We start from the raw sequence: 71,263 nt of genomic DNA, 5'->3' as shown, positions 1-71,263 counted from the left end.
TTCAGCTTTACGATAAGAATCAAAAATTCTAGGCCAAGCATCTTTAAAACTCTCCTCATCCCCTTGTTTGAAAGTAAAGACTAATTCCTCAGGTGAGGAAGTAACAGGTACAGAGCTAGACATGATAACAAAACAAAGTAAATGCAAGTAACTAATTTTTTTGTGTTTTTAATATAGAGAACGCAAACAAGATAATAAATAAAGTAAAACTAGCAACTAATTTTTTGTGTGTTTTGTTTTAGTGCAGCAAACAAAGTAGTAAATAAAATAAAGGAAGACAAAAACAAAGTAAAGAGATTGGAAGTGGGAGACTCCCCTTGCAGCGTGTCTTGATCTCCCCGGCAACGGCGCCAGAAAAAGAGCTTGATGCGTGCAGTTAACACACGTCCGTTGGGAACCCCAAGAGGAAGGTGTGATGCGTACGAGTAGCAAGTTTTCCTCGGTAAGAAACCAAGGTTTATCGAACCGGTAGGAGCCAAGAAGCATGTTGAAGGTTGATGGCGGCGGAGTGTAGTGCGGCGCAACACCGGGGATTTCGGCGCCAACGTGGAACCTGCACAACACAATCACGGTACTTTGCCCCAACGTAACGGTGAGGTTGTCAATCTCACCGACTTGCTTGTAACAAAGGATTAGATGTATAGTGTGGAAGATGATGTTTGTTTGCGAAGAACGAGTAAAGAACAATTGCGATAGATTGTATTTTAGATGTAAAGAATAGGACCGGGGTCCACAGTTCACTAGCGGTGTCTCTCCCATAAGATAAACAGATGTTGGGTGAACAAATTACAGTTGGGCAATTGACAAATAAAGAAGGCATAACAATGCACATACATATATCATGATGAGTACTATGAGATTTAATCGGGGCATTACGGCAAAGTACATAGACCGCTATCCGGCATGCATCTATGCCTAAAAAGTCCACTTTCGGGTTATCATCCGAACCCCTTCCGGTATTAAGTTGCAAGCAACGAGACAATTGCATTAAGTATGGTGCGTAATGTAATCAACACAAATATCCTTAGACAAAGCATCGATGTTTTATCCCTAGTGGCAATAGCACATTCACAACCTTAGAACTTTACATCACTTGTCCCGGATTTAATGGAGGCATGAACCCACTATCGAGCATAAATACTCCCTCTTGGAGTCACAAGTATCAACTTGGCCAGAGCCTCTACTAGCAACGGAGAGCATGCAAGAACATAAATAACATATATGATAGATGGATAATCAACTTGACATAGTATTCAATATTCATCGGATCCCAACAAACACAACATGTAGCATTACAGATAGATGATCTTGATCATGATAGGCATCTCACAAGATCTAACATGATAGCACAATGAGGAGAAGACAACCATCTAGCTACTGCTATGGCCCCATAGTCCAGGGGTGGACTACTCACACATCAATCCGGAGGCGATCATGGCGATGAAGAGACCTCCGGGAGATGATTCCCCTCTCCGGCAGGGTGCCGGAGGCGATCTCCTCAAATCCCCCTAGATGGGATTGGCGGCGGCTGCGTCTCTGGAAGGTTTTCCGTATCGTGGCTCTCGGTACTGGGGGTTTCGCGACGAAGACTATATGTAGGCGAAAGGGTAGGTCAGGGGGCGTCATGAGGGGCCCACACAGTAGGCCAGCGCGGCCAGGGCTTGGGCCGCGCCGCCCTGTTGTGTGGCCACCTCGTGGCCCCACTTCGTAACTCCTCCGGTCTTCTGGAAGCTTCGTGGAAAATAGGACCCTGGGCGTTGATTTCGTCCAATTCCGAGAATATTTCCTTACTAGGATTTCTCAAACCAAAAACAGCAGAAAACAACAACTGGCTCTTCGGCATCTCGTCAATAGGTTAGTGCCGGAAAATGCATAATAATGACATATAATGTGTATAAAACATGTGAGTATCATCAATAAAGTAGCATGGAACATAAGAAATTATAGATACGTTTGGGACGTATCAGCCACCAGCCACACAAACAGCTGTGACATAGTCTGCCAGCCAATCCTCCGGCTTAGTTGTGCCGTCATATGTTTTCGTGTCCCGGGGCAATTGGAAATTGCGTACCGGTGGCTCTTCTCTCATGATTCGTGGGCCAAAGCACTTTGGGCCAGGAGGACCCTCAGACTCGATTATTTCGGAAAGATGCACTCTGTCCAGCCTGTGCCTCGCATCCTGGCCTGGTAAGCATCTTTCCCCCACACGTTCCCCCAAAGGGTTCCGGTAGGTTCTGACTCGTTCCACTTCGGAATCTCCTTCCTCATATCTTTGCGGTTCCGTGGCTCTTGCCTGCCGGTACCTTGGTGGTCGCATTTCCTCTTCAGCGTACGCTGCCCTTGCAGCTCAATAATTTTGCCCAGTTTCGTATCTACCGGCATGATTGTTTCCGACATAACCATTTCCGGCATAGCCATTTCCGGCATAGCCGCGACCTGCTCCATAGCTTTTTTCTCCGGCATCATGTGGCCCGGCTTTTTGTTTTTCGGCAAGAACCGGATCGTACACGGTCATCTGCCGCGCATTCGTTTCTTTTTCTCTTCTTTTGTCCGGATGGGGGGACGAGGCCTGCCCCTGGGACTTGCTTCCGGCAACTTTTGTCGACCGGATCGACTTTGACTCTAGCGCTGCTTTGTTCATTCTAGCAAGCTCATCATTTTGTGCCTGCATGGTATCAAGCAGCTCTCTAACTCTATCCTGCTGCTTTGCCAAAGCCTCGCCGGATAGCGAATCACACATCTCCATAGCGGCCTCAGCAGCTTTTATGGTTTTATCCGGACTACTATACTTAGGTTTCTCTACGATACTCACAGATGCAGAGGTACTTTTGCCAGCAAGAACTTCCTTACGCAAATCCTGATCTAGATTGCGAGCCTTAAGCCGGTTTTCCGGCATCCTAGCAGCCTGAGCGCTAACTGAAGCAAAGCCATGGGCAGCGTTATACTCACGTAGGGTTAGGTTCAGCTCGCGCTGCGCCCGGATGATGTCGGCGCCGTTCACCAGCAGCTTCTTGCGCGTGGCCTCCAGCTCTGCCTGAGCCGTTGCCGGGTTGATGTTCTGCGCAATGGGCGTTGCCAGCACGTTCATCGCCGCTTGAAGTGGTGTCTCCGGTGGCGCGGAAGATGCTCCCGCAGCGCCCGCGTCGCGTTCCAGCGGAGGCTTGGCCGCACGGGTCGATGCCGCACGGCCAGCACCTTCATCCACAGCTTCTTTGCCGGCGCCGGCCACGCCAGCCATCATGACCTCCACGCTGCCGGCGGTGCGGCCAGCACATAGCCACCTTGGCGGATCCGGTGCCACCAGCACCGGCGAGAGGCACTGGCGCACAGGGACGGTGCCGAAGTAGATGCGGTGGCTGCCGAACTCGATGATGCGGCCGTTCTTGGGGAACTTACCGCCGTTGGCGAAGCAGCCCGCGTTGTCGTTGATGAAGTCCATGGCGTAGATGCGCTGCACGAGCGCGGACACCGTACGCTCGCCTGCAACATCGAGGAGGCCTGCCCGAATGTGAACTCCAGCAAGCGCCTCTCTCTGCCCCACGGTGGGCGCCAACTGTCGTCGTGGTGAACAGACAGATGCCATGGGATGGCTTAAGTTGGGACCGAGTTGGACGCTAGAGGATTCGGGGGAGGGTTTTGGATCAGATAGGATGAATTTCCGGGTGCTTTCCTCAAGAACTTGGCCAAGGCCAGAGGTAGAAGAAGAGAGACACAAAGATGAACTCCGTTCTAGATCTTCTCTATTCCATGAACAAGGTTACAGGTTTGTGCTTACAAGATAGCTCCTGAACTCTACGTACCCGCGATGGGGGTGTGCCCCCTCTCCTTATATAGGGGAGAGGGAGACTTACAGGGGAATAAACCCTAATGGCATCTTTGAACAGACAAACTACTTTACAAAGCTACTTTAATCATAGGTGACGCCGGTATCTTCTTTACTCGGGGAGGCTGGCGTCCTCCGGTTGCTTTTGGCATCACCTTCCTCTTTTGGCGTCAGGGCTTCGTTTAAAGTCACTTTGCTTAGGTCATCCTTGTCCTCTAGCTCTTGAGAGAATCTTTGACCAGTCCCGCCGACGTGCTACGATGCACTTCTTACCGGCAGTCCGGTGTCCTCTTAGCCGATACCGGTATACCTCTCTTTGGGGATACCGGTATAGATTTAGTTAGCCAATCGTTTAACTTTTCTTTCCGGAATGAATATCAAACCGGTACCTTGATGGCTCAAACCATCCGGTTTGGCATGCCTTTGGCATACCGGGGGTCATCCCCCCAACAGGTTATCTATGTATCCCTTGGTGTGAGTTATCGTTATGGAATATTAATGAGAAGTTTTATCATTTACATATTGCACATCTTATTTTAGTTTGCAATCTCTATTATATGATTGATCTTGTTGTTAAGTATTGGTATCACTTTGGGAGCATTGAGTAAATCTATTTGGTTTTGGCAAACTTAGCATTGGTCAATAGCAACAACACTTTGAGTTTAAGTAGAGAAGAAGAAATACATGTAGATATGTGGTTTCATTATGTTTCTTTCCTGTTAGCTATGAGCTTAGTATTCTGAAGTTAAAATTATTTGTGCTTACAAGAAAGATGCATGATTGTTTCTATCACATGTATATTTGTTTGTTTCCCTCAACTCTTATGCTTGCTAATCAACCTTGCTAGCCAAAAACCTGTACTGAGAGGGAATGCTTCTCATGCATCCAAACCCTTAGACCAAACCAATGCCATCAGTGTCCACCATAACTACCTATTATGTGGTATTTTGCACCATTTCAAGTAAATACTTCATGTGCTACCTTTAAACAATTCAAAAGTTATCATCCCTTATTAGTGTCACTGTTTTATATATAGCTCATGAGGAAGTATGTGGTGTTTTATCTTTCAATCTTGTTGGGCAGCTTTCACTAATGGACTAGTGGCTTCATCCACTTATCCTATAATTTTGCAAAAAGAGCTGGCAACGGGGTTCCCAGCCCCAATTAACTAACTCTCATTAATAATCCTCTTCACATGTTTTGCTCTGATACATCAGTAAGCAACTTAATTTTGCAATAGACACTCCTCCATGGTATGTGAAATGTTGGAAGGCACCAGAGGATTCGGTTAGCCATGGCTTGAGAAAGCAAAGGTTGGGAGGAGTGTCATCCTTAAATAAACTAAAGTACATGTGTAAACAAAAGAGGAGAGGGATGATCTACCTTGCTGGGGACGCTCCGGGGATGCCGGACACACCGAAAAGCGAGGCGGCACATGAAAATTTCGTCCCCCACTCCCGCCAAATCGTGCCCCCTCCCGCCACATCACGCCTCTCCCGCCGCGCATTTCTACCGTCCCAACACATTTGACCTCCTATCCCGCCGATTCATTTCTCCCTCCCGCCGTCGCTGCTCTGTTCCTCCCGCCGCCGCTACCCTCTCCTCATCCATGGCGCCACCGACAGACCCCAAAAAGATGGCCAAGAAAGCGGCCAAGAAGCCACCGGGCAATGAGACGAAAGGGGCAAAGGCGCCCTTCGCGAAGCCGTGGAAGGCGCGGCTCCGAAGAAGAAGCCAGAAGGCTGGACCGATGATCAGTGGCATCAAGACTGTCTGCGCCGGAAGTTGTCGACGGCGGAGCAGAAAGGACGGAGGGCGGCGCAACAGGAGAAGAAGGCACTGGCGGCGCGCGCGCCCAGCACATGCTGGCCGGGTGTATCACTGCCACCAACGCGAGCCCATAGAGTACGTCGGCGCCGGTGTACGTTCCAGGAGTGCTCTCTCCGTCGACATCCGGGTTCTACAACGACGGCCCCTCCGGCACTCCCGGGTGCGTGACGCCAAATGATACGTCCATTTTGCATCACTATTTTATATCATAATTTACTGTTATTCATTGATATATTTCATATTTAGAGATGATACTTATGTTATTTCATCTATTTTGCATGTTTCATGATTATTGGAGAATCGCGCACCGGAGTCAGGATTCTGCTGGAAAAAGCACCGTCAGAATGCAATATTTCGGAAGATCAGCAATTGACGGAAATTATATGAAAAAATCCTATTTTTCCAGAAGACGAAGAGAGCCAAAAGGAGGAGCCGAGGAGGGCCGCCATGGGCCCCCCTCATAGGCCGGCGCGGGCCCTGCCCTGGCCGCGCCGCCTTGTGGGGAGGGGGCCCACAACCCCCTCCGGCCTCCCTCCTTCGCGTACTTCTTCGTCCCAAAAACCTAAGCTCCGGAGGATAGTCGCGAAGAGTCACGGCCGCCTCGCGGGCGGAAAACACCAGAGAGAAAGAGCTCTCCGGCGAGGCTGAAATCCGCCGGGAAATTCCCTCCCGGAGGGGAAATCGATGCCATCGTCACCGTCATCGAGCTGGACATCATTGGGATCATCATCACCATCATCTCCATCATCATCACCGCCATCTCCACCGCTGCACCTCATCACCGCTGTAACAATTAGGGTTGGATCTTGATTGTTTGATAGGGGAAACTCTCCCGTATTGATTTCTACTTGTTATTGATGCTATTGAGTGAAACCATTGAACCAAGGTTTATGTTCAGATTGTTATTCATCATCATATCACCTCTGATCATGTTCCATATGATGTCTCGTGAGTAGTTCGTTTAGTTCTTGAGGACATGGGTGAAGTCTAAATGTTAGTAGTGAATTATGTTGGGTAATATTCAATGTTATGATATTTAAGTTGTGGTGTTATTCTTCTAGTGGTGTCATGTGAACGTCGACTACATGATACTTCACCTTTATGGGCCTAGGGGAATACATTTTGTATTCGTTTGCTAATTGCGGGGTTGCCGGAGTGACGAAACCTAAACCCCCGTTGGTATATCGATGCGGGAGGGATAGCAGGATCTCGAGTTTAAGGTCTGTGATTAGATTTATCTTAATTACTTTCTTGTATTTGCGGATGCTTGCAAGGGGTATAATCACAAGTATGTATTAGTCCTAGGAAGGGCGGTGCATTAGCATAGGTTCACCCACACAACACTTATCAAAACAATGAAGATTAATCAGCTATATGAAGCGAAAGCACTAGACTAAATTCCCGTGTGTCCTCAAGAACGTTTGGTCATTATAAGTAAACAAACCGGTTTGTCCTTTGTGCTAAAAAGGATTGGGCCACTCGCTGCAATTATTTCTCTCGCATTTTACTTACTCGTACTTTATTTACCTGCTATATCAAAACCCCCTGAATACTTGTACGTGAGCATTTACAGTGAATCCTTCATCGAAACTGCTTGTCAACACCTTCTGCTCCTCGTTGGGTTCGACACTCTTATTTATCGAAAGTACTAGGATACACCCCCTATACTTGTGGGTCATCACCAAACTTGTCGCCCCACTACCAGGATGTGCTGCCGCATGGCGGCTTCAACCCCAACTCCCTCTTCTACTCCCCGGCGTACGAGCAAGCGCCCCAGCGCGAGCCAGGGCCCGGTCCGGACGGCGCCCCGTTCATTGGCCGCAGGGGGCCGCTCGAATTTGACGATGCCGGTGCTGAGGAGGAGGATGAGGGGAGGAGGACGAGGAGGAGGAGGGGGAGGGGGTGGAGGACGACGACGGTGACGAGGACGAAGAGGGCGGCGAGGAAGAGGACGAGGAGGGTGCCGGTGAGGATGCCGATGATCTCGTGGAGGTTGACGCGGACGACGTGAGAAAGAAGAAGAAGGCGTCGGGTACACATGGCCCCCAGTGGACGCCTCTGGAGGATCAATGTCTGTGCGAGTCGTGGGCGACGGTTAGAGCATCCCCACTCGTCTCCCCGACGAGGCCCCCGAGCGACGTTTTTTCCATCCGGACGGCGAAATTCGGCCCAGTCGCGCCCCCGGTTCCTCGTTTTCGTCCGGATTTGGCCCTTCATCCATCCGGCGAGCCCACGCCAACCCCGGTCCCCCGAGGATCTATCGGGGAGTCCGAACGAGTGAAAAGCGGGGAAGGGCCCGCTCTGTCGGCGACTGGACACACGAACCCCACCGCCACCTCGCTCAAAATCTCCCCCACCCCACGTATCTCTCTCTCCGCCGTCACCACCCCGCCGGCTTGTTGCCCAGATTCCGCCGCCCCTCCTCCCCCACCTGCCTATATTCCGCCGTCTTTCGACGACGGCCTATCTGGCTGGTCCTCCGCCGGCCTGTTTTCCGACGACGACCTACTCCTCGTCGTTTGCGGCTCGGGTTGCCTCGACCACGCCCATTAGGTGTTCGTCCATTTGCCTCGCCGGCCATGGACTCGGACGAAGAGGAGGAGCAGATGTTCGTCGAGCTTATGCGAGAAGAGATGGCAGCCGCTGCCCAAGACGAGGAGCACATGCTGATCCTCGGTTGCTTATCAAGCCTCGTACGCCGGGGTGGCAAGCGGGTCGACGTGGTGGGTCGGCACCGGGTCGCCGGAAGTGCAAGCCGAGACAGCGAATGGAGGGCTACTGCATGTTGTACGCCGACTACTTCGCCGACAATCCATTGCACGGTGAGACTATTTTCGAGGCGTCGTTTCGGGATGAGCAGAAAGCTATTTCTGCAAATTGTGTATGCCATCCGAGACTTTGACCCCTACTTCAGATGCAAAGCGGATTGCACTGGCTTGGTTGGATTTTCGTCACTGCAGAAGTGCACAGTGGCTATGAGAATGCTGGCTTATGGAGCTCCCGGTGATGGTGCAGATGACTATCTTTGGATGGCGGAGTCCACCGCCCTTGATTGTTTCTACCGGTTCGCAGGGCCGTCATAGCAGTGTTCGGGGACTTTTACTTGAGATCACCCACTGTCGAAGACACTCAGAGGATCTTTGCAACAAATGAAGCTAGGGGTTTTCCAGGGATGCTTGGAAGCATTGACTGTATGCATTGGAAATGGAAGAACTATCCGTTTGCGTGGCAGGGAATGTACAAGGGTCACAAAAATGGCTGCACTGTGATACTTGAAGCAGTGGCTACCCATGATCTCTGGATTTGGCACTCTTTCTTTGGTATGCCTGGATCCAACAATGACATCAACGTCCTAAACTGCTCCCCGATCTTTTCCAAGCTTGTTGAGGGTCATGCTCCCATGGTGAACTATGTGATCAATGGTCGGCACTACAACAAAGGATACTACCTTGCGAGACGGTATCTATCCAAAGTGGGCAACATTTGTGAAGACTATCTCGAAACCTAGCACCCCCAAACTTTGCGAGTTTGTCAAGAAACAAGAAGCTTGCCGAAAAGATGTCGAGCGTGCATTTGGTGTCCTCCAGCAGAGATTTGCTGTCGTCTGGTTCCCCGCTATGACTTGGTCCAAAGATCAGATGTGGGAGGTGATGAATTGTTGTGTGTGCTTACACAATATGATTATTGAAAATGAGCGAAAACATCCGGTTCCTCTGGCTGAGCAACAAGCACCATATGAGAGAGACGGTCATCTTGCACAACCTAATCACCAGGTGCCTACATCATGGGCCGCCTTCATTGCTATGCGCCAGGAGATTCGAGACTCTACAATGCATCAGCAGCTGCAAGATGATCTGGTGGAGCACATATGGACGCTCCGAGGCAACGCCAACGCCGACGCCAACTAGTCTGTCATAATTTGTTTCAAAAATTGTGAAATTGTGTGCTTCATTTGTTTCAGCACTTGTTAAACATTATACTGATTATCGCCGAATTTGTTAAATTTTATGTCGAATTCGTTTGAAATATGTCAAATGGTCGAGGTTGGGGGTTTCCTGCCGGGGGGACGGCTGGAACTTCGGCGCTCCCCAGGCCAAATTTTCCTCCAATCCGGACGAAAATTTCGCCGGATTTGGGCGTGGGGAGCGCCAACGAGTGGGGATGCTCTTAGCCATGACTCCATCATCGGCGCCAACTAAAAGTACAGGAAGTATTGGGCGAGGATGAAGGCCGAGTTCGATGAGCGCGAGCTCATCAACAACAACTACAACAAAGTGACAATGAAGAGGAGCCAAAAGGCATGTCGACGTGATGGGCCATCATCCAGGCGTCGGTGAACTTGTTCCATGGGTTCCATCATGAGATGGAGACCAGAGGTGAGAGCGGCGTGGACATCAGCCAAATGGTGCGACTCTTTCTTACATAATCTATAACGCCTTGATAACCCACAAGTATAGGGGATCGCAACAGTCTTCGAGGGAAGTAAAACCCAAATTTATTGATTCGACACAAGGGGAGGTAAAGAATACTTATAAGCCTTAACAACTAAGTTGTCAATTCAGTTGCACCTGGAAAAGCACTAGTAACGGGGGTGATGTGAAAGCGAGCGGTAATATGAGAGCAGTAGTAACGGTAACACAGCAGCGGTAGCGAGTAATATGAGAGCAATGGCACCAGAAAATAGTTGATACTACTTCTTATGTCATGTAGAACGAGTATATGATGATGAGAGATGGACCGGGGTTCCCAGCTATCTACACTAGTGGTAACTCTCCAATAACAAGTGTTGGGTGAACAAATTACAGTTGGGCAATTGATAGGATTGAAATAGCATTAAGACAGAACATCAAGATTATTAATCATGTAGGGATGTTTCCCATATATAGTCATACGTGCTGATGTCTACGTGTGCTTCTATTCTTGTAGACAGTGTTGGGCCTCCAAGAGCAGAGGTTTGTAGAACAGCAGCAAGTTTCCCTTAAGTGATCACCCAAGGTTTATCGAACTCAGGGAGGAAGAGGTCAAAGATATCCCTCTCAAGCAACCCTGCAATCACAAAGCAAGAAGTCTCTTGTGTCCCCAACACACCAAATACACTTGTCAGATGTATAGGTGCACTAGTTCGGCGAAGAGATAGTGAAATACAAGTAGTATGGATGTATATGAGTGGTAATAGCAATCTGAATAAAATATGGCAGCGAGTAAACATGCAACAAAACAGTAAACAAACGGAGATTCGATGCTTGGAAGCAAGGCCTAGGGATCCTGCTTTCACTAGTGGACACTCTCAACTTTGATCACATAATAAAGCTACTCTACACTCTCTTGTTGGATGACAAACACCATTAGTTGTGTAGGGCTACAAGAGCACCTCAATGCCGGAGTTAACAAGCTCCACAACATTCAATGTTCATATTTAAATAACCTTAGAGTGCACGATAGATCAACACAACTAAACCAAGTACTAACATAGCATGCACACTGTCACCATCACACTATGAAGGAGGAATAGATCACATCAATACTATCATAGCAATAGTTAACTTCATAATCTACAAGAGATTACAATCATAACCTACGCCAAGTACTACACGATGCACACACTGTCACCATTACACCGTGGAGGAGGAATAGAGTACTTTAATAACATCACTAGAGTAGCACATAGATGATATTCAACTAGATCACATAAAGAGAGAGATGAACCTCAGCCTCGTGGGAGAATTACTCCCTCCTCATCATGGAGACAGCGATGGCGGTGAAGATGGCGGTGGAGATGCGTTCCGGGGGCAATTCCCCGTCCCGGCAGGGTGCCGGAACAGAGACTTCTGTCCCCCGAATTGGAGTTTCGCGATGGCGGCGGCTCTGGAAGGTTTTCGGGTGTTTCGTCAATCGGTCTCGAAGATTTAGGTCAGGACGGCTTTAATAGGCGAAGAGGCGGCCTCGGAGGAGCCAGGGGGTGGCCCCCCATAGGCTGGCGCGCCCAGGGTCCAGGCCGCGCCGCCCTGTGGGGTGGGGCCCCCAGGGCTCCCCTCTGGTCCCCCTTTGACTTTCTGGAAGGTCCCGGGAAAAATAAGATGTTGGGCATTGATTTCGTCCGATTCCGAGAATATTTCCTTTGTAGGATTTCGAAACCAAAAACAGCGAAAACGAGAACTGGCACTTCGGCATCTTGTTAATAGGTTAGTTCCGGAAAACGCATCAAAACGATATAAAGTGTGCACAAAACATGTAGGTATTGTCATAAAACAGGCATGGAACATAAGAAATTATAGATACGTTTGAGACGTATCACGTGCTCGCAATGAGAAACTTGTACAACATCTTTTGTCCTACCAGCCGGTGGCAGCCGGGCCTCTAGGGAATCTACTGGAAATTAAGGTACTCCTTTTAATAGAGCACCGGAGCAAAGCATTAACACTCCGTGAAAAACATGTGATCCTCATATCTAAGCCTTCCCCTCCAGTTGTCCCAATTTCTGTCACTTTGGAGCCTTTGGTTCCGGACATAGACATGTGCATACAACTTGTAGATACAATCTAAGCAATAAGTATAGAGCTTAAATCTAAGATCATGCCACTCGGGCCCTAGTGAAAAGCATTAAACACAACAAGATTTCAGCAACAATAACTTCACAAACTTTATAGATAGACTAATCATAATGTAACAATCCATCGGATCCCAACAAACACAACACCGATTACATCAGATGAATCTCAAACATGTAAGGCAGCTCATGAGATCATTGTATTGAAGTACATGGGGGAGAGAGTACCAACTAGCTACAGCTAGAACCCGTAGTCCATGGGGGAACTACTCACAGAGCATGATGGAGGCGGTGGCGTTGATGGAGATGGCTTCCGGGGGCACTTCCCCGTCCCGCGAGGTGCCGGAACGGAGACTTCGTCCCCCGAATTGGAGTTTCGCGATGGTGGCGGCGCCCCTGGAGTCTTTCTGGAGTTTCGTCAATTGGTATCGAGGTTTTAGGTCACCAGGGCTTAAATAGGCGAAGAGTCGGAGTCGGAGGGGCCACGGGGCCTCCCCCTCATAGGCTGGCGCGCCCAGGCCTGGGGCCGTGCCGCCATGTTGTGTGGTGGCCCCCTGGCACCCCTCTGGTCCCCCTCTGACTTTCTGGAAGGTTCCGGGAAAAATAAGGTCCTGGGTCTTCGTTTCGTCGAATTCCTAGAATATTGCCCGAACAGCCTTTACGGAACCAAAAACAACGAAAACAACGAAGCGGCCCTTCGGCATCTCGTTAATAGGTTAGTTCCGGAAAATGCATAAAAACATTATAAAGTGCAAGCAAAACATGTATGTATTGTCATAAAACAAGCATGGAACATCAGAAATTATAGGTACGTTGGAGACGTATCAAGCATCCCCAAGCTTAGTTGGCACAACATTGCAATAAAATAAAGATAAGAAGAGGTTGCTACAGTAGTAACAACTTACAAGACACAACAAAACAGTATCAAAATAAAAACATGGGTTATCTCCCAAGAAGTTCTTTCTTTATAGCCATTAAGATGGGCTCAGCAGTTTTAATGATGCACTCGGAAGAAATAAGAGTTGAAGCAAAAAGAGAGCATCAAGAAGCAAATTCAAAACACATTTAAGTCTAACCCACTTCCTATGCATAGGAATCTTGTACACAAATAAATTCATGAAGAACAAAGTGACAATCATAGCAAGATAAAACAAGAGCAACTTCAAAATTTTCAGCATATGGGGAGGTGTTTTAGTACCATGCAAATTTCTACAACCATATTTTCCTCTCTCATAATAATTTTCAGTAGCTTCATGGATAAACTCAACAATATAACTATCACATGCAGCATGCTTTTCATGATCCATAAACACATAATTTTTATCAAGCTTAAAAATAGTGGGATTAAAACTTTCGAATCCACTTTTATCAATAATATAACAAGATGATTGATCGTTCTCAAGAGATATGGGACTCCTAGATAAAGTCAAGACCTTTCCAATCCCATTTTCATTAGTAGTACAATTAATATTATCAAGTAACATAGGACCATCATCTAGAGATTTATCATAAACATTTGCCAAGCAAAACTCTTTAGTACCATGCATTTCGACATCAGGCACAATCAAAGCATTATCATAAAATTTATCAAAGTAGCATGGATTATCATAAATAACAGTAGCATAATTATTCTCACAAGTTTTACTCATATGGAATATTTCAAGAGAATCCACAGGAACATAACATTCATCCTCCTTTGGTAAGCATGGAGGACAATCAAATAGTGTAAGAGATAAAGAGTTACTCTCATTAGAAGGTTGGCATGGGTACCTAATCCATTCTTCTTCCTTTTGTTCATCACTTTCCTCTTCTTTTTCATCCAATGAGCTTTCAGGTTCATCAATTTCTTCTTCCACTGGTTCCTGCAAATTGTGAGTGCATTCTTGTGCATTAATGAGTCTCTCGTTATAATCAATGATATAAGGATTATCACTGTAGCTTTCTATGCAAAAATTAAGGATAGAAGAGACATAATCTTTAAGGTCCTTACAAACAACACAAGTTTCATAATTTTTAGATATGAAGGATTCTATCTCAGAGGCTCCCATAAATAAGACAAATTGTTCTACCTCTTCGAACCCAAAATGAATATAGTTATTCCAATTATAGTTCTTAATTAAAACTTCCTCACTAAAGCCACATTGAAATTTAAGATGTTTAGTATCCTGTTTAGAGCAACAGTTTATATCATGGCGTTTAAGCAAGATTTTAGCAATTGTATTCAATTTTTCTATCACAACACTCATAACTTTTCCCGTTCTTGATTCTCTATAATTATTATATAATTCAATAAGCTCCAAATAGGTTGTGGGTTCTCCCATAACAACAGTTTTTAATTTTTAAGTTTTTCAAATTTTTATGGATTTTTGGGTATATGAGAAAAGTAAAACAAAACAAAAAGAAACTAGACAAAAGTAAACTAAGCAAAATAATAATAGACAGAAATAAACTAAGCACAAATAAACTAGACAGAAGTAAACTAAGCAAAACAAGATAAAATAAAACAGAGAGAGAGGTGGAGTGTACTCCCCAGGTGAACTTATGAGTAGAGCTATGCCTCCCCGGCAACGGCGCCGTGAAAATAGTCTTGATAACCCACAAGTATAGGGGATCGCAACGAGTCTTCGAGGGAAGTAAAACCCAAATTTATTGATTCGACACAAGGGGAGGTAAAGAATACTTATAAGCCTTAACAACCGAGTTGTCAATTCGAGTTGCACCTGGAAAAGCACTAGTAACGAGGGTGATGTGAAAGCGACAGTAATATGAGAGCAAGTAGTAACGAGTAACACGCAGCGACAGTAGCAGTAATATGAGAGCAATGGCACCGGAAAATAGTTGATACTACTTCCAATGTCATGTAGAACGAGTATATGATGATGAGAGATGGACCGGGGTTCCCAGCTATCTACACTAGTGGTAACTCTCCAATAACAAGTGTTGGGTGAACAAATTACAGTTGGGCAATTGATAGGATTGAAATAGCATTAAGACAGAACATCAAGATTATTAATCATGTAGGCATGTTTTCCATATATAGTCATACGTGCTCGCAATGAGAAAATTGTACAACATCTTTTGTCCTACCGGCCGGTGGCAGCCGGGCCTCTAGGGAATCTACTCGGAAATTAAGGTACTCCTTTTAATAGAGCACCGGAGCAAAGCATTAACACTCCGTGAAAACATGTGATCCTCATATCTAAGCCTTCCCCTCCAGCTTGTCCCAATTTCTGTCACTTTGGGGCCTTTGGTTCCGGACATAGACATGTGCATACAACTTGTAGATACAATCTAAGCAATAAGTATAGAGCTTAAATCTAAGATCATGCCACTCGGGCCCTAGTGACAAGCATTAAACACAACAAGATTGCAGCAACAATAACTTCACAAACTTTATAGATAGACTAATCATAATGTAACAATCCATCGGATCCCAAACAAACACAACACCGATTACATCAGATGAATCTCAATCATGTAAGGCAGCTCATGAGATCATTGTATTGAAGTACATGGGGGAGAGAGTACCAACTAGCTACAGCTAGAACCCGTAGTCCATGGGGGAACTACTCACGGAGCATGATGGAGGCGGTGGCGTTGATGGAGATGGATTCCGGGGCACTTCCCCGTCCCGGCAGGGTGCCGGAACGGAGACTTCGTCCCCCGAATTGGAGTTTCGCGATGGTGGCGGCGCCCCTGGAGTCTTTCTGGAGTTTCGTCAATTGGTATCGAGGTTTTATGTCACCAGGGCTTAAATAGGCGAACAGTCGGAGTCGGAGGGGCCACGGGGCCTCCCTTTCATAGGCTGGCGCGCCCAGGCCTGGGGCCGCGCCGCCATGTTGTGTGGTGGCCCCTGGCACCCCTCTGGTCCCCCTCTGACTTTCTGGAAGGTTCCGGGAAAAATAAGGTCCTGGGTCTTCGTTTCGTCGAATTCGAGAATATTGCCCGAACAGCCTTTACGGAACCAAAAACAACAGAAAACAACAAGCGGCCCTTCGGCATCTCGTTAATAGGTTAGTTCCGGAAAATGCATAAAAACATTATAAAGTGCAAGCAAAACATGTATGTATTGTCATAAAACAAGCATGGAACATCAGAAATTATAGGTACGTTGGAGACGTATCACGCCTACATTTTGTTCGATGAAACGATTGCGTTTCCTTTGGTTAGTTTGACAAGGCCATGGATTTGTACCGGAGGAACTTGGAAGGGCATAAGTCTTTCACGCTGACGCATTGCTATAGCAAGCTCAAAATGAACGAGAAATGGCGGTTGACGCGCCAGTCGTTGTCGAAGGGGAAAGACGCAATTGTTCTGGATGAGCCGCTGGCAACGTCGGTAGGGCGCCCTGTCGGCAACAAGGCTGTCAAGGCCGCCTTGGCCGACGGTGCGTTGTCCAAGAAGATGCAGGCGTCGATCATGAAATGCCTCGTCGAGGTCTCCTCGACCTTGCTCTCCCACGACAAAAAGGCCGACGAAAGGTGGGCGGCGCTGCTCAAGAGGCAAGAGGAGAAGATGGAGCTCAAGAAACGCAGGGACGACATGTCCCTGCTGAGAGCGTCGACAGAAGGAATGTCTCCCCGGACGCGGGCGGCGCACAACTTCTTCAAAGGCCAGATCCTAGACGACATTGAAGCCAAAATGGCGGCGGCCCAGGCAGCGATAGCGGCAGCGGCAGCAACCCCAACCCCGGAGCAAGAGCCGACGCGTCTACGACAACATCTGGTACTACAACCTGCGTCGGCCTCTGCCTCGGCATCGGCGACAGAGCAGACGGAGCATGCACACCGGGCAGATCACGACGAGTTCATCGTGATCGATGGGCCTACGTCGACTCAGGATGTGTCGGCGTCGCCCAACCCCTTCTTCTAATTTAGCATGCACCACCGGTCTGTAATATGATCGCGCGCCCAGTACTTTGATCGCCGCTATTTTAATCGCGACGATTTCAGCGGGAACGATCTCTTTTGAATGCAAACTATTTGAATTTCTGATTGGGGACGGCGTTTGGGGGACGCGTGCGGAAGCGACGTCCCCCAAACACGGCACGAACAAAACTCGTCCCCCAAACGCTCGATCCGACGCCGTTTGGGGGACGGTTTGGGGGACGCGACTGGAGATGCTCTTACATGTGTGGTTTTAGCTTACAAGTGGTGACATGTCAACCAACCCTAACAGCCTAGCGGGCCCATCTTGCCAGCTCGGACACATCCACCATCCCCAGTCGCGATTCCTGCCTAGTTCCCCTACGACTGAGTCCAGTCCCCGGTAAGCGTGTCTGAGCCGACCCGGATCTTCTCTTCTCTTCTCTTCTCGGAAGGAGGAGGAGGCGGAGGCCGAGGGCGGAAGCTTCTAGAACACCATGGGAGACGCCGCCGCAGCCACCGCCACTCAGCCGCCGCCCTCGGCGTCGCCCTCCTTCTCCTACCTGGCCGTCTTCTCCAACTGCCCGCTCGTCGCCGCCGTGCTCGCCTTCGCCATCGCCCAGACCATCAAGGTCTTCACCACATGGTACGCCCTCTCTCTCCCTCTCTCCCTCTCTCTCGCCGCCGGCTGGATCTGAGCTCTCCGTGACGGGATCCGCGCCGCGCCTGTAGGTACAAGGAGAACCGGTGGGACGCCAAGCAGCTGGTGGGGTCCGGGGGGATGCCGTCCTCGCACTCGGCCACCGTCACCGCGCTCGCCGTCGCCATCGGCCTGCAGGAGGGGTTCAGCAGCTCCCTCTTCGCCACGGCCGCCATCTTCGCCTCCGTGGTTAGCGCTCCTTCGATCTGACGAATACTATACCATTTTTTTTGGAAGTAATTTGGTAATCTGCTGCATCATTCCGTCCTTTTGTTGGATCGCTTCAGTAGTTAATTGCAAGTCAAGATCAAAGTTTTGGTATAAACCTTCAAAACAAAAGTTCTACTGTATCAGACACCAAAAGACAGCACATCATAGTTCAGTTATCAATCAGATGATACGAAACTGCTAGCGTATTAAACACATTGCTGAAATCGCTGGATTACATGGTGGATAATGGATGTGGTTGGGGCCATGGTGGTGATATCGTTTGACTGAAAATGTACTTGTGCCTATTCCATCCCTTGAGAAAAAAATTGTAGTTTGCCTGACTTTGTTAGTAAAGTTAAGGAAACAAGTAGTAGAAAGTAGGACAGTACTCAAATCAATCATGGAGAAAGGTGACATTACAAGGTACAGCCATACACCAGCTAGGCTCTCCACTTAATCCCACCGTTGTATCATGTGCTTTAACTCCCATCCCTGCCTGTCCTGCATCTTGCGTTGTGGCTTGCTGTATCTTGATGAGTTGGTGATGTTGACTATGATTTTGTTGTTATCCTCTTCAGAAAATGCATCGTTCTGCATTACGCACCCGTTACTGTTTTTTCACCATCTTGGCTAAAGCTATTTTCTTTTTGCAATCTTTACAGGTGATGTATGATGCTTTTGGTGTTAGGCTACATGCAGGGAGGCAAGCAGAGGTATAACCTGAAACCTTCAAATACCTGTAACCACCCGAAAGCAAAATAATTTATGGAGGAAACAGAATCATGTCATGTGATACTGGTCTAATATTCATCCGCGTGGAACAACTTTATGAGTGGCAAGTGGTGGCCATTCAGCTTACAATCTAGGCTACGAAGGTGCATGCCTAGCTTACAATCTAGGCTCTGTTGTACTGCTGATTTGCTGTAACACTTCGTAGTTTGTAGTACTAGCATCATATAAACTTTGTTGCTTAAGTTCACTTAAATAGGTCTTACAACATTATACCTTATAACAACATAAGTCAGTGGCAATCTGCGTTAGAGAAAATTTGTAAACCTGAGAGGACATGCTATTCAAGTCCATACACATAACTTGGGTAGCACCATAATTTTTTCCTGTCAGATGTATGCATAAATTGTTTATTCTTCTTCTGGTGATACTTCCATTGTCCTTCAATTATAACTCGTTTCAAATGAATTCCTAGGTCTTGAATCAAATTGTGTACGAGCTACCATCAGAGCATCCACTTGCTGAAACAAGACCACTGCGAGAGCTCATAGGGCACACGCCTCCTCAGGTTTGATCTATTGCTCCCTTATCAACCGCAGTGAGGAAGATGAATGTCTAATTATCCATGAACTAACACCGATTAATCGATTACTCCCTATTCCATCATATTTGCTTCTTAACTAATGAAAATGCCGAAAATCATTTGTAGCTCCCAAGATCCAGTGATCTCGTTTTTTTTATAAAAGAACTGAAAAGTTCATTTTTATGTCAAAAAATCTGGAAAAAAAACATACAAGTACATATGTACATGTTTAATATGTACGACGGAATTTGCATCGAAATATTTTTTTCATATGTGATCTGCACAAAAAAGACATGTTAGGAAAAAAGTTTTTTTTTTTGCCTTTCCAGAGCGGCAATTTTGTGATTTTTGTGTAGCCTACAATACAGCGTATTATCTAGCAAAACTCTGCAGATATTTAGATAACATGTGTATGTAGCTACATAATGTTTTTTGGAACTTTAAAATACCATTTTCGATTTATTTTTTTAAATGCCAAGATCAGTGGAGCTCTGGAGCCAAAACACCTCTCATGAAAATGCACGCTATTAAAACCAAAGTTGTAATTGTTCTACGAAGCCTCGCAAGACATTTATCATTCTTCGTCTCACATATGAAACACATTATTGATGCTGAATTTTCTTACCAGGTTTTTGCTGGTGCGGTGCTCGGATTCGCAGTAGCCACATTTACGGGGATGATGGCTGGACTTGGTAACAGTGGTTGATTCTCTTGACAGGTGGATTGGTCTTCATAGCTTCAGCATTACTTCCGTTGAAGTGTTAGAATCCAAAATGGATTTATGGTTCCAAGAAGCCAGCTTGTGCTAGATAATGCATTTTGTATAGCCATATTATTTGACTACAAACAATGTCAGTTCCTCTCTAAAGAGAAAATGTCCCATTCTTTTGTATGTAACTCGTAAATAACCATTTTGTTATATACTGAATTTGCTGATGTGGAATCAAGAAGTTGATGTGGAATTTGTCAAACATATCACTTGAATATTTCAGTGGTTCTAATTGAACCTATATGTTGTGTGACAGTTTTTTTTCTGTTCAAAACCAGAGAACATGTCAACTGTTACCAAGTGCCAACATAACTGTATATAAGAGCATCTCCAGCCGTCTCTCCGACGAGGCCCCCGGCAGCCGTTTTTTACATCCGGACGACGTTATTCGGTCCAGCCGCGCCCTTGGCTCCTCGTTTTCCCTCGGATTTGACCTTTCGTCCGTCCGGAGAGCCCAGGACATCCCCCCGCCCCCTCGGGGTGCGCTCGGCGACTCCGGATGAGAGAAAAGCGGGGACGGGCTCGCTCTGTTGGCGAGAGAACACACGAACCCCACCACTTTCTCGTCGCAAATCCCCCCTCCCCACCCGTTGCTCTGTTGCCGTCGGCACCACCCCTCGCCAATCCGTCGGCCGGTTGCCAACTCCGTCGTTCCTCCACCCAACAACCTATATTCCGCCGCCCGTCCTTCCCTCTACGTATTTTCTGCCCTGCAAAAGTTCCCTCGCGTCACGCCTCGTCGACACGCCTGGCAGGTGTTCGTCCAATTGCCTGGCCGGACATGGACTCCGACGAGGAGGAGGAGCAAATGTTCGCCGAGATTTTTGAAGAAGAAATGACAGCCGCCGCCCAAGACGAGGAGCACATGCTGATCCTAGCTTGCCTGTCCGGCTTGTACGCCGAGGCGGCCATTGGTCGCCGTGGTGGGAGGTCGCCGGAAGTGCAAGCCGAAACAGCGAATGGAGGGCTACTGCATGCTCTACGCCGACTACTTCGCCGACGATCTATTGCACGGTGAGGCTGTTTTTAGGCGTCGTTTCAGGATGAGCCGGAAGCTCTTCATGAAAATTGTGTATGCCCTTCGAGAGTACGACTCCTATTTCACATGCAAGTTGGATTGCACTGGCATGGCAGGGTTCTCCGCCCTCCAAAAGTGCACGGTGGCTATGCGGATGCTGGCATATGGAGCTCATGGTGATTCTACCGATGACTATCTTCGGATGGCGGAGTCCACCACCCTTGATTGTTTCTACCGGTTCTGCATGGCGGTGATAGCACTGTTTGGGGACATCTACTTGAGATCACCCATTATCGAAGACACTGCTAAGATGCTCGCTGTTAATGGAGCTCGAGGATTTCCAGGGATGCTTGGAAGCATTGACTGCATGCATTGGAAATGGAAGAACTGTCCGTTTTCCTGGCAGGGAATGTACAGGGGTCACAAAAAAAGACTGCACTGTGACCGGTTCCCCGCTTTGACTTGGTCCAAAGATCAAATGTGGGAGGTGATGAACTGTTGTGTGTGCTTACACAACATGATTATCGAGAATGAGCAGAAGTATCCGGTTCCTCCGAGCGAGCAAACTGCACCATATGACAAAGAGGGTCCTCTTGCACAGCCTAACCACCAGGTGCCGGCATCGTGGGCTACGTTCATCGCTATGCATCAGGAGATTCGAGACTCCACAATGCATCAACAACTGCAGGATGATCTGGTGGAGCACATATAGACGCTTCGAGGCAACACCAACTAGTTTCCATTTGATTTGTTTCAAAACTTGTCTTGTTTTGTTGAACTGTAACGTTTATTTATAAAAATAAGCCCAATGTTAGCAAAATTGGTCAAATTCGCCGAACTATATTTGATCTTGGACGTTTCCACGGACGTTTTTTTTTTCTCAAAATCGCCAAACACCGGAGAGACGGCTGGAACTTCGGCGCTCCCCGGTCGAAACTTTCGTCCAATCCGACGCTATTTAAAGCCGGATTTGGCCGTGAGGAGCGCCAACGGCTGGAGATGCTCTAACATTTCCTTGGTTAAGCATTTCTTAAGTCGGATTCAACAGAATAGAGCAATCTATTTTAAGTTGAATGAGAATTTGTTATTTCTGTGCTGATGACATCAGCCATTGATCATTATCTAATGGTTAACTCAGTATTCGTGCATTTTGAGAATTATAGGCGCAAATTTAGGTCCAGATATCTGCAACTTGAGAATTATATTTAATATCTGCATTTTGATAATTATATGAGCAATTCTACGCATTTTGAGAATTGTAGGCGCAAAATCTAGACCTAACGTTGCAGTTTTTCAACAAGCACCGTGCGAGTAAAGCACAAAATGAGCAAAACCAACAAATAAGCGAGTACAAGTATCCATCAGTGATCGGTCTTCACATGGATCAGAATCTGACATGCTTTCATACATTACACTGCTAGATATGCACACGACATTTTCACCAGCCATCATCTTTCGCACAGTGAGTTCCACAATTGTTCAAACACAAACTTGCACCCAGAATTCTCTACCTCAAAAGCTGGCACAAGTATATTTCAAAATTTTGTGTCTGCGTTTTGGCTTCCCTCTAATATAACACCAGTCCACATGTGTGCGTCCCAGTGAAGCAGGCCTCGTCATCCTAACATCCAAAGGTACTCTTAAGAGACGATAAAATTCCTCTAGGGTTGTTTACCGGTAGTATGAAGCAGTGATGCACAGCAGAACAGATGCAGCTGCTGTTACAATCAACTCCTGAAACAATTAATGAAACAGAAACATTTGATCAGGGCGAAGTACACATTAGAAAATGTGATACAACCAAGGACCTAAAGTGTCCTCGACTTGCAATCCATAATTTGGCCTCTATGATACATACATTTACAGCGACTCTACTTCTATATATATGCATTTGCGTGTTTTTCCATGATTGCACCATGATCATATGAATCTACATGTACACGCACTTGCATTTGATATGAAGAACACTTGAGCACACTAATGTTAAGTATATCTCACATGATTCTGCACATACAGTTGATACATCTACAAGCACTTGAATTTAATATGAAAAACACTTGAGCACACTAATGTTAATTATATCTCACATGATTCCACGCATACAGTTGATACATCTACAAGCACTTGCATCTGATACGAAAAACACTTGAGCACACTAATGTTTATCATATACCTGGTAGTAATAAACAATACGGGGAGTGTGCTGCCAAGAAAACTCAACCACGTTAAGAGCTGTTGTGTAACCCTGAAAAGACCAGTAGACAGGATAGTCAGCCAAAATGAAAATGAAAACTACAACGTTCATAGGTAGATAATAGTGCAGCAGCTAGACCGATCAATATCTAGTGGCACTATATTGTACTCCCTCCGTTCCAATGAATACAACCTATATTTTTTCTGAGAAGTCAAGCTTAGTAAACTTTGACTAAACTTTTAGGAAAAACTATCAACGACTATAATATTATATAGATATCATATGAAAATATATTTCATGATGTATCTAAAGACATTGATTTTGTATTGTACATGATGTTGATATTTTCTAAAAACTTCGTCAAAGTTTACATAGTTTGACTTAAAAAAAAGCCTCATATAATGGAATGAAGGTAGTATTGAGATAACCCACTGACCAGGGATGCAGCAAATACACATCCAAATATCAAACCCAAAGCGCGGAATACTCGTTTTGCCATCCGTACCCCTCTTCCCTCAACTTCACCATACTCCTGCAGAAAATACCAGAATGTGATTGCGTGAAAGTTTTTCCTAGTGACAGTTACTGGATAAATATAAGATACCCTTGAATAAATATCAAACCAATGAAAGCAATAATAGTTCAACACTGTACAGTAAAACACAAAAATTACAGGCCAATGAGTGATTAGTAAATGGTCTCACATTATATATTGGAGTTATTGGTGGTTCAGTAACCCTCAGCTTCTGAAGTATTCTGTAGAAGAAGCCAAAACACAGGAACTGCAAGGGTTTCCAGTCTGCAGTACCGATGATTGCAATCCAAACAACCTGCAGTTATAATTTACATAAACATCGTTTGCAAGAAAATCATCGGCCTGAAGATAACATATGCTTGTAGGAGTAAATAAATATCTATAAACATAAATTCCTTTGTCCAAATAGATGCATCAAAATTTGGCCACACAAGACAAGGAAAATATCAACACCTTAATATGTTATTAGACCTTATTAATTTGCCTGGGAAACATACCAGGGTTCTAGAAGAGACTCTGTTTGGAGCGATGCAGAGAGGCAACTCGTAACTCTCAACATTTAACAAGTGCAAACACGCAAAGAAAACAAAATGAAAAGTAATGAATACCAACTCTTCTAGTCTACAATGACATCTATTTTCAGCTGAAAGGAGGGTACTCCCTCCATCCCAAATGTAAGGTGTATTTTGATTTGTTACGACAAGGCTTTGGCCAACAATCACAATAACAGGTCTTTTTAAATACAAAACTAATAACATCAGTTCTGTGTCACTTAAACCATATATCGACAATGTTAGTCAAAGCCTTGTCTTTAAGAATCAAAATACGCTGTAAATTTTGAGATAGAATGAGTAATTGGTAACAATACAGGCTTTCAACATCAATGCCTATGAAAAATTCAAATGCATCCTCCAACATTCTGATTAGTCCCAAATTATAATTTAGAGTTGATAACTTCAAATCTGTAGCTTTTATTAAGAATTGGCAGATTCACACAGAACCAAACAGTAGACAGCGATGAGCATAAAAACATGATTACAATTAGAACAGTAATAGCTAGAAACGATTTAACATACAATCGCTGCAGAAATTGCCATATTTATGCGCACATCCTTTACTGCTGATTTGGAGGGTCTGCAGAAAGAACAAATTCATCAACACTTTTAGCTTCACATGGATGCTGCTGTTTAGTTTTAATTGCAAGTGGTCAGTGCACATATCCTTGTGAACAAAAAACTGCTGCCCATACAAAATAAGAATTATGGTCATTGGTATGTAAATAAACACATAACATGGGGAAGGCGGAGCTAAACAGGACAGTGTACACTTGTGGAGAGGCCTGCTTGTCATGCCGAATTAAAATTTCTGATAGACGTTCACCAGCATCTTTGTGATGACGTTCATGAGTAATAGAGAATATACCATTTTCATAACACGCATCACACCAGTCAAATACTCAAATGTACCAACAAAATATCTCGCCAAACCAATGAAATATAAATTCCTTATATTGGACTTGAGTTAAATGTACCTAGGTCCCCAAGGAACTATGGGTTGATTGTCAGCATACTTGATATCCTTTGACACCTGACAATCGGGAACATAGTATTAGGAAAGGAGTTGGAAGGATTTAACCCATATGTACATTTCTTTAGATATTTACAATGCACTGCGTAACTTATATATAAAACTAAAAGCATTGTAGTATATGTGACTGCAGTGCCTAATATGCTTAGTTACTCCGTTTTATGGGGCATAACTCTGTGTTTTCTGCCAATATAATACTACTGCACACAGAGTGTTCCTTCTACAAACATGCTACATAAAGATATCCATGCAGTAACACTAATGCAATGAGAATCCTGCATTTGTGAGCGAACCGAAGTGTTAAAAATCAGCATCCATGCACTCCCGAACAACTGACCTCGACCGATCCATACGTGACCCCTTTCTTCCTATACTGCAGCTGCTGCATCATCACAGTATCATACGCCTTCTCCAGCTGAAACCCCGAAAACTCCACCATTAGTTCACGGCAGCGAAGCTAATATCACGTGTAACCCAAAAACACACAGTCAGTCAATGTCCGAAACACCAAGCAACCTTGGCCAAGTGGTCCTCGTCTCCCAGCTCCTCCGCGTCCTTGCGCTTCCTCTTGTACGCCAGCTTCATGTTGTCGAAGCTATCGAGCGGGGTGATGCCCAGAATCTAGCACCGGAACAGCACAAAATCACAACGCAGGTCGTACCAGATAAGGTAGAAGTCTGGTCATTCGGCGGCCCATCCCGGCGTTACCTCGTAGGAGCTCTCCTCGTCGCCGAAGTCGGCGCCCGCCGCCGCATCCGCCGCAACCAGGACCACCCCGCGCCGCCTAGGGGCCGCCGACGCGGAGAGCCTTCCGTTTCCCGGCAAATTTATCGCGTAAATCCACAAAATCCTCCGCGGAGAAGGGGAACAAAAAAGGGGCGAGGTGAGGTGGTATCGAGTTACCGGAGGGAGCGGGTGGTGCCGGCGCGCCGAGGGAGCGGGAGGAAGGCGCGGCGCGAGAGGGGCGAGACGAGCGCGGGGGCGAGCACGGCCCCTGCGGCGGCGGTCGCCGTCGCGGCCGCCATTGGGAGCGGTGGGTTCTGGTGCGTAGGGTTTCAGTCAGAGCCTGCGACGGCGAGGAGACGGCGAAGCTGCAGCCATGGGAGAGCGATGGCGAGGCCTATCTGGGTCGCCGTGGGAGGTGGGTGGGGACGCCGCCGCTGGGCCCTCGTGGGCTTTTCCCCAGGTTCAAACGGGCCGAGACGGCCCATATCGCTATGGCGGTAACCATCGCGGGCTTCCGGCTTCCGAACCGGATCATTGGCGGTTACGGATTAGCCGCCACGTAATAAAGTGGGAAATCGTCGCGAAGAAAACAAATCTGCAAATTCGTTTGGTTCTTCTCGTGCGTTCCTCTCTCTCTCGTTGTTATCTCGCCGCCAGTCGCCGCCGCCGCCGCACCGGGCCGGCGAGACAAGTCGAAGCGGGCGCCATGGCGACGGCTTCAGGTGAGTCGATCGTCCCGTACCCCTGACCCTCGCTCGGTTCTCGCCGGTTCCGAATTTGTATCGTGAACCGCGCGGACTCGATCCGATTCTAGATCCCGCGGCTGATTAGGGTTCGATTCGGCGAGAATTAGAGTTTCTTAGTTCGCCACGCGGGCTGTTCGACGCCCTATTTTGGATCGCCGTGTCGAATTTCGGCCGACAGCTAACTTATTTTTTTGCGTTATGGCAGTATCTTTCAAGTCTCGTGAGGACCACAGGAAGCAGCTCGAGCTCGAGGAGGCGCGTAAGGCGGGGCTAGCCCCTGCCGAACTCGACGAGGATGGGAACGAGATTAACCCTCACATCCCGCAGTACATGTCCTCGGCCCCATGGTACCTTAACGCCGAGAAGCCGGTGAGTTGTTGCTCGCCCTAGCGAAATTCTAGTTTTCTGCAGTCGGGATGAATGGAGCCTGACTCTGTTTTTGGTTTTTTGATGACGCGTTGCAGAGTTTGAAGCATCAGAGGAAATGGAAGTCGGACCCGAACTACACCAAGGCGTGGTACGATAGGGGTGCCAGGCTTTACCAAGCAAACAAATACAGGAAAGGCGCTTGCCAAAAGTAAGTGCGATGTTCTGTTTACGATGTTTAGTTTTTGCAAACATTTTCTGCAGTGATGCTCTTTAGTAGTCTTGCGCATTCAACCCTTTCTAACGGATATTTTTTCTTGATGTATCAGCTGTGGAGCCATGACTCATGACAAGAAGTCGTGCATGGAGCGGCCTCGGAATGTTGGAGCTAAATGGACTAACATGGATATAGCTCCAGATGAGAAAGTGGAGTCGTTTGAACTTGATTACGATGGCAAGCGTGATCGCTGGAACGGTTACGATACGTCGACCTACAGTCGTGTTATCCTAGATTATGAAGCTAGAGAAGAGGCCAGGAAGAAGTTCCTGAAGGAACAACAGCTCAAGAAACTTGAGGAGAAGGACGGTGAGCAGGATGGTGAGAATGCGGGCAGCGAAGAGGATGAAGAGGATGGCCTCAAGATAGATGAGGCCAAAGTTGACGAGAGTGCTCAAATGGATTTCGCTAAGGTGGAAAAGCGTGTGCGCACAACAGGCGGTGGAAGCACTGGAACTGTGAGGTATGTCTGATTGAAAACATTATGATGTTCCTTCGAAACACTCAGTTATACTGAGTCATGTGAATATGAGGTATATGAATGATCGGTTCTAATGCATATATGCTTTACAGGAATTTGCGTATTAGAGAAGACACTGCAAAGTATCTTCTCAATCTCGATGTCAACTCTGCGTATTATGATCCAAAAACCCGTTCCATGCGTGAGGATCCTTTGCCAGATGCAGACCCCAACGATAAATTCTATGTGGTAAGTGTCAGAGCACATACAAGTTGATATGCACTGTTAAAAGTCACATCAAATTTTTCTCCTGGCTACACTATAGATTCATTATTCTGATGTATTATTATGATATAGGGTGATAACCAAAATAGACAAAGTGGACAAGCTCTGGAGTTCAAACAACTCAATGTCCATGCGTGGGAAGCTTTTGACAAGGGGCAGGATTTCCATATGCAAGCAGCCCCATCTCAAGCTGAACTACTTTTCAAGAGTTTCTTGGTCAAGAAGGAGAAGCTGAAATCTGAAGGCAAGGACAAAATTATGGAGAAGTATGGGAATGCTGCATCTGAAGAACCAATCCCTCGCGAGCTTCTTCTTGGGCAAAGTGAGAAAGAGATTGAGTACGACCGGACTGGCCGCATAATTAAGGGACAGGTTGGTACAAAATACTCAGTGGTGCTCATTAATGATTACATATCTTTCTACTCATTTGCTGTTACTCTTGTGCTGATGTGAGACCGTGATTTGATTCTAATGTTTAGAAGATTACAGCCCCCAAGTTTGAAGTGTTTAATTGCTGCTTGACTGTCTTATGTTGTTAGTAATAATCTTCTATATGACTAGCTAACTGCAGCATGTTGCGTCAAAGATGATTACATGCTTCAGGTTTCTTGTATTTAGTCATCAAAGATAATCATTTATCCCCTTAACTTCTCAAATAAGATGAATGCACGCACCCACTTACTAGTTATTATTAATCTGTGATCAGTGCACTTAAAGTATTAGTTATTGCTTTCTGGTAGTATTATAAGTTCATAAGTTTCAGATAAAATGAACTTAGAACTGAATTCTCTTCTACTTGATGCCAGTGATTTTGCTTGTTTCCATAATTAAGATTGGATGCTATCATTCTGGTTTGACTGTTCACTCTATTTCTCGGTCTTACCATGGTCTTGAATGCTAATGTATATATATTTTTGTTACCTACAGGATATAGCTCTTCCTAAGAGCAAATACGAAGAGGATGTGTTAATTAATAACCACACAACAGTGTGGGGTTCATGGTGGAAAGATCATCAATGGGGCTATAAATGCTGTAAGCAGACTATCAAAAATAGTTACTGCACAGGATTGGCTGGAATTGAGGCTGCTGAAGCATCAGCTGATTTGATGAAGGCAAACATGGCACGCAAGGAGGCTGCTGAAGGTATGTTGACGAAAATTATTTTGGCCTATATTTGTGCACTTCAGGGTCAATTGCACAACAATCTATGTGTTATCTGAAAAAGGAAGTGGTGCTTCTATTTTATCTGAAACTTGTTGGTTAAGAAAATAGTTTCAGTACTCTATTGCTTCATATTAGTTTTACCTTAGCACATACTTTTGTTTGGGATCATGCAAAACAGATGGTGATATGCAATTAAAGTTGTTTTAGAATATACTGGTTCAACTGAGGTGTTAACCATGTACAGCTACCATGGTCATGAACTCCAGTTAACTTGAAATTACTTGATGCAGAGGAACCTGCACGACAAGAAGAAAAGAAACTAGCCACTTGGGGAACAGATATTCCTCAGGATCTTGTTCTCGACCAGAAGTTGCTTCAGGAATCCCTAAAGAAGGTTAGCATCTCTTATCCAACCTTTGCGCTTCCTTGTCTATTTATTGTTGCATGTGCTGAAGCTAGGTTCCCTTTTCTTCAGGAGGCCACAAGGAAGAAGGAAGAGATGGACGAGAGAAAGAGGAAGTACAACGTGAAGTGGAATGACCAGGTCACTGCGGAAGATATGGAGGCCTACCGTATGACGAGGGTCCGCCACGATGATCCTATGAGAGATTTTCTCAATTAGCTGTTTATATGTCACTATGTCAGTTGTTTTGCCTTGTTACTGCAAGCATGTGTAATGCAAGTGTACGCTATGATCGTGTGATGTGCAAAGCAGAACTAAGTTTGTTCTTGTTCGTTCTTGCCAACTTGTTAACCATGACATACGCAAATCTATATTGATATTTCCACTGTGCATTAACAGTGAGTTCTTGTTGCCTTGCGGTTTGGTCAGTCTCTCCGGTATCTTTGGTTTGCATTCATAAAATCTGACTATGGGAAAGATTTCTCTACTGACTAGAAGCAAACTGTATCTTCAGTCACAATTATGACGAATAAACAATAGTGTACACGAAGAATAAACAATCTTTACAATCTTTACTATTTACAATCTTTTACTATTAAATTGGAGTTGGTTGTTTGACACTCAACGCTTTTGATTGTCGTCATTCGGAACATCATGTATGTCCAATATAATCTCACGGTCCCCGTTTCGTTGGATCTAATTTCGTAGCAATCATGGTATAATCAATCACACTATCAATTAATTAGGAAATATATATTTCCTTGCTCCGGAAAAAATCTCGGACATTCCAAATGCTCAAGGCAATTATGGTCTCAATCAATCACGGTCTTATTCCAAATGCTCTGCTAATTCAGCTTACAATCAAATCAAATCAAATTTCGTAAAGCTATCATCAAATATTTACTTGCCTTGTTATCAAATAAAGTCACATATATTGATGTAAAAAAAAGTCAGACTTGCCACTAGCCATGGCCCTGATATCTTTGGTTTGCATTCATAAAATCTGACTATGGGAAAGATTTCTCTACTGACTAGAAGCAAACTGTATCTTCAGTCACAATTATGACGAATAAACAATAGTGTACACGAAGAATACACAATCTTTACAATCTTTACTATTTACAATCTTTTACTATTAAATTGGAGTTGTTTGACACTCAACGCTTTTGATTGTCGTCATTCGGAGCATCATGTATGTCCAATATAATCTCACGGTCCCCGTTTCGTTGGATCTAATTTCGTAGCAATCATGGTATAATCAATCACACTATCAATTAATTAGGAAATATATATTTCCTTGCTCCGGAAAAAATCTCGGACATTCCAAATGCTCAAGGCAATTATTGTCTCAATCAATCACGGTCTTATTCCAAATGCTCTGCTAATTCAGCTTACAATCAAATCAAATCAAATTTCGTAAAGCTATCATCAAATATTTACTTGCCTTGTTATCAAATAAAGTCACATATATTGATGTAAAAAAAGTCAGACTTGCCACTAGCCATGGCCCTGATCGCTAACGCGCGCACGCCATGGATCCCCAACCCCGACGGACGGGACGTCCAAAACGCAGCGGCCGCCGCCGCTCTTCCCAGATCCCAGGTGCTCGCGATTCCTCCCATCAACAATGTTAACGCCCTGAACTGATTTGGTCAGGGCAGCCGCTTAACACCGCCACGCACGCGATACAACAGTTTCACGCCTCCACGCCGCCGTGGACGATGTATGTAGGAGGCAACATCTCGTCCTGAACGCCGCCGCCTTCAAGTCGTTGTTTGGACCGACCAAACCTGTTGAGTTACTCGGGCCATGTTAGGTATTTCCTATCCAAATATCTTCTCTAAAACAAATTGTGCACTGTTCATTCCCATGGTGAAATGATTCAATTCGTTAGAGACAAGAGTGTCTAATTGTTATGTGAAATTGAGTACGCTAGACACTATTTCGGAACTCTATTCTTTCGATTAGCAATTTGCACTTGAGTTTAATGGGCACTCAACATTATATCAAGACTTTTCCAGATCAGAGGCAACTTAAACTCCAGAGGGCGAAGCAAGCAGTAAGCACAACAACGACGAACACCTTGGTAGAAAGATTCGACGAAGGGCATTGGAGATGTCATGGGAAAGGCCAGCCACCTTGGCAGTGTGGTCGCCACTGAGTTTGCCGGAGTACTTATAAGTTTTTTCCATGCACATTTTTATACTGGAAAATCTTTCCATAGACTGAAATGTGGTACAAAAATTTGAGCATCCAGGAACCTTGCATGCAGTTTCCTCTTCTAATTAATGACCTTCTCAAATTCGTTTTCACAGCAATGCTCGCCCATGATGTAAGACGCGTTACCACTGGCAATGATATGATGCACCCCGACGAGGAAGGCTCTGCCTACGAGAGCATTTGCGCAATCCGAGCCTCCTAGGAGGTTGGTGTGGTCGACGAGAACGGCAGGCGTGTGCTGAATATAGCCGGGTGTTCGGTCGACAACTCTAATTTCACAGAGCACCGAGTCACCGACGCCTAGACCCTGATAGAATAACTCTGGTGCGTGTGCTGCTAATTGCTTCTGTTCTTGATTGATTCAGATGAATAACCTGTATCTTCATTTGCAAAGAAGGAGGAGTGTGTACAGTCAAGGTATGTAATCCACTCAATTTCTTAGTTTCGGATTGGCTCATATAACTCGGTTCTTTTGCATTAATTGATGAAGTTCAGTTTATAGAAAGATGGCAATCATATCAGTCAAGATGAGTGAGCTTTTTTTGTTCTTATTACTTTGTGTGTTATGTATGTGAACTACTAAATATTTTAAGTGTGATCACTTCCTTCTTTAATCAAGAATAATTTCTCCACTAACTGGTTTTGTTTTTGTGTTGAAATGTGGTACTTTGGCACAAGTATCCAGATTACACTATATGATATTATAAAATTTAATTAGCATAGTCCTCTTACCTTGGTTTTTTAATACTGGTACACCACTTTCTAAATATCTTTAATCAAGATGAGCATTTTCCAGTCTTTCATTGAAAGTTGTATGTATCAGATGTAAAAAAGCAACAACATCAGTCTATGTATATTATTTGTATCTCCTTTCCTATAACTGTAACATAGAGAAAATGATTACTGATATGAATTCCTCAAATGTGTGGCTATGTATTACTCATATGTACAACCAATTTTAGAATTTTGTTTCTGCCAATTATTTTCCAAAGGTTGCTGATTTTTATTCTAAATAATTACCTCAGTTTCAAGATTTCCCTTTTCTTCCAAGACGAGAAATGGTATGCTCTAAAGACGGGTGAAATATCAATACCACATATATCTTGGGGGGTCACAGTCATATGCTCGTACTCAGAGTTTGCATAACCGTCTTTCTTTTTGCAAATTGCAAAAACAACCACAATCATCAGAAAAACATAACTATATGTAAGAAATAACTTAAGTGCACTCTTACCGAAATTTTTACAAGGATTATCAAGTTGTTGTCCAAGACTGACAAAAGTGTATCGACCAGATGACAACAAAAAGATACAGTTAAGCTCCAATTGAAAAACTGGCAGCTGAGAGATTAGGATGTACTAGATTGTTCCTCCAATATTGCCTCAGTTTTATTACTTTTTTAAGTGTATTTGATCTCGGTGACGAAATAGTACCTCTTAAACTATAGAATGGCTTTGCATTTGCCATGACGTCAAGTGATTTCATTTTCTATCTCAACAACAAGGCCCTGCTCTGGCTCACTTGGTAAGATTATCAGAGTATATATCAAAATGTTGTTGACCTGCTTATGTCTGTTGTGTACTAACTATTATGTTTGTATCTGATATATATATTCTTGGTATTTAGGTATGGGCTAAAGCTCTTCGGAGTGTGGTTAGTCACTTTCAGTCTCTGGGCATAAAGCTGATGTTACCTTTGTGCTTTGTTTGGGATCAGAAGTTATGAATCCAATCAAGTTTTGAGTCAAGCGATATAGTTCACACACAAGCTGGGCTTCGTTTATAATATTTGGTGATATGTGTTTCTTGTCAGCTGAGAGTTTATCTTGTAGTATTAAACAATAGACACATTGAAGGAGATATGCCCTAGAGGCAATAATAAAAGTAGTTATTATTTATATCTCTATGTTTATGATAAATGTTTATATATCATGCTAGAATTGTATTAACCGAAACATTAGTACATGTGTGATATGTAGACAAACAAGAAGTCCCTAGTATGCCTCTTAAACTAGCTTGTTGATTAATGGATGATTAGTTTCATAATCATGAACATTGGATGTTATTAATAACAAGGTTATATCATTATATGAATGATGTAATGGACACACCCAATTAAGCGTAGCATAAGATCTCGTCATTAAGTTGTTTGCTATAAGCTTTCGATACATAGTTACCTAGTCCTTATGACCATGAGATCATGTAAATCACTTATACCGGAAAGGTACTTTGATTACACCAAACACCACCTGCGTAAATGGGTGGCTATAAAGGTGGGATTAAGTATCCGGAAAGTATGAGTTGAGGCATATGGATCAATAGTGGGATTTGTCCATCCCGATGACGGATAGATATACTCTGGGCCCTCTCGGTGGAATGTCGTCTAATGTCTTGCAAGCATATGAATGAGTTCATAAGAGACCACATACCACGGTACGAGTAAAGAGTACTTGTCAGGAGACGAGGTTGAACAAGGTATAAAGTGATACCGAAGATCAAACCTCGGACAAGTAAAATATCGCGAGACAAAGGGAATTGGTAATGTATGTGAATGGTTCATTCGATCACTAAAGTCATCGTTGAATATGTGGGAGCCATTATGGATCTCCAGATCCCGCTATTGGTTATTGGTCGGAGTGAGTACTCAACCATGTCCGCATAGTTCTCGAACCGTAGGGTGACACACTTAAAGTTGGATGTTGAAATGGTAGTTCTTGAATATGGAATGAAGTTGGAATATTTGTTCGGAGTCCCGGATGTGATCCCGGACATCACGAGGAGTCCCGGAATGGTCCGGAGAATAAGATTCATATATAGGATGTCATTTTATGTGAATAAAATGTCGCGGAAGGTTCTATGGAAGGTTCTAGAAGGTTCTAGAAAAGTCCGGAAGAAACCACCAAGGAAGGTGGAGTCCACAAGGGACTCCACCCCCATGGCCGGCCAACCCTAGTGGGGAGGAGTCCCAAGTGGACTCCCCTTAGGGGCCGGCCACCCCCCCACATGGGAGGTGGGAATCCCACCTTTGGGTGGGAGTCCTAGTTGGGCTAGGATTGCCCCCTCCTATGGAAGGATTTGGTTCGGGTCTTATTCGAAGACTTGGACACCACCTCTTGGGGTTCCACCTATATAATGAGGGACAAGGGGAGGGGGCCGGCCACCTCAAACACCACCAAGGTGGCCGCACCCCTATAGTGGCCGCGCCGCCCTCTCCCCAAACCCTAGCCGCCCGCTCCTCCACATTCCGCACGCTTAGCGAAGCTCCGCCGGACTTCTTCACCACCACCGACACCACGCCGTCGTGCTGTCGGATTCAAGAGGAGCTACTACTTCCGCTGCCCGCCGGAACGGGGAGGTGGACGTCGTCTTCATCAACAACCGAACGTGTGACCGAGTACGGAGGTGCTGCCCGTTCGTGGCGCCGGAACCGATCGTGATCAAGATCTTCTACGCGCTTTTGCAAGCGGCAAGTGAACGTCTACCGCAGCAACAAGAGCCTCATCTTGTAGGCTTTGGAATCTCTTCAAGGGTGAGACTCGATACCTCCTCGTTGCTACCGTCTTCTAGATTGCATCTTGGCTTGGATTGCGTGTTCGCGGTAGGAAAATTTTTTTTGTTTTCTATGCAACGTTTTCCTACAGTGGTATCAGAGCCGTGTCTATGCATAGATGGTTGCACGAGTAGAACACAATGGTTTGTGGGCGTTGATGCTCTTGTTATCTTTAGTTGAGTACTTTGCATCTTTATGGCATAGTGGGATGAAGCGGCTCGGACTAACTTTACATGACCGCGTTCATGAGACTTGTTCCTCGTTCGACATGCAACTTGTATTGCATAAGAGGCTTTGCGGGTGTCTCGTCTCTCCTACTATAGTAAAGATTCAATTTACTCTTCTATTGACAACATTAGTATCAACGTTGTGGTTCATGTTCGTAGGTAGATTAGATCTATATCGAAAACCCTAAACCACGTAAAATATGCAAACCAAATTAGAGAGCGTCTAACTTGTTTTTGCAGGGTTTGGTGATGTGATATGGCCATAATGTGATGATGAATATGTATGAGATGATCATTATTGTATTGTGGCAACCGGCGGGAGCCTTATGGTTGTCTTTAAATTTCATGTTGAGTAGTATTTCAAAGTAGTTGTAATAGTTGCTACATGGAGGACAATCATGAAGACGGCGCCATTGACCTTGGTGCTTCGCCGACGATGATGGAGATCATGCCCGAAGATGATGGAGATCATGTCCGTGCTTTGGAGATGAAGATCAAAGGCGCAAAGACTAAAGGGCCATATCATATCACATATGAACTGCATGTGATGTTAATCCTTTTATGCATCTTATTTTGCTTAGATCGCGACGGTAGCATTATAAGATGATCCCTCACTAAAATCTCAAGATAATAAAGTGTTCATCCTTAGTAGCACCGTTGCCAAGACTTGTCGTTTCGAAGCATCTCGTGATGATCGGGTGTGATAGAATCAACAAGTGCATACAACGGGTGCAAGCCAGCTTTGCACATGCGGATACTAAGGTGGCCTTGACGAGCCTAGCATGTACGGACATGGTCTCGGAACACGTGATACCGAAAGGTAGAGCATGAATCATATGATTGATATGATGAACACTTTGAGTGTTCGCCATTGAAATTACACCTTGTCTCGTGATGATCGGACTATGGTGTGGTGGATTTGGTTCGTGTGATCACTAAGACAATGCGAGGGATATTGTTTTGAGTGGGAGTTCACCTAGATTTTTAATTATATTGAATTAAAATTTGAACTCAATTTGTCATAAACTTAGTCTAAACTATTGCAAATATATGTTGTAGAGATGGCGTCCCCAATCAATTTTAACCAGTTCCTAGAGAAAGAAAAGCTTAAGAGCAACGGTAGCAACTTCACCGATCGGTTCCGTCATGTGAGGATCTTCCTCTCCGGCGGAAATCTGCAATATGTGCTTGATGCACCGCTAGGTGACCCTCCCGCGAAACTGAAACCGATGAAGTAAAAGCTGTTTACGAGACTCGGAAAACTCGGTACTCTCAAGTTCGAGTGTGCCATCCTCGTGCGATCCGGAATCCGATCTTCAAAAACGTTTTGAGCACCACGATCCTCATGAGTTGATGAAAGAGTTAAAGACTATTTTCGAGACTCATGCAGCCGTGGAATGCTATGAAGCATCGAAACATTTCTTCAGACTGTATGATGGAAGAAGGCAGCTCCATTAGTGAGCACATGCTCGCCATGACCGGGCATGCGAAGAAACTCGGTGACTTGGGAATAGTGATTCCTAACAGATCGGGGATTAATCGTGTCCTTCAATCACCGCCACCAAGTTACAAGAACTTTGTGATGAACTACAATATGCAGAACATGAACAAGGAGTTACTCGAACTCTTTGGCATGCTAAAAGCCGCTGAGATTGAGATCAAGAAAGAGCACCAAGTGTTGATGGTCAACAAAACCACTAGTTTCAAGAAACAGGGCAAGTCTAAGGGAAAATTCAAGAAGGGTGGCAAGAAAGCTGCCACGCCTCCTATGAAACCTAAGAACGGCCCTAAGCCTGATGCTTGAGTGCTATTACTCGCAAGGAGAAGGGACACCGGAAGCGTAATTGCTCCAAGTATCCGGCTGATCCGAAGAGCGGCCTTGTCAAGAAGAAGAAAGAAGGTATATCTGATATACATGTTATAGATGTTTATCTCATCGGTTCTCGTTCTAGTACCTGGGTATTTGATACTCGGTTCGGTTGCTCATATCCGTAACTCGAAACGAGAACTAAAGAATAAACGAAGACTACCGAAAGATGAAGTGACAATGCGCGTTGGAAATGGATCCAAAGTCGATGTGATCGCTGTCGGCACACTTCCTCTACATCTACCTTCGGGATTAGTTTTAAGCCTAAATAATTGTTATTTTGTACCCGCGTTGAGCATGAACATTATATCTGGATCTTGTTTAATGCAAGACGGTTATTCATTCAAGTCTGAGAATAATGGTTGTTCTATTTTTATGAATAATATCTTTTATGGTCGAGCACCACAAAAGAATGGCTTATTTCCGTTAGATCTCGATAGTAGTGATACGCATATACATAACATTGATGCTAAGCGAATTAAATTGAATGATAATTCTACTTATATGTGGCACTCGTCGTCTTGGTCATATTGGAGTGAAGCGCATGAAGAAACTCCATACCGATGGATTACTTGAATCACTTGACTTTGAGTCACTTGATAGATGCGAAGCATGTCTAATGGGAAAAATGACTAAGACTCCATTTTCTCGGTATGATGGAGCGAGCTACCGACTTATTGGAAATCATACATACCGATGTGTGCGGACCAATGAGTGTAGCATCGCGCGGTGGTTATCGTTATGTTCTAACCTTCACGGATGATCCGAGTAGATATGGGTATATCTATTTCATGAAACATAAATCCGAAACTTTCGAGAAGTTTAAGGAATTTCAAAGTGAAGTAGAAAATCAACGTAACAAGAAGATAAAATTTCTACGATCTGATCGTGGAGGTGAATATCTGAGTTATGAGTTTGGCATGCATTTAAAGAAATGCGGAATACTTTCACAATTGACACCGCCGGGAACACCACAACGAAACGGTGTATCCGAACGTCGTAATCGAACTCTCTTAGATATGGTTCGTTCTATGATGTCTCTTACTGATTTGCCATTATCATTTTGGAGTTATGCATTAGAGACAGCCGCATTCACTTTAAATAGAGCACCATCAAAATCCGTAGAAACGACACCGTATGAATTATGGTTTAATAAGAAACCTAAGTCGTCGTTCCCGAAAGTTTGGGGTTGCGAAGCCTATGTAAAGAAGTTACAACCGGACAAGCTAGAACCCAAAGCGGAGAAATGCATCTTCATAGGATACCCTAAGGAAACTATAGGGTATACTTTCTATCACAAATCCGAAGGCAAAATATTTGTTGCAAAGAACGGAACCTTTCTTGAGAAAGAATTTCTCACTAAAGAAGTGATCTGGAAGAAAAGTAGAACTCGATGAGATTGATGAATCTATACTCGTTGATCGGAGTAGCGCAGATACCGGAAGTTGTACCTGTACCGCCTACACCGGCAACGAGAGGAAGCTAATGATAATGATCATGAAACTTCGAACGAGGAAACTACTCGAACCTCGCGGATCGACAAGGGAACGTGCCACTCCCGATTGGTATGATCCTTGTCTAAATGTCATGATTGTGGATAACAATGATGAGGACCACCGCGACGTATGAAGAAGCGATGATGAGCCCAGATTCCAACAAATGGCAAGAAGCCATGAAATCCGAAATGGGATCCATGTATGATAACAAAGTATGGACTTTGGTAGACTTACCCGATAGCCGAAAGGTCTGTCGAGAATAAATGGATCTTCAAGAGAAAAACAGATGCTCGATGGTAATATTACTGTCTATAAAGCTCGACTTGTCGCAAAGGGTTTCCGACAAATTCAAGGAGTTGACTACGATGAGACTTTCTCACCTGTAGCGAAGCTAAAATCTGTGAGGATTTTGTTAGCAATAGCTGCATTTTTCGATTATGAGATTTGGCGGATGGATGTCAAAACGGCGTTCCTTAATGGAGACATTGAGGAAGAGTTGTATATGGTACAACCCAAAGGTTTTGTCGATCCTAAAAATGCCGACAAAGTATGCAAACTTCAGCGTTCAATCTATGGACCGAAGCAAGCATCAAGAAGTTGGAACCGACGCTTTGATAAGGTGATCAAAGACTTTGGGTTTATACGAGTGTCATGGAGAGGCCTCGTATTTACAAGAAAGTGAGTGGGAGCTCCGTAGCATTCCCGATATTATATGTAGATGACATATTATTAATTGGGAATGATATAGAACTATTAAGCAGTGTAAAAGGTTATTTGAATAATAGTTTTTCAATGAAAGACCTTGGTGAAGCATCGTATATATTAGGCATCAAGATTTATAGAGATAGATCAAGACGCTTAATAGGGCTATCGCAGAGTACATATCTGGACAAGATTCTAAAGAAATTTAGAATGGACGAAAGTAAGAAAGGATTCTTACCTATGTTACCGAGGCAAGGTCTTGAGTAAGACTCAAGGACCGGCTACGGCAGATGAAAGAGAAAGGATGAGTAATATCCCCTATGCCTCGGCGATGGGATCTATCATGTATGCCATGCTATGTACTAGACCGGATATAGCACATGCTCGTTAGTTTGACTAGCAGATATCAAAGTGATCCAGGAATGGAACACTCGGACGACGGTCAAGAATATCCTAAAGTACTTGAAAAGAACTAAGGATATGTTTCTTTGTTATGGAGGTGACCAAGAGCTCGTTGTAAATGGTTACACCGATGCAAGTTGGAACACCGATCCCGATGACTCTAAGTCACAATGCGGGTACGTGTTTATATTGAATGGTGTCTGCGAGTAAGTCTGGGCAAGCTCGAAGCGAGTGCACGGTGGCGAAGTCTTCAACGGAATCGAGTACATAGCGGCTTCGGAGGCTTCATCGAAGCGGTATGGATGAAGAGGTTCATTGTAGAGCTCGAGTGTGGTTCCTAGTGCATTGGACCCATTAATCATTTACTCGTGATAACATGGGTGCCATCGCCAATGCACAAGAGCCAAGGTCACACAAGAGGTCGAAGCATATCAAGGCTGCGTTACCACTCGATTCGCGAGTACATCGAAGATGGAGAAGTAAAGATTTGCAAAGTACACAGCTGATCTGAATATAGCGGATCCGTTGACTAAAGCTCTCCCTAGGGCAAAGCATGACCAACACCGAATGCCATGGGTGTTAGGTATATTACAATGTAATCTAGATTATTGACTCTAGTGCAAGTGGGAGATCGAAGGAGATATGCCCTAGAGGCAATAATAAAAGTAGTTATTATTTATATCTCTATGTTTATGATAAATGTTTATATATCATGCTAGAATTGTATTAACCGAAACATTAGTACATGTGTGATATGTAGACAAACAAGAAGTCCCTAGTATGCCTCTTAAACTAGCTTGTTGATTAATGGATGATTAGTTTCATAATCATGAACATTGGATGTTATTAATAACAAGGTTATATCATTATATGAATGATGTAATGGACACACCCAATTAAGCGTAGCATAAGATCTCGTCATTAAGTTGTTTGCTATAAGCTTTCGATACATAGTTACCTAGTCCTTATGACCATGAGATCATGTAAATCACTTATACCGGAAAGGTACTTTGATTACACCAAACACCACTGCGTAAATGGGTGGCTATAAAGGTGGGATTAAGTATCCGGAAAGTATGAGTTGAGGCATATGGATCAATAGTGGGATTTGTCCATCCCGATGACGGATAGATATACTCGGGCCCTCTCGGTGGAATGTCGTCTAATGTCTTGCAAGCATATGAATGAGTTCATAAGAGACCACATACCACGGTACGAGTAAAGAGTACTTGTCGGAGACGAGGTTGAACAAGGTATAAAGTGATACCGAAGATCAAACCTCGGACAAGTAAAATATCGCGAGACAAAGGGAATTGGTAATGTATGTGAATGGTTCATTCGATCACTAAAGTCATCGTTGAATATGTGGGAGCCATTATGGATCTCCAGATCCCGCTATTGGTTATTGGTCGGAGTGAGTACTCAACCATGTCCGCATAGTTCTCGAACCGTAGGGTGACACACTTAAAGTTGGATGTTGAAATGGTAGTTCTTGAATATGGAATGAAGTTGGAATATTTGTTCGGAGTCCCGGATGTGATCCCGGACATCACGAGGAGTCCCGGAATGGTCCGGAGAATAAGATTCATATATAGGATGTCATTTTATGTGAATAAAATGTCGCGGAAGGTTCTATGGAAGGTTCTAGAAGGTTCTAGAAAAGTCCGGAAGAAACCACCAAGGAAGGTGGAGTCCACAAGGGACTCCACCCCCATGGCCGGCCAACCCTAGTGGGGGAGGAGTCCCAAGTGGACTCCCCCTAGGGGCCGGCCACCCCCCACATGGGAGGTGGGAATCCCACCTTTGGGTGGGAGTCCTAGTTGGGCTAGGATTGCCCCCTCCTATGGAAGGATTTGGTTCGGGTCTTATTCGAAGACTTGGACACCACCTCTTGGGGTTCCACCTATATAATGAGGGACAAGGGGGAGGGGGCCGGCCACCTCAAACACCACCAAGGTGGCCGCACCCCTATAGTGGCCGGCGCCCCCCTCTCCCCAAACCCTAGCCGCCCGCTCCTCCACATCCCGCACGCTTAGCGAAGCTCCGCCGGACTTCTTCACCACCACCGACACCACGCCGTCGTGCTTGTCGGATTCAAGAGGAGCTACTACTTCCGCTGCCCGCCGGAACGGGGAGGTGGACGTCGTCTTCATCAACAACCGAACGTGTGACCGAGTACGGAGGTGCTGCCCGTTCGTGGCGCCGGAACCGATCGTGATCAAGATCTTCTACGCGCTTTTGCAAGCGGCAAGTGAACGTCTACCGCAGCAACAAGAGCCTCATCTTGTAGGCTTTGGAATCTCTTCAAGGGTGAGACTCGATACCTCCTCGTTGCTACCGTCTTCTAGATTGCATCTTGGCTTGGATTGCGTGTTCGCGGTAGGAAAATTTTTTGTTTTCTATGCAACGTTATCCTACACACATCACCTACTAGAAGTTCTTGTATTGGGAACAATAGCCATCAGTGTGTTGAGCTTATATGTTTCCCTTAAGAGTTACTGTAGGAGTATCAGATAGAGATGTATCAGCTACGATGGAATGGTCATCAAGTCTTCATGCCATAGGAACTACCAATACCAGAATAACTTGTTCTGTCGAATTGTGGATATATTTCTTGATATTTTTGTCCAGTATTCTAGCAAGAGTTCTGCACATATGTCAAGTGATGTAATTGATACTTTTTCAATATTTTTGTCCATTCTTGATTTTCTCAATACCTTTCTATGAACAGGTTCACGAGTCTACTTTTATAAGCTAAGTTGAGCTTTTTTCTATGAATTAGTGAAGAAGGAAGCACTTTTTTATGTTGTGCTCTTTGGATGTTCGCTACCTGACAAGTTGACACTTTTTTGATGTTGTTGTAGCAAGATTGTATCTTCTACTGAATCTGGCCTCATGATATGATGGATGTTTCATGCCGTTAGTACTAGCTGGTTGGGACAAAAAGATAACTCATGTTAAAAAGGTAATGATGCAGAGCTCTATATGTACGAAACTTCTTCGCAAAGGTATTCAGCTACTAAGTAAAGTAGTGTGTGTGTGACAGAATAAGATTTTTTTTTCTTAACGGGTAGTTACAGTAACTGCTTTTCACTCGATCGGGTGAGTGTATACCTTTATAGAATGCACCACTGTGCCCTATACTGTACCATGATGGTAATTTTTTTTTGACAACTAGCAGTAGCTACGAATTTTTTATATAGATTTGTTATCCATACTCATTGGGTTTGAGAGAAGATTTTTGGAGGTTGCATGTTATCGCTATTGAAAGTACATATTGCTATCATTTTTTCATGGCCAACATTTTCCTCGTTATTGAATGGGATTTCAGTTTGCACTGGTATATATGTTCACATGTGGAAAATAAACTTCAGGACCGTAGCAACGCAATGCATTCAGCTAGTAGTAATAGTAAAGCGGTTGGATCTTGCCGCCGGAGGAGAGCTATAGGGCGAGTTTGCTGGCGTTGGGTCGTAGAGAGAGGTGCCCCTGTCCTTAATTGCTTTTTCTGCTTTTGTTCTAGGGTGCTTCTTGTAAAGTGAAAGGCTCATCTTCAAATCTTAGATTCTTTAGGGTGATACCCAGTCCAAACAAGTTTTTTCTTCTGTTAATATAAATAAGGAAATATACAGTTCAAAGAAAAGAAGGAAATATAAGTCGTGATGGAGGCCATCGTGTATGGGAGCCCATCCTGCCATGAAATTTGACGATGGAGGCCCATTTCGTACTATCTATGTTCTTCGGCATACCCCAGCCGGCGGAAGTCCCCCGCTTTCCGCCGCCACGCCGCCATGCTCCGCCTCCGCAGCTGCTGCATCCTCACTCGTCTCCTCTCTTCTCCCGCCACCTTCCCTCTCCACCGGCTGCTCTCAGCGGCTGCCTCCCCAAGCCCCTGGTTCTCCGTCGAGCAGTACCTCGTCGACACCTGCAGCCTCACCAGAGCGCAAGCCGCCAAGGCCTCCACCAAGCTCTCCCACCTCAGGCCTTGTTTGGTGCCAGTGTTTTTGTGAGTTTTGAGGGGGGTTTTGAGGGGTGTTTTGGGTGAAAACAGCAACCACCCAAAACACTACAAAACCCCTATCATCCAAAACACTTGTTTGGCACACTTGTTTTACAAACCAGTGTATTCAACACAAATGGATAAAAAATCGATTTTTTTTGACATATCACAAGTAAAAATCCAATCTTTTTATATTTATTTCGAATTTACTGTTCATCCGGGGGCATGGGAGCCAGAACTATGTGCCCCTTCGTCTCGCATAAGTACAAGTAAACAAAACGGTCATATTTTACTTGAATGAGGCAGTTTAGTCTACAGACAACTTTGTTCTTAGATTTCCACTTCAGTCACATCAAAAGGTTATGTCCTACAACATTCTACCACTTACTACTTTAATTTGCAGATAGCATAACAATCAAGAACTTGCAGAATTCATAAATGCAGCCATTTTCAAGCAGCCACCATGAGAATTATGCAAAAATAATAACTATATATATAGTGCAATCTTAGGAACAGGGGAGTATGGGTTTAACTTGCAAACTGCCAGGCAACATTTCTCTCATGACCCCAACACAGCAACACAGGTTATACCGTATAATTTCTGCTGGGAACTTACATCTCTCATGAATCAACACAGGTTTGGTCATAAGACATACATACAAATGATTTTATATCAAGTAGAAAAGAGCAAGGGAACGAATATAAAATGGGTATCATGGACTAGCTTGTTATTGTTCACCCCACAAATGACACTCCATAAACTCCAGAGTTGAAGCGGGCCATCCATCCACTCCACCGGTTGCAGGACCTGCACATTGTAAAAAAGGGAATGTTTTACTTATCATGAAGAAGTGAATGTGCATGCCCGCGGATTCCAAAAACCCTACAGATAATGAGAATGCTAATATATCAACAGAGGTTGATCTTGCAAACACCAATCGAATCAACATATCACTAACCAAAGCTCTCAAGCATTATGGTAGATCAATCAACAACCATATATGCAAACACTGGATTTTGTAGATAACAAGATATAATTTTGGTGCCAACTCATAAGTTAACAAAAATCATAACAAAGTATTGAGTTGTAAAGCACATAAGTTCAGAAGGCCAGAAACTTGAAAATAAAAACTTGAAAATAAAGTTATAGTGTGCATATATGCTACTCATTGAAACTTGAAAGCATTTGCGGAATGCCCATATCTGGGATCTCACTCTCTTACTTCCAATATGTGTTTCAAACTTTCAATATGACCTGAGGATGGACAAGATAGCAGTGCGATGCTTTCTTCTCCACTGGATGTTGTCATGAACATATATATACCAGAAATTATAAATCAGTTTACCGGTTTCATCCTGGATTACCAACACAAAACCAACATGTAACTAAGGTACTAAGCAAACATCCACCACTCTGTTAGGCCAAGAATACCTAATCAGGAATTGTCAGGCTAATACGCAAAGCGAAATTTGATGTGCCATACACAGCTACCAGTTTCCATGCCACTTCTTGGTTCATGCAAACATTATCAGAGGATTGAATAATAATATCACCAGAAGCTTTAGCAGAACATACTGAAATTCTGCATACCAAGTCAGTAAAACATCTAGCAAATATACTAACATACCAATTGTATATGGTAGTATGGCACCATATACATAATATTCATGAAAGGCTAAAGGCTTAAATATATTCATGTGTTAATAAATATACATATTATCTTCAATCCTTTTATCAATTTTTTATACAACATTCAGACTGTAAAACAAAACTCATACGTAGTACAATTTTGTGAGTGTAAAATATATTTTTAAAAAGGCATAGACTGACAATATATATGTGGCAGTACTTATAGAACCATCACTAGTACATAGACCAGATTTGTGCGGCAAGTCTAGAAGTAAATTTCCTACTGTTTTCGTAGTTGTCCAGCCATGAAAGAAATTTCTACCTTTATAAAGTATAAACCAGATCAGGAGAGGAGGGGACGAGGTGTTATCTAATATCAAGAGCCATCCTCGATTTGCATAAGAACAATAGGCGGTAGGCACTCACAGGAAACTAGATCAGCAGATGAGGGGACGAGGTGGATGACGTACCTGAGAGAAGTCCAGCTTCTATCGAAGAAGAAGGACTGGGGGAGAGGGAGGCGAAGGACGTCGGGGAGGGAGGGAGGCGACGGTCGTCGTCAAATCGTCGCTGTGCCGCCAGAGCCGCGCGGCTAGATCTGTGCTCTTGGGAGGGAACGTCGCTGGCTTTGCTGCGGGACGGCGTCAACGGCAGCGGCGGAGGCGGCTTGGAGCGTCAGCGTCGGCGGCGGCTTGGAGCGTCGGCTTTGATGGGCGCTGCGCCGCCAGCGAGAAAACGCGAGGGGGGTGGAGCGTTTCGATTCCACCTCGGCCCGACGTGTCTTGGGGTGTTTTCTGGGCTGTTACCCTGCTGAAACCGGCCCGCCGAATGGGCCTGAAGTGTTTTGGAGTGGTTTAACGTGTTTTAACCGGGCTTAGATTTTACACTCCAAAACACTACAAAACCCCCAACAAAACACTTGCACCGAACAAGGCCTCAAGTCCCCCACCAACCCCGACGCCGTCCTCGCCTTCCTCGCCGGTCTCGGCCTCTCCACCGCCGACGTCGCTGCCCTCGTCGCCAAGGACCCGCGGTTTCTCTGCGCCCGTGTGGAGACAACCCTGGCCCCTGTCGTCCTTGGCCTCACCGGAATCGGCCTCTCAAATAATGACATTGCGCGCCTCCTATCGCTCGTTCCATCCAGCTTCCGCTGTAGATCCGTCGTCTCCAACCTACAACACTGCCTGCTGCTGTACGGCTCCTACGAGAACCTCCTCCGAGCCTTCAAATTCAACAATAATCTCCTCACATACAGCTTCGAGACGACCATAAAGCCCAACATCGCGATCCTGCGGGACTGTGGTCTAGGTGACTGTGATATTGCCAAGCTGAGCATAGCTATGCCGAGGATGCTCACCCGAACCCCGGAGCGCTTCAGGGTGTTCGTGGCTTGCGCCCAAGGATTAGGTGTGTCCCCTGGCTCTCCGATGTTCAGACACGCGCTGCACGCCCTCGCGCGCCTCGGCGAGGACAAGATCTCCACGAAGCTGGAGCACTTGAAGAAGACGTTCAGGTGGTCGGATGCTGAGGTGCGTATTGCTGTTTGTAAGAGCATCTCCAGTCGCGTCCCCCAAAGCGTCCCCCAAAGGGATTTGGGGCGCGCCGGACAAAAAAAGCGTTCCAGCCGCGTCCCCCAAAGCCCTTTTTTGTCCGGCGCGTCCCTATACGGTGTCCGGCGCCCCGAGCCCGTCCCCGTCCCACGGGGCACACTCCGGGGACGCCGGACACAACGAGCGAGGCGGCTCCCACATGTCGGCGACTATTTGCATAAACCGTTGGTTCGCGCCTCTTTCTCGTCGCTCCTTCCTTCCCGCGCCTCCCACCCCACCGCCGCCGCTGGATTTCCCGGCCGTTTGGGCGTCCGATCCGTGCTCGCGAGTCGACCACCGTTGTCGCGGGCCAGGGCTCCCGCCGGTCGTGCCGCCGCCGCCGCGTCGCCGCCGCCTCCCGAACGCGCCGTCAAATCCGCCCCACCTCCGCGCACGTAAGGTGCTCGACGACTTGCCGGTAGGCGCGATTGGTCGCCGTTTGTTGCGTCGTCCGCCTCGGCGCAATTTTAACCATTGATTTTGCTTTAGCCATGGACGCGACGATGAGATGGTTGCCCTGCTCGCCGGAGGACGAGCAAGCGTTCGACGACGACTCGCGGGAGCATTTGCTCGATCATCGCGTCCCTCCAGGACATGCTTGACGCCGAGGCGGAGAAGAGGAAGAGGCGCGCCGCGGAGGATCAAGGCCGGGAAGAAGGAAGTCGAAGCCCCGGCAGAGGATGGAGGGGCATGCCATGCTCGCACAACGACTACTTCGCCGACGGGGCAACACATGCCGACAATTTTCGGCGCCGGTACAGGATGAGCAAGGGCCTGTTCATGAATATCCTCCACGGCGTTCGAGAGTTCGACCCCTACTTCAAGCTCAAGGTCGACGCTCGTAGGCGTTCTCGGGTTCTCATCCATTCGAAGTGCACCGCCGCCATGAGGATGCTTGCATACGGAGCACCTACCGATACACGGACGACTACCTTCGCATGAGTGAGTCTACCGCCATTGAGTGCATGTACAAGTTTTACCGAGCTGTGGTGGGAAAGTTTGGCAAATACTACTTGAGAGGGCCAACCGAGGAAGAGACTCGCAAGGATCATGGCACAAAATGCTGCCGGAGGATTTCTCGGAATGCTTGGAAGCATCGATTGCATGCACTGGGCATGGAAGAACTGCCCGTTTGCTTGGCAAGGTATATACAAAGGGCGTCATGGATATTGCAGTGTGGTGCTTGAAGCTGTGGCAGATTATGACCTCTGGATTTGGCATTCTTTCTTTGGCATGGCGGGATCACACAATGACATCAACGTGTTGCAGCGGTCTCCGGTGTTCAGCAGACTAGTGGAAGGGCATGCTCCACCATGCAACTATGAGATAAATGGCCACCAATATACCAAAGGCTATTATCTAGCCGATGGTATATATCCAAAATGGGCCACTTTTGTCAAAACAATCTCGAATCCATCAGGTCTGAAGAATTCTCACTTTTCTACACGACAGGAGGCTTGCAGGAAGGATGTCGAGCGGGCATTTGGTGTGCTTCAAGCACAATTTGCCATTGTCCGGTACCCTGCTCTAAGCTGGTCTCACGACCAAATGTGGGAGGTGATGCAGGCTTGTGTGATCATGCACAACATGATCATCGAGGATGACCGCAAGAATCATGTTAGGTCACATGTTGGTCCCTATGAGTGTCAAGGCCCTCTCGCGGAGGTTGATCATGAGTTGCCTCGCAGATTTTGCTGATTTTCTCGCCATGCACGCGAGATCCGTGACAAGCAATGTGCATGAGCAACTTCAAGCTGATCTCGTTGAGCATTTGTGGAGGATCAAAGGAAATACCGTGGCACCTTGATGTATCATCTAGCCCTTTTTATTATATTTGATTACTTGTTTTATTGTTTGTTGTAATTTAATTTGAAAACAATCCTCGAAAACATTTTTTTCATATGCTACATTTGATATAAATGGTTTATGTGTTAAAAAAAATATTTTAAATGTTTGGGGGCGGCGTTTGGGGGACGCGGCTGGGGAGCGACGTCCCCCAAACGCGGCACGAACAAAACACGTCCCCCAAACGCTCGATCCGCGGTTTGGGGGACGGTTTGGGGGACGCGACTGGAGATGCTCTAAGGCTCCGATGCTGCTCACGAGGTCTAAGGACATGCTGCAGAGCAAATCACAGTTTCTTATCTCTGAGCTGGGGTTAGAACCGGCGTACATTGCTCACCGGCCCGTAATAATCAATCTTAGCCTGGAGGGCCGGCTCAGGCCCCGGTACTATGTCCTAAAGCTTCTAAAGGAAAAGAGATTGCTACATCACAATTTGGGGTACTATACAATTGTCCAGGCGACCGAGAAGGTACTCTTGGACAAGTACATATCCCCTCACAGTGAAGCCGCACCGCACCTCGCTCAAGACTATGCAGCCGCTTGCAGAGGAGAAGCGCCTCCTAGATTCATATTTGCTTGACCCAAGAACATGGTGTTGAATTCTGAAAATACGTACTCCACAACAAAGATTTATTGTAAGCTGGTCATTCATGTATCATTGTGCCTAACTGGGTGTTTGTTCTCTGCTATTGGGTGTTTGGTTCTGTCATTTGTAGCTAGCTGAAAGTTGATATTTCAGTTGTGAGTTGGGCTATGTCCACTACATCAATCGGTAGAGAAGAGAAAATGGTATCGTTGTGAACTTATCAATCCCCACGCTTTATGGACACATGTTGAAACTATCAGTGACTAGTATGTCTGCACTATTGATATCTTTGTGGATAATGATGCGGAAGCTGCGGAGTGTTCTCAAATGGTTCTTACACTACTGTGTCAGGTTAACTCTTTTGGGTCTGCTAAATTACTAGGTATTTCTCCAATTTCCTTGTTTCTTCATAATCAGTTCTTTCACCTCTTTTTTCATGGATTACAGATCGTGAATTGAATTAATCATTCCTCTTCTTCTTTTTCTATCTTCATCCAGGCTCACCCTCATCATCCAATCTTGACATACTACAGTCTGACAGCTCATTAATTGGAATTCGTAAACACCGTTTGTGCGCAAAGTTCCGTCTTGCTTGAACTGCCTTGAGGCCAGTATCAGAACTTCAATGGCAGAACCTGTTGCACCCTGGAGGACTATTGTACAGATAAATGACGATGAATACTCTGGGTGGTAAGTGCTAAGTTACTACTGTAATCTATATACCTAGGGCTCAGCGCTGCCGACTATCCCAGGCCGGCCGAGGCGACGCGGCGAGGCGCCTTGCAACCGGCTGACCCTCCACCGGCGACAACCAAGATCATGGAGAGACGGAGAAGACCAACCTAGGGCTTACACCCATCTAGTCCGTCCCACCTCGCACCTCCACCGCCGGCATGGCCTGCCGCCAGCGGCCACCACCACCATCACCAGGACGCCGCCCAGACCGACGCCCAGGTCGCCGTCCGTCGCGCCGCCGATGCCCTAGGCGCGCCGCCACTCAGGACGCCGGGCGCGCCGCTCACGCCGCCGCGCATTGAGCAGCCAGCACGCCGTGGTGCCCGGCGAGCGCACCACACCCAACCGGGAAGGATCCTTCCCACGCCGATCCACCACGCCAGGGGACGAGCAGGCCCCACCGCCAGCAGCAACGACCAAGCAGAGCTCGACTGCGCCCCATGGCGGGCGGCGGGAGGAGGAAGGAGGGGTGGGGAGGGCTGGCGGTGGCTATCTAGGGTTTCCCCCTCGCCATGCAGGGGCAAGAGGAGGAAACAAGAGTCTTCCGTGGAAACAGAGGATACAAAAAATATTGGTGCTGTTGCAAAATCAGTGGGCATCTAAGCTATCGTCTATTTTTTTTTTGCAGGTAAAAGAGGATATATTAAGTCACAGGGATTACAAGGAGGTCTTGGGCAAACACCTGAGACAGAACCTCAGGCCCCGATCCAAGCCAAACGGCAGTTCTAGCTTTTGTTCTTGCTAAATTAGCTAGACAATGACTAACCCTGTTTTGCATACGATCCACTTTTACAAAAGAAATAACTCTATTACTATTAAACATATCTCTAATCTCTGAAATCAAATGTGCGATTGACGAGCGGTCTTGGTTCTTCTCCTTGATAGCATCAACTAGGACTGAATAGTCTAGCTCAACTGTTATTGGACTATCGCTCCTTTGCATAGCCAATCTTAAACCTTCTTCACATGCCATAGCTTCGGTCTCAAGAGGATCAGAACAGTTTAACAACTGGCGACAAGCCGACAATATGATGTGGCCATTCTCACCATACCAGCTCCGGCCGAGCCATCTTCCAACTTGCCCGATCTATCGCAGTTTAATTTCACCCAACCCAACCTATAGGAGGGAGTTCCCAAGCTATCGTCTAATTCATCATTAGTGAATATCTCGTCAGGCGTTAGTGTTGTGGGTATACTTTATGGGTATATCAACGGCATGGCCTATATCCGGTAAGCTCGGGTGGCCCACAGATGGTGATGTGGCATGTGGCCCATCGGGCGGCCCAGTTGCTGGTAGATCCCGAAGGATGAAGTCCGATCCCGGAGCAGCGAAGCCGGATCTCAACCGACCTACAAAGGAGGCCGGATCCGTGAAGGCCCATGAAGTATCCGGATCCAGCACGTCCTCGAAGGAAGGTGGATCCTTGACGTACACGGCAAGATATTGTACCGTAGTTAGGCAACTTGTATTCCGGCTAGGACTCTCCGTGTAAACCCTAGATCCGTGCGCCTTTATAAGCCGGATCCCGGGAGCCCTAGAGGCACAACCACAACTCATTGTAACAACGCGAAAGCGCCCAGATAATTCCAAACAAGCAGCAGTAGGCCCTGTCCTCGTGCAGGTGTTTCGAAGCTGGGTAAATCGCGTACCACCGTCCCGAGTGCACTCCGCCCTATGGCCCCTACTTCTTCTCCCCCTCGTGAGGATCCCTCCTCCGAGGTACCGTCGAATAGGCAACGACAGTTGGCGCCCACCGTGGGGCCTACGGCGTCTGGAGGCCGGAACCGGGAGGGTTCTGCCATGGGAAGCTACGACGACACGATCGCGGTGGGGCGTGTTCTTTACGCCGGAAACTTTCCGTTCGTCCCTCCGGACGAGTGCTGGATTCCGGCTAAGACCGACCCCGTCAAGCTCTCCATCGTCCCAATCGGCGGCATCCACATCTTCATTGGCGAAACCGTCGATTCCGACGGGAACGCCCTGGTAAGTAACGCTGACGCGATCGCCGCTGAGTAGGACGCAGTCGCGAAGATCCGATCTGAGTCGCAGGAACTTCCTAAGGAAGATTCCGCCTTAGATCTGAAAAAATCAAAGCCCACCCAATCCGCCCCTGAGCAGGAAATAACGGTGGAAGACCAATGCAGATCCGCCTGGGTCTCCCGTGTGTTAGAAAAGCAAAGGTGTCACTTCGTGCACTTCATAGCCCATACCGCGAGAGCCGCCCCTCAAGAAGTCGGAGCTGGCCCCGTGCAGGTCGTGGCCCCGGAAAACGGCGACGCTCCGGATCAGCAGGAGGCTGTTGGAGAAAGCGATGCCCCGGGTGAAGAATCGATCCTGGGCAACCTGAGCCCAACTTCCGATGATTCCTCCTCCATGGACACGGAAGAGTTCAACCGAAAGCTGGAGGAACTCGGAGGCGGTGAGCAACCTGACGTCGATTCCGCCCAGCCTATGCAGGTTCTCGCAACCGTGGCACCGCTGGATCAGCAGGAACAGGAAGATGAAGATACCACCTCCGACCCAGGACCGTCCAATGCAGGATCTCCGTTAGATCGGGAGCGTCCGTACGAAGACGTCCTGTCCCCAGAAGAGATAGTCGCGCAAGCACGCATGGATTTAGTCGCGCAGTCCGACGTCCTCAACAAACCCATAACTCCTGGCGATGCCGCAGATCCGGAGGCTTTAGAGGCCACAAGAAAGGAGATGCTGGCCACAGCCAAGAAGTTCGCCAATACTGCAGCTGCAATAATGGATGAGAGGGCGGAAGCTGCACATATCATGGATCACTTTGAAAGACAGGATCGCGAAATCACTGAAACACTCGAGCAAGTCAAGAGTATGAGGAAAGAGTGGGAGGTGAAAATGACCTACGCGCAGGCGGAGGCTGAAAGAATCACCAGAGAAGCAATCCCTCCCCGCAGGATCAACTTCGCAACCCCTGTCGAACAGCAGCCGCTCGCAACTCCAAAGGATAACATGCAAAAGGCGGCGGAAATCTTGAAAAAGAAGGACGAGGAAATTGATATCAGCTACGTCCGCAAGCTCGTTGCTTCGGCAGTGCAGCAGCAGAGTAAGGCAGATACTTCGCGCAGGTTGGAATCCAACCCGGATCACTGTGTATCCACCGCGCAGAAGGACGCCCATATCAATCGACATCCTGATGACGAATCGCGCACCGGATCCACGGAGCGCAGAAGAAAAGCAAGGGAGCACCCAAATCCGATCCCCGTACCATCAAAGACACCCCCGTCAGATCCGAAGAAGGGGAAGGATGCAATGTACGCTGGTAGGAACAAGTACCGGAACCCGTCACCTCCGCCTAACAGGTACCCGCGGCCCCCACCGCCTCGCCGCCGCAGTTCAGCCGGAAACACCAGGCCCCATGGGGCCGGTGGAATCAACATCCGCGACAACATGCCGCCGCCAAGGGCCAGGGAGCGTACGCCGGAGCCACGTCGGAACCAGAACAACGATCGTGAGCCTGAGCCCAGAAGGAGCCGGAACAACGATCGTGATCCTGAGCCCAGGAGGAGCCGGAATGCGGAACGTGAGCCGGAGCCCCGCCGAAGCCGGAACGACGGAGGAGACTATCACCAAGGTGAAGGTAGCCACCGGAGCCGGAGCGAGCCACGGGAAGATCGCCGGGAATCAGAGGGAGGAAGCAAAAAATCTTACAGGCCCCCTCGCAGGTCCCCTTCACCACCACCCAGTGGCGGAGGCGGAGGCTAAGGCGGTGGCCGGAGATCTCGTTCTCGCTCAAAAACCCCGGGCGGCGGCCCACGCGATGCCCGAGAACGCCTCAATGAGTACAGATCTGATTACATCGGCCCAAAGTGCTTTGGCAGGATGATTCGAGAGGAACTAAAGCCAAGGATGAACCTCAAGCTACCCGGAAACCTGAAGAATTATGATGGCACGGAAAGGCCGGATACCTGGATCGAGGACTACTATAACGCAGTAACCTTCGCCGGAGGAACCCCTAATATTGCCTGCCGCATGCTTCAGTTGTACCTTGTAGGTCCAGCCCGGATCTGGCTCAGCGACCTCGAGAAGACTCCATCTTTTGCTGGTTTGACCTGAAGAACGCCTTCGAGAAACACTTCAGAGGCACCTACAAAAGACCTGCCACAACAAGCGACCTGCGAGGCATGTATTCGAAGAAGGGTGAAACATCGAGGAACTTCCTCACCCGATGGTTGCAAACCAGGAACGAGTGCGAGAACGTCGATAATCGCACAACAATGCACGCCTTTATTGGTGGCTTGCAGAGAGGAGGACTGCTGCGGCACAAGCTGACCTGCTTGGTCAATGCAAATAAACTGACTTTGGATGACATGATCACCATCGCCAGTGACCATACTGCCGCCGATGACGACGCAGGCGGAGATCTAGCAGGCACAACAATTCCCCTGCATCAGCAAAAGAAGAACCGTGATAACGGTAGCAGCAGAGGCACCAAGCGGAAAAATCCCCCTGATGACGAAAAGAGTGGCGGATCTAACTTGATCGCCATGGCCTTCCAGCGCGGAGGCCAAGGAGGTGGAAGAGGCCGCGGCCGCGGTGGCGGAGCTGGAAGGGGCCAGCAGTGTGGCGATGAGGTCACCGCTGCCGGAACCCGCGCCCCCCAAACCTATGAAGAGTACAGAGACATGCCTTGCCTGGCCCATCTGGATCCGGCTACAGGGAAGTCCACTCACACCAACCGCAACTGCAAGTGGGTCAATGATCTAAAATCTGACCCGGAAGCAGGATACAAGCGAGCCAGGAAGCACCGCCCACGCGGCAAAGGAGGCAAGGGCAAGAACAAGGACAAGGAGGAAGACAGTTCCGAGGCGATGGACGAGGATGACGCTTCGCCGGATCCCAAAGACGGATCCGTAGCTAAACCCAACCCCTTCGACAAAAAGAGTGCGGGCGCATACCACACTTTCCTCGGCACTCCAACAGTCCGTGCAAGCAAATCAGCTCTCCGGATCCTGAACGCCACAGTTCCCGCTGTGCCGCAGTATGTCAGGTGGTCGGAAACTCCGTGTACGTTTGATAGGAAGGATCATCCTACTGTCATTCCGAAAGAGTGCTATGCCTTGGTCGTAAGTCCCCGCATCGACGGGTATGACTTCTCCAAGTGCCTCATGGATGGCGGAGCCAGCCTGAACATCATGTACCTGGAAACTCTGGAGCGGATGAACCTTACCAAGGAGCAGCTAAAGCACAGCACCACTGAATTTCATGGTGTAGTTCCGGGTAAAAAGGCAAATTCCTTGGGCAGCATCAGACTTCCCGTGGCTTTCGGCGATGCGACTAACTTCCGCCAAGAGATAATCACGTTTGAGGTCGTGCCCTTCAAGAGCTCCTACCACGTCATCTTCGGCAGGCCCACCTACCACAAGTTTCATGCAAGAGCGTGCTACATCTACAACAAGCTCAAGATTCCGGGTCCAAAAGGTATGATTACCATATCCGGAGACTACAAGAAGGCTCATGAATGCGAGTTAGGCGAAGCCGCCTTCGCAGAGTCTGTGATATCTGGAGAGGAGCCGCAAGGCTACTGAGGCCGCGGTGGATCCGACTGAGATGCAGACCACCAAGAAGCAGATCTCCGAACAGAAGACCTCGTTCAAGGCCGCGATAGAAACCAAGAAGCACGACCTCATCGTCGGAGACGCCTCCAAATAGGTTTCAGTCGGAGCCAACATGGACTCCAAATAGGAAGACGCGCTCGTCGAGTTCCTCCGCGCTAACATGGATATGTTCGCATTGCAACCTTCTGACATGTCCGGAGTACCTAGGGAACTCGCCGAGCACTACCTCAACATAAATCCGGGGGCTAAACCGGTGAAGCAAGCTATGCGATGCTTTGGAGATAAGAAGCGCCGCGCCATAGGAATGGAACTAGCTAAGTTACTAGAGGCAGGTTTTGTAATAGAAGTTATCCATACTGATTGGGTCGCAAATCCTGTCCTTGTACCCAAAAAGAACACTGAAATACTAAGAATGTGCATCGATTACTCCGGCTTGAACAAGCATTGTCCGAAGGATCCGTTCCCCTTGCCGCGCATTGACCAAGTCATTGATTCGACGGCGGGGGCGGAACTTCTGTGTTTTCTTGACGCATATTCCGGGTATCATCAGATCCGGATGAAGGAGTCTGACCAAAAGGCGACTTCGTTCATCACCCCTTCAGCACTTACTGCTATGTCACCATGCCCTTTGGTTTGAAAAATGCAGGTGCCACCTACCAACGTACGATGCAGCGGTGCCTGAAGGACCAAATTGGCCGGAACGTGCACGCCTACGTCGACGACATCGTGGTCATGACCCGGAAAGGATCCGACTTGATCAGCGACCTCACAGAAACCTTCGAAAATCTCCGTCGGTACAAGATGATGTTGAATCCGCTGAAGTGCGTCTTTGGCGTGCCAGTCGGAAAACTCCTTGGCTTCATAGTCTCTCACAGAGGCATTGAGGTTAACCCGGAAAAAATCAAGGCAATCCTGTGTATCAAACGGCCAACTTGTCTCAAAGATGTGCAACGACTAGCTGGTTGCGTCGCAGCAATCGATAGGTTTGTCAGCCGTCTTGGCGAGAAGGCGCTACCTTTGTACAAGCTGCTGAAGAAAACAGACAAATTCATCTGGGACGACGCAGCTGATGCAGCACTTCAGGGGTTGAAGGAAATACTCACCTCCCCACCTATCTTGGCGGCCCCAGTAGAGTCAGAGCCAATGCTCCTTTACCTAGCAGCTACCAACAAAGTCATCAGTCTCGTCATCGTGGTGGAGCGAAAGGAAGAAGGTCATGAATATGACGTCCAAAGACCAATCTATTACATTAGCGAGGTACTGATGGAGTCAAAGCAAAGATACCCTCACTTTCAAAAGCTAGCCTACGGTGTGTTCCTAGGCAGTCGGAAGTTGAGACATTACTTCCAAGAGCACCCAGTAACAGTCGTGAGCAAGGCTCCGCTGTCGACGATTCTCAACAACGCTGACGCAACAGGACGCACATCAAAATGGGGCATCGAGTTATCCGCCTTCGACATCGCTTACAAGCCCAGGACTGCGGTTAAATCCCAAGTCTTGGCAGATTTCGTTGCGGATTGGACGGAAGCTCCGGATGCAAATCTGGAGCCGGAACCGAAAACATGGGTCATGCACTTCGATGGATCCAAGCAGCATCAAGGCTCGGGAGCCGAGTCACCCCGAAGTCCCCTACCGGGAGAAGAACTGCGATACGTTCGCGAGATCCACTTCGAAGCTACAAACAATATGGCGGAATACGAGGCTCTACTACATGGTCTGCGCATCGCTAAGGAAATTGGGATCAAGCACATCATATGCTTGCGGAGATTCCGACCTCGGTGGCACAACAAGTAGCCGGAACCTGGAACGCCAGAAACTCCGTCATGGCGGCTTACAGAGACGAAGTTGACGAGATCGCCAAGTGCTTCCTCGGATACAAAGTCAAGTACGTCAGGAGAGACGATAACGCAGCGGCAGACATGCTATCCAAGCTCGGATCCGACAGGAAACGAATTCCACCTGGCATTTTCCTGGAGCACCTACGGATACCCTCAGTTAAGGGCGCTAACCCGGAAAACCCAGAGGTGGCAGTATCTCCGGCAAAGGAAGTGATGGCTATCATTCCGGCTTGGACGCAGCCTTTCCTGGATTACCTCATTGATCAGAAGTTGCCGGAGGACGAGGTTCTCGCACGACAGATCATCAGACGAGCAAGATCCTACACAATCGTTGACGGACAGCTCTACAAACGAAGCGCAACGGGAGTATTCCTCAAATGCGTCTCCAATCAAGATGGCATTGAAATCCTCGAGAGAGATCCACGCAGGGGATTGCGGGCATCACGCCGCTCCCGGGTCCCTCGTTGCCAAAGCTTTCCGGCTTGGATTTTCTCGGCTCACAGCTAAAGAAGATGCTGACAAGTTGGTAAAAACCTGCCGAGGTTGCCAGTACTATGCTACTCAACCAAATGCTCCAGCCCAAGAGCTGAAGACCATCCCTATCACCTGGCCGTTTGCGGTCTGGGGGCTTGATATGGTTGGTAAGTTAAAGAAATCATCTCCTGGCGGTTTTGAGTACCTCCTGGTCGCTATTGATATATTTAGTAAATGGATCGAGGCAAAGCCAGTGAGAAAAGCCGATGGTGCTACGGCACTCAAATTTGTCTGCAGCCTCGTAACGAGATTCGGCATCCCGCACAGTATAATCACAGATAATGGCACAAACTTCGCCCAAGGAGAATTAAAGGATTACTGCCATGACGTTGGGATCCGACTAGACTTGGCATCAGTGGCTCATCCACAGTCCAATGGTCAGGTCGAAAGAGCCAATGGACTCCTCTTATCCGGAATAAAACCACGCCTTGAAGAACCGTTGCGCCGCGCAGCCGAAGCTTGGGCTGAGGAGTTAGACTCCGTCCTGTGGAGTTTACGAACTACCCCCAACAGGTCAACAGGATTCACTCCGTTCTTCCTGGTATACGGATCCGAAGCTGTGCTCCCCTCCGACATCATCCACGATTCACCGCGAGTCTCCGCCTATGATGAAGAAACTGCTGACGAGGCCAGACAACTCTCTGTGGACCTGATCGAAGAAGCTCGGAACTTAGCAGACCAACGCTCCACCATTTACCAGCAGAAACTCCGACGCTACCACAGTCGTCGAGTTCGGAATCGCTCGTTCATGGCCGGAGACTTGGTCCTCCGCCTTCTGATGTCTACGCCCCCTCCTTTTCCTGTAGACAGTGTTGGGCCTCCAAGAGCAGAGGTTTGTAGAACAGCAGCAAGTTTCCCTTAAGTGCATCACCCAAGGTTTATCGAACTCGGGGAGGAAGAGGTCAAAGATATCCCTCTCATGCAACCCTGCAACCACAAAGCAAGAAGTCTCTTGTGTCCCCAACACACCTAATAGGTGCACTAGTTCGGCGAAGAGATAGTGAAATACAGGTGGTATGAATATATATGAGCAGTAGCAATGGCACCAGAAAAGTGCTTTGCCCGGGATTGTAAACAAGCAGTAGTAACGCTAGCAGAGTAACGCGATAGAAACAAGTAAACAAGCAGCGATAGCGATATTTAGGAACAAGGCCTAGGGATCATACTTTCACTAGTGGACACTCTCAACATTGATCACATAACGGAATAGATAAATGCATACTCTACACTCTCTTGTTGGATGATGAACACCATTGCGTAGGATTACACGAACCCTCAATGCCGGAGTTAACAAGCTCCACAATTCAATGTTCATATTTAAATAACCTTAGAGTGCATGACAGATCAACACAACTAAACCAAGTACTAACGTAGCATGCACACTGTCACCTTCACGCTACGAAAGGAGGCATAGATCACATCAATACCATCATAGCAATAGTTAACTTCGCAATCTACAAGAGATCACAATCATAGCCTACGCCAAGTACTAACACGGATGCACACACTGTCACCATTACACCGTGCAGGAGGAATAAAACTACTTTAATAACATCACTAGAGTAGCACATAGATAAATTGTGATACAAAACACATTGCAATCATAAAGAGATATAAATAAGCACTTCACTATGCCATTCATAACAGTGAATAAGTATTCGTGAAATATAGCCTAAGAGACCCACACGGTGCACACACTGTCACCTTTACACACGTGGGACAAGGAGTCTCCGGAGATCACATAAGTAAAATTCACTTGACTAGCATAATGACATCTAGATTACAAGCATCATCATATGAATCTCAATCATGTAAGGCAGCTCATGAGATTATTGTATTGAAGTACATAGGAGAGAGATGAACCACATAGCTACCGGTACAGCCCTTAGCCTCGATGGAGAACTACTCCCTCCTCATGGGAGACAGCAGCGTTGATGGAGATGGCGGTGGTGTCGATGGAGGAGCCTTCCGGGGCACTTCCCGTCCCGGCGGCGTGCCGGAACGAGACTCCTGTCCCCCGGATCTTGGCTTCGCGATGGCGCCGGCTCTGGAAGGTTTCTCGTACCGTGGCTTTTCCGTCCCGAGGTTTTAGGTCCAGGGGCTTTATATAGGCGAAGAGGCGGCGTCAGAAGGTCAACGGGGCGACGACACTATAGGGGGGCGCGGGCCCCCCCTTGGCCGCGCCGGCCTAGGGTTTGGTGGGCCTGTGCCCCCTCTCTGGCGGTTCTCGTGTGTTCTGGATGCTTCCGGGCAAAATAGGAACCTGGGCGTTGATTTCGTCCAATTCCGAGAATATTTCTTTACTAGGATTTCTGAAACCAAAAACAGCGTAGAACAAAGAATCGGCACTTCGGCATCTTGTTAATAGGTTAGTTCCAGAAAATGCACGAATATGACATAAAGTGTACATAAAACATGTAGATATCATCAATAAGGTGGCATGGAACATAAGAAATTATCGATACGTCGGAGACGTATCAGCATCCCCAAGCTTAGTTTCTGCTCGTCCCGAGCAGGTAAACGATAAACAAAGATAATTTACGGAGTGACATGCCATCATAACCTTGATCATACTATTTGTAAAGCATATGTAGTGAATGCAGCGATCAAAACAATGTAAATGACATGAGTAAACAAGTGGATCATATAGCAAAGACTTTTCATGAATAGTACTTCAAGACAAGCATCAATGAGTCTTGCATAAGAGTTAACTCATAAAGCAATAATTCAAAGTAAAAGCATTGAAGCAACACAATGGAAGATTAAGTTTCAGCGGTTGCTTTCAACTTGTAACAAGTATATCTCATGGATAGTTGTCAACATAGAGTAATATAACAAATGCAATATGCAAGTATGTAGGAATCAATGCACGGTTCACACAAGTGTTTGCTTCTTGAGATGGAGAGAAATAGGTGAACTGACTCAACATAAAAGTAAAAGAATGGTCCTTCAAAGAGGAAAGCATCGATTGCTATATTTGTGCTAGATCTTTGATTTTGAAAACAAGAAACAATTTTGTCAATGGTAGTAATAAAGCATATGTATCATGTAAATTATATCTTACAAGTTGCAAGCCTCATGAATAGTATACTAATAGTGCCCGCACCTTGTCCTAATTAGCTTGAACTACCGGATCATCGCAATGCACATGTTTTAACCAAGTGTCACAATGGGGTACCTCTATGCCGCCTGTACAAAGGTCTAAGGAGAAAGCTCGCATTGGATTTCTCGCTATTGATTATTCTCAACTTAGACATCCATACCGGGACAACATAGACAACGAGATAATGGACTCCTCTTTTATGCATAAGCATGTGGCAACAATTATTTTTCTCATATGAGATTGAGGATATATGTCCAAAACTGAAACTTCCACCATGGATCATGGCTTTAGTTAGCGGCCCAATGTTCTTCTCTAACAATATGCATGCTCTAACCATAAGGTGGTAGATCGCCCTTACTTCAGACAAGACGAACATGCATAGCAACTCACATGATATTCAACAAAGAGTAGTTGATGGCGTCCCCGTAAACATGGTTATCGCACAACAAGCAACTTAATAAGAGATAAAGTGCATAAGTACATATTCAATACCACAATAGTTTTTAAGCTATTTGTCCCATGAGCTATATATTGTAAAGGCAAATGATGGAATTTAAAGGTAGCACTCAAGCAATTTACTTTGGAATGGCGGAGAAATACCATGTAGTAGGTAGGTATGGTGGACACAAATGGCATAGTGGTTGGCTCAAGGATTTTGGATGCATGAGAAGTATTCCCTCTCGATACAAGGTTAGGCTAGCAAGGTTATTTGAAACAAACACAAGGATGAACGGTGCAGCAAAACTCACATAAAAGACATATTGTAAACATTATAAGACTCTACACCGTCTTCCTTGTTGTTCAAAACTCAATACTAGAAATTATCTAGACTTTAGAGAGACCAAATATGCAAACCAAATTAGCAAGCTCTAGGTGTTTCTTCATTAATGGGTGCAAAGTATATGATGCAAGAGCTTAAACATGAGAACAACAATTGCCAAGTATAAAATTATTCAAGACATTTTAGAATTACTACATGTAGCATTTTCCAATTCCAACCATATAACAATTTAACGAAGAAGATTCAACCTTCGCCATGAATACTATGAGTAAAGCCTAAGGACATATTTGTCCATATGCAACAGCGGAGCGTGTCTCTCTCCCATACAGTGAATGCTAGGATCCATTTATTCAAACAAAAACAAAAAACAAAAACAAACCGACGCTCCAAGCAAAGCACATAAGATGTGACGGAATAAAAATATAGTTTCAGGGGAGGAACCTGATAATGTTGTCGATGAAGAAGGGGATGCCTTGGGCATCCCCAAGCTTAGACGGTTGAGTCTTCTTAGAATATGCAGGGGTGAACCACCGGGGCATCCCCAAGCTTAGAGCTTTCACTCTCCTTGATCATATAGCATCATACTCCTCTCTTGATCCTTGAAAACTTCCTCCACACCAAACTCGAAACAACTCATTAGAGGGTTAGTGCTCAATAAAAATTAACATGTTCAGAGGTGACACAATCATTCTTAACACTTCTGGACATTGCATAAAGCTACTTGGACATTAATGGATCAAAGAAATTCATCCAACATAGCAAAAGAGGCAATGCGAAATAAAAGGCAGAATCTGTCAAAACAGAACAGTCCGTAAAGATGGATTTTATTGGGGCACCAGACTTGCTCAAATGAAAATGCCCAAATTGAATGAAAGTTGCGTACATATCTGAGGATCACTCACGTAAATTGGCTTAATTTTCTGAGTTACCTACAGAGAATTAGGCCCAGATTCGTGACAGACAAAGAAATCTGTTTCACGCGCAGTAATCCAAATCTAGTATGAACCTTACTATCAACGACTTTACTTGGTACAACAAAACACTAAACTAAGATAAGGAGAGGTTGCTACAGTAGTAAACAACTTCCAAGACACAAATATAAAACAAAATACTGTAGAAAAATAACACATGGGTTATCTCCCAAGAAGTTCTTTCTTTATAGCCATTAAGATGGGCTCAGCAGTTTTAATGTTGCACTCGCAGGAAATAGTATTTGGAGCAAAAAGAGAGCATCAAGAAGCAAATCCAAAACACATTTAAGTCTAACATGCTTCCTATGAAAAGGAATCTTGTACACAAATGAATTCATGAAGAACAAAGTGACAAGCATAAGAGGATACAACAAGAGTAACTTCACAATTCTCAACATAAAGAGGGGGAACTTAACATTATTAAGATGCATACAACCATGTTTCCCTCTCTCATAATAACTTTCAGTAGTGTCATGAACAAATTCAACAATATAAGTATCACATAAAGCATTTTTATCATGAGTCTCATGCATAAAATTATTACTCTCCACATAGGCATAATCAATTTTATTAGTTGTAGTGGGAGCAAATTCAACAAAGTAGCTATCATTGTTATTCTCATCAAGTGTAGGAGTGTTGCGGTCAAAACCCACCGGCGGGCAGCGACGGGCAACACAGTTGAGCCGGGAACAACTTAGGGCTGCGGCTGGCCCTGGTCCCTCCGAGCGACGGCCCGCAAAGCCTCTGGTACACACGTCCGATGCTGATGCAGGGCGTGCCACCCGACCTATACCCGGTCGGGAAGGTGATGGAGATGCCGCGCTTAGTTTCCTGCATGGCATACACGTAAACATTAAATACGAGCCTCGATCGGCTCTCAGGTTGTCCTGTGAATCGGCTCAAAGAGCCGATCCAACCATGATTCGTACGAGGTGCACGAATATATGGTGGTCCTGCTTGATCAAGATAAAGCTAATGCGATCTACGACGATCTGGGGTTTTCACCGCATAATCGGATCATCCTACTCATGATTGGGCCTCGCGGCCACGCACGGTGATCGTAAGCCGATCCTAGATAGGGCCTAAAAACCAACACGAGGTTGATCCCCGGAACATCCTCGTCTAGGACTAGCAAACGACACCCTACGTGCCGCTGGATCCTCCAACCCTTTGTAAGGCCTAACTATTGCAGATATTAAACTAATCCTTGTAGAACAAGGAGCAACCGTAACGGATCGGATCTACTAAAGAAAGATCAAGCGGGGTGCCGCCCCCACACCTAAGATAGGTGTGAGGGCGGCTAGATATGCAAGGGTCGCACTACGATAGCATGTTATACGAAGAACTATGCTAACCCTGACACATCTATGATAACTACGTTGCTCGCCATCAAAAAGGCTTCAGTACGAGCAACGCTTGAACAACATAAAGCTTCTGCTGCCTAGATCGCAAGATGCGATCTAGGCAGCATGATGCTTACCGGTAGAAACCCTCGAGACGAAGGAGTTGGCGATGCGCCAGGATTGATTTGTTGGTTGAACGTTGGTTGTTGTCTATTTCATAAACCCTAGATACATATTTATAGTCCGTAGACTTTCTAACGTGGGAATAATCCCAACCGTGCACGAGACAAACTCTAACTAACCGACACGTATCCTAATATATTACAGATACACGGGCAAACTAGCCCAAACTTTGTATAACAGGCCGATTCACGTATCTTCTCTATATATATATTCTTCAAGTCCATCTTGATCGCGGCCCACCTCTGACTCAGTCAAATTCTGGTAATAACACATGCCCCCCTGGTTTTGGAATTGATAATTCCAAAATCACTCTGCTTCTTCTTCGTCGGGTCATGTCGTGGCAGAACCGCCGCAGTATCCTTCATCATGATGCCTTGCCTTCTCAACTTCTCCGCGTGACCTGGCAGTTTTTTTTTTTAGGCACCACTTCCTCGGAAACTGCTGCGGCATTAAATTTTCACTATATCCCCTTTTATTTAACCGCTCCGAACAGTTTACTTCCGCATCCCCTTCGCATTAGCACTCAAAAAGCCCTCCTGCGCCACCATGTCTTCTTCCTCCTCTGCCTCATCGGATCTCTCCACCCAGTCCTCTTCCTCTCGCGAGCCGACGCCGGAGCCGAACCCGGCGGAGGTCCACGCAGCCAATACCCGCCGCGCCATCGAGGCCGGGGAGGAGTCCAGCCATGACTTCTCCATCTGGTCGGAGGACGACAAGTCCCTGACCGACGGGGAAAGCGACCTCCGCTTCCTCGCCAATGGGGAAACGGAGGAGGAGAGCGATGACGATCGCTTCTCCTGCGACGACTTCACCTCTCCCGAGGAGGAGGAGGAGGAGAAGGAGGAGGAGGAGGAGGAGGATGACACCCCCTCCGACGAGCCGCCGGCCAAGCGCTTCTGCCCCTGGCCGGGGAACCTCAGCGACTTCGACAGCGATGACGACGATGCTGACGAGGAGGACGAGGACAACGAAGGCTCGGTCGGCGGCCGCTGGAGCGACGACGAGCCCGCCGGGAGTAGCGCCGACAGCGGCGACGACGGCGACGACGGGGGCAGCGACGGCCCGTAGATAGGACCTTTAGTCTAGGACCAGTAGTAGTAGATGGGGCAATGTATCCCCTAGTACTTCCTTTTGAGAGCAATCAGCTCTTTATGTAAGAAATCCTGCCTATCAATGAAGAACTTCCCCCAATTTGATTTTGCCGATTTCCTTTGAGCTTAATTTAGCCGATTTCCTCTCATACTGATCTTGCCGATTTGTCCTCTTAGCCAATGCGTAATGAGCCGATAGCAACGCATCGGTCCTTTTAAAATTCACCCTTCCATTCTTCAACCGATGATTTTGAGATCTGGTGGATAGTGTAGAGTCTTCAGGAAAGCCTTTAAATTCTTCCAACCAAACCTAATGGTCTTCTTCAAACACCCATCATTTTGTGAAGAAGGTTGCGACGAAAGATCAGCCGATGGTACCCCAATCGGCTCCTAAACAGAGCATTTACCAGGCCTGCTGCCCCCCGAGCCTTATTCGAGGCGAGAATGTCAGTGAGGATGCACCAAAGCCGATCACCTCTCTTCCTTCGAAAGCCGATATACCTCTTCTGTCAACACTGCTGAACTAGCACCAAGGGCAGAAAATCCTCGACAAGAAAATTCAGGAACCCGAATCGGCTCAAAGCAGCTGAAGAAGCTCTCACTGTTCTTCTTCCTCGAAGAAGCAGAAGGTCCCACAGCTGAACTGGACTTGGCGGAGAAACTTGGTGAAGATCCGGTAGACCTTGTATCATTGCACTAGAGTCGATGGCTGCGCATCGGCTTCGTTCCTTAGTTCTAAAGTCGATGCCCTCGCATCGGCTGTAAAAAAAAATTTTTTTACTGGCCGATTTTTCTTATCGGCCCCAATATTTTACTGCACACATGTTCTCCTGTGCATGTTCACATATTCATCGTGTTCAGGTGCCCCCCGAGCCGAATCCGCCGGGTGATCTGCAGATATCGGCTTCGTGGTTAGCCAAGGCACGGTATTTGCACGTCGGCTCCGCTAGGATTCGTGTTGACTCTCATCCGCCGACGTGACGGGTGCCCAATAGATCAACGTTGAACATAAGCGGAACTCGTGGTGAAGATAATTTTGGCCGATTGCTGAAAATCGGCCTCCATATTGATCGAAACACTCAATGAAGGTTACTGTAATGTCCCTTCATAAATTTTGGGGCCGATCACAAGGATCAGCCTCGCCATGTTTGCTCATTGGTCTGGCTCCAGCTACATGGTTAGGCCAGTGGATAAAACCAGCCCAACCTCTGACTTTATCATGTTGATGCGCTTGCTGTCGTCCACCTCGAGTGCATCGTGTAATCGTGGAGCACTAAGCTCCGTCGGAAGGACGAGCACTATGTTTGTGCTAGCCGATGTTTCATCATCGGCTTTCCTTTGCTTGGGGCGCCACTCCATTTTCCGTGGACGACCCTCTTCGTCCAGGGTTCGCTGAACTTTCGCAGCCAGATCAGGTCGTGCCTTCCTCAGCGTATGCAAGTACAACCTTTCGGCTTCCTCCAAGCCGCGCAAACGCTGAACCCTGCGCTTTTGGGAACGGCTGAGCCCATCAGGGCACCACCTTGGCCGGTGGTACCTGTCTTCTTCTTCTTCTCCCTCGTCTTCTGAATCTTCGAGATCCTCCAACCGAGGGGACTCAGCTCGTTTGCTTCGAGGCGGGAGAGGCCCTAGGCGTTTGAACACGGACACGTTGGCTGCCTCCTTCTTCTTCTGGTTGCATTCTGGGCAATTGCCGATTGTAGGCAATCGGCTCATTCCTGAATCCCAGCAGTGTCTGAAGAAGGGACAATCCCAGTGCATGTCCTCGTCGTCTCGCTCCCTTGCCTTTCCTTTGGCACGGCGCGTGCTCCTCCTCATCGCAATCATGCCGACGATGTCTTCTGGCTTCTCTAGCCAGACGATCTCTTTCATCATCATCGCTGGATCGTCGGTGTTGGTCATACTGACTCACATACTTGTTGAGGAGGTGATCAGAGAGGGTCGCTGATATCTTATGTTCTTCACTTCTCCCTCTGTGACGTAGCGCTTGCCATCATGATGGAGCCGATCGCGTGGAGCGGCCTCCTCTGTGTACTTGCTATGAGAGCAGCTGCCCTCGTCTCCATCCTTGCCAGCGTGGTTTCCAAGTCCTACCATGTTGATGCTGAACGAGGATCCTGGCTGGCAACCTTCAGGGTAAGTGCATTCCACCATGTTAACGGCGGGAAAAGGTTGGGTGTCGACCTTCATGGCGTACTGGTTGAAAATCAGACGTCCTTGTTCTATCGCCATTTGGATCTGCTGACGCCACACCCTGCAGTCATTGGTGGCATGGGAGAGCGAGTTGTGCCATTTGCAGTATGGCTTTCCGTTCAGCTCTTGTACCGTGGGGAATTTGAGACCTTCGGGTATCTTCAACTGCTTCTCTTTGAGCAGGAGGTCGAAGATTTGCTCAGTTTTGGTCACGTCAAAATCAAAACCCCTGGGCGGACCTGGTGGCTTAACCCATTTGCAGGACACGGGGGTTGCCCCCCGAGTCCATTCAGCCATTGCTACTTCTTGATCTCCCGCAGAAACTTCGTCTTCCTCCTGCCTCGACCAGGACTACTGCACGCTTGAATTTGTCCTGGTACAAGTCCGGGTGGCGCTGTTCATATGCCGACAGTTTCTGAACCATGTGCGCCAGTGAGGGGTAGTCTGCTTGGGAGGCCATGTCCTTGAGCGGCGCTGCAAGGCCCGCCACTGCCAACTCGACTGCTTCTTTTTCAGTCACACGAACCGAATAACATCGGTTCCTAAGATTCCTGAAGCGCTGGATGTATTCTGTCACAGTTTCTCCACGCTTCTGACGTATTTGTGCTAGATCGGCAAGGCCAGACTCGGAAGCCTCTGAGTGGTATTGTGTATGGAACTGTTCTTCCAACTGCTTCCAAGTCCGGATCGAGTCTGGTGGCAACGAGGTGTACCACCCGAAACCCGATCCCGTGAGGGACTGTGAGAAGAGCCTCACGCGTAGTGGATCCGACACTGAGGCCGTTCCTAGCTGTGCCAAATATCGGCTCACATGCTCGATGGAGCTGGAACCATCCGATCCACTGAATTTGGAGAAATCAGGGAGCCGATATTTAGGTGGTAGCGGGATCAACTCGTACTCGTCGGGGTACGGCTTGGAATAGCCTATTGCCCTCCTTTTCGGCACCATGCCGAACTGGTCTCTCAGTATAGCACTGATCTGATCCGCTGTGCTGGCTGCAGGAGTTGAACTCTGAAGATTCGTGATGTCTACGTTCCCCCTCCTTTCCTGTAGACAGTGTTGGGCCTCCAAGAGCAGAGGTTTGTAGAACAGCAGCAAGTTTTCCCTTAAGTGGATCACCCAAGGTTTATCGAACTCAGGGAGGAAGAGGTCAAAGATATCCCTCTCATGCAACCCCGCAACCACAAAGCAAGAAGTCTCTTGTGTCCCCAACACACCAAATAGGTGCACTAGTTCGGCGAAGAGATAGTGAAATACGGGTGGTATGAATAAGTATGAGCGAGTAGCAACGGTGCCGGAAAATAACTTGTCTGGCGTGTAGTTGATGGTGGTAGTATTGCAGCGAGTAGTAACGGTAAAGAAACGGTAAACAAGCAGCGATAGCGATATTTAGGAACAAGGCCTAGGGATTACACTTTCACTAGTGGACACTCTCAACATTGATCGCATAATAAATAACTCTTTCTCATATGTGCTACATACACTCTTTTGTTGGATGATGAACACATTGCGTAGGATTACACGAACCCTCAATGCCGGAGTTAACAAGCTCCACAATAATGTTCATATTTAAATAACCTTAGAGCATAATAGATCATTGCAAAATAAACCAAGAACTAACATAGTGCACACACTGTCCACATTACACTATGAAGGAGGAATAGATCACATCAATACTATCATAATGATAATTAACTCCACAATCTACAAGAGATCATGATCATAGCCTACGACAAGAACCACATGGTGCACACACTAGTCACCTTTACACCATGCAGGAGGAATAGACTACTTTAATAACATCACATGAGTAGCACACAACTAGTAGCGATACAAAGCTCATATGAATCTCAATCATGTAAAGCAGCTCATGAGATCATTGTATTGAAGTACATAGGAGAGAGATTAACCACATAGCTACCGGTACAGCCCACGAGCCTCGATGGAGAACTACTCCTCCTCATGGGAGCAGCAGCGGTGATGAAGATGGCGGTGGAGATGGCAGCGGTGTCGATGGAGAAGCCTTCCGGGGGCACTTCCCCGTTCCGGCGGCGTGCCGGAACAGAGACTCCTGTCCCCGGATCTTGGCTTCGCGATGGCGGCGGCTCTGGAAGGTTTCTGTGGGTTTCGTCGAACGCATCAGGGTTTTCGTGATGGAGGCTTTAAATAGGCGAAGAGGCGGCGCAGGAGGGCTTACGGGGGCCCACACCATAGGGCGGCGCGGCCGCCCCTCTGGCCGTGCCAGGGTGTGGTGTGGGGCCCCTAGGGCTCCCCTCTGGCGGCTCTCGGGTGTTCTAGATGGTTCCGGGAAAAATAGGAACCTGGGCGTTGATTTCGTCCAATTCCGAGAATATTTCGTTACTAGGATTTCTGAAACCAAAAACAGCAGAAAACAGGAACTGGCACTTCGGAGTCTTGTTAATAGGTTAGTTCCAGAAAATGCACGAATATGACATAAAGTGTGCATAAAACATGTAGATAACATCAATAATGTGGCATAGAACATAAGAAATTATCGATACGTCGGAGACGTATCAGCATCCCCAAGCTTAGTTCTGCTCGTCCCGAGCAGGTAAAACGATAACACAGATAATTTCTGGAGTGACATGCCATCATAACCTTGATCAAACTATTTGTAAAGCATATGTAATGAATGCAATGATCAAAACAATGGTAATGACATGAGTAAACAACTGAATCATAAAGCAAAGACTTTTCATGAATAGCACTTCAAGACAAGCATCAATAAGTCTTGCATAAGAGTTAACTCATAAAGCAATAATTCAAAGTAAAGGCATTGAAGCAACACAAGGGAAGATTAAGTTTCAGCGGTTGCTTTCAACTTATAACATGTATATCTCATGGATATTGTCAACATAGAGTAATATAAAGTGTTTGCTTCTTGAGGTGGAGAGAAATAGGTGAACTGACTCAACATTGAAAGTAAAAGAATGGTCCTCCAAGAGGAAAAGCATT

At 46.6% G+C, this 71,263-nt stretch overlaps 4 protein-coding genes and 1 long non-coding RNA gene across 5 annotated transcripts; 3 read left to right on the top strand and 2 right to left on the bottom strand.

The window, feature by feature from the left end:
* Nucleotides 1-17,547: 17,547 nt before the first annotated feature.
* On the top strand, nucleotides 17,548-20,260 carry LOC124683122 (uncharacterized membrane protein YuiD-like). Its single transcript, XM_047217693.1, has 5 exons — nucleotides 17,548-17,711; nucleotides 17,798-17,954; nucleotides 18,638-18,688; nucleotides 19,180-19,272; nucleotides 19,916-20,260. The coding sequence occupies exons 1-5, from the start codon at nucleotides 17,563-17,565 to the stop codon at nucleotides 19,991-19,993; spliced, it is 528 nt and encodes a 175-aa protein (XP_047073649.1). The 5' UTR covers nucleotides 17,548-17,562; the 3' UTR covers nucleotides 19,994-20,260.
* Nucleotides 20,261-22,423: 2,163 nt separating this feature from the next.
* Nucleotides 22,424-26,443, bottom strand: LOC124689700. Its single transcript, XM_047223189.1, has 10 exons — nucleotides 26,294-26,443; nucleotides 26,099-26,198; nucleotides 25,907-26,011; nucleotides 25,728-25,805; nucleotides 25,335-25,390; nucleotides 24,880-24,937; nucleotides 23,973-24,098; nucleotides 23,705-23,800; nucleotides 23,248-23,319; nucleotides 22,424-22,808 (listed from the first exon to the last, which is right to left on the bottom strand). The coding sequence occupies exons 1-10, from the start codon at nucleotides 26,413-26,415 to the stop codon at nucleotides 22,746-22,748; spliced, it is 876 nt and encodes a 291-aa protein (XP_047079145.1). The 5' UTR covers nucleotides 26,416-26,443; the 3' UTR covers nucleotides 22,424-22,745.
* A 379-nt stretch (nucleotides 26,444-26,822) lies between these two features.
* LOC124654859 (pre-mRNA-splicing factor SLU7) lies at nucleotides 26,823-30,197 on the top strand. Its single transcript, XM_047193843.1, has 9 exons — nucleotides 26,823-26,838; nucleotides 27,068-27,231; nucleotides 27,327-27,439; nucleotides 27,558-27,968; nucleotides 28,079-28,214; nucleotides 28,323-28,622; nucleotides 29,178-29,394; nucleotides 29,706-29,809; nucleotides 29,891-30,197. The coding sequence occupies exons 1-9, from the start codon at nucleotides 26,823-26,825 to the stop codon at nucleotides 30,035-30,037; spliced, it is 1,608 nt and encodes a 535-aa protein (XP_047049799.1). The 3' UTR covers nucleotides 30,038-30,197.
* A 13,875-nt stretch (nucleotides 30,198-44,072) lies between these two features.
* LOC124683120 lies at nucleotides 44,073-50,348 on the top strand. Its single transcript, XM_047217692.1, has 3 exons — nucleotides 44,073-44,268; nucleotides 46,845-47,476; nucleotides 49,587-50,348. The coding sequence occupies exons 1-3, from the start codon at nucleotides 44,073-44,075 to the stop codon at nucleotides 49,923-49,925; spliced, it is 1,167 nt and encodes a 388-aa protein (XP_047073648.1). The 3' UTR covers nucleotides 49,926-50,348.
* Nucleotides 44,752-46,549, bottom strand: LOC124683121. Its single transcript, XR_006996551.1, has 2 exons — nucleotides 46,382-46,549; nucleotides 44,752-45,089 (listed from the first exon to the last, which is right to left on the bottom strand). It is a non-coding gene; the product is annotated as an uncharacterized LOC124683121 (long non-coding RNA).
* Nucleotides 50,349-71,263: the final 20,915 nt, after the last annotated feature.

Source organism: Lolium rigidum, chromosome 1, assembly GCF_022539505.1.
Source record: "Lolium rigidum isolate FL_2022 chromosome 1, APGP_CSIRO_Lrig_0.1, whole genome shotgun sequence".
In the NCBI taxonomy this organism is placed as follows: Eukaryota; Viridiplantae; Streptophyta; class Magnoliopsida; order Poales; family Poaceae; genus Lolium; species Lolium rigidum.
This window is presented reverse-complemented; position numbering and strand designations above follow the sequence as displayed.

Bases quoted from the DNA above. Each gene is read 5' to 3' on its own strand.
- LOC124683120 (XM_047217692.1), top strand. From the start codon at position 44,073: ATGCTCCGCCTCCGCAGCTGCTGCATCCTCACTCGTCTCCTCTCTTCT. The intron at 44,269-46,844 runs GTTTGGTGCCAG...GCACCGAACAAG, and splicing joins GCTCTCCCACCTCAGGCCTT to GCCTCAAGTCCCCCACCAAC. The intron at 47,477-49,586 runs GTCCCCCAAAGC...AGATGCTCTAAG, and splicing joins GTAAGAGCATCTCCAGTCGC to GCTCCGATGCTGCTCACGAG.
- LOC124689700 (XM_047223189.1), bottom strand. From the start codon at position 26,415: ATGGCGGCCGCGACGGCGACCGCCGCCGCAGGGGCCGTGCTCGCCCCC. The intron at 26,012-26,098 runs GTAACGCCGGGA...TTCCGGTGCTAG, and splicing joins ACGAGGAGAGCTCCTACGAG to ATTCTGGGCATCACCCCGCT. The intron at 23,320-23,704 runs GTCAGTGGGTTA...TGGTCTTTTCAG, and splicing joins GTGTATTTGCTGCATCCCTG to GGTTACACAACAGCTCTTAA.
- LOC124683122 (XM_047217693.1), top strand. From the start codon at position 17,563: ATGGGAGACGCCGCCGCAGCCACCGCCACTCAGCCGCCGCCCTCGGCG. The intron at 17,712-17,797 runs GTACGCCCTCTC...CCGCGCCTGTAG, and splicing joins ATCAAGGTCTTCACCACATG to GTACAAGGAGAACCGGTGGG. The intron at 19,273-19,915 runs GTTTGATCTATT...TTTTCTTACCAG, and splicing joins TAGGGCACACGCCTCCTCAG to GTTTTTGCTGGTGCGGTGCT.
- LOC124654859 (XM_047193843.1), top strand. The intron at 27,232-27,326 runs GTGAGTTGTTGC...GACGCGTTGCAG, and splicing joins ACCTTAACGCCGAGAAGCCG to AGTTTGAAGCATCAGAGGAA. The intron at 28,623-29,177 runs GTTGGTACAAAA...TGTTACCTACAG, and splicing joins GCCGCATAATTAAGGGACAG to GATATAGCTCTTCCTAAGAG.